Here is a 52,094-nt window from a genome sequence, read left to right on the forward strand (position 1 = left end):
GCAACAAAAGCAGTTACACATTTTTGTTCTAAAGTAAAGGAAGCATGAAGTGGTAGTCCTTTTAATAAGTGAATTTTTTGGCCAAACTTAGCAATGACATAAATTAGGGAGGGAGAGGCTATGAAAGTTAAAAAGAGCAAAAAGGCATAAAGTTAAAATGAGGGGAAACATGTTATAATTTAAAAAAAAAAGTATTTTGTTAAATGCTTTATAAAAAAATATACGAATGTTTAATTTAAAAATAGTATTTGCAAAGCTTGTTGATCACCCAGTGGCAAACTAATTTATTAGTGAGACTCTGTACTAATCAAATTAATGTAAGAATTAACGTTACTTTCAATTAAAAATCTTAAATCAAACCCTTTATAAATCATAAGTCACTTATATTTTAAAGTGTTTAATTTTTTTGTATTTGTCAAACATATAACTTAGATTTACATTTGAATTTTCAACATGTAACAAAACATAACTTGGTGCATAATGAGTTCAATCTTTATCAACTAGGTCAACTTGTGTTGGCTTGATCATGATTCCTTGTGCATAGAGTACAATAAGAAGAGTTTCCAAAGAGAGAGATAACTCAGATATTGGAGCTATCCTTTTTCCCAACCTCATCTTTCATGTCTATTTTACACTTTATCAGTGTCAACCACTTAGCCATAGCCATACAAATTGCTAAATAGATCCAATTAACTTGTTTTTCTCTTCTTATAATTCCCATCCAATATTGAATTTTAATCACTAATGTTTTTGCATTTAGTTTATCAAGAAATTATTATTTTTAGTATTGGAAGTTTCACATCGACTAAAGATAAGACCAAATCAATAATATATAAGTCGGGTGCAATCCTCACCTTACAAACCGATTTTGTGAGATTGAGTTAGACTTCCAACTTCTTAATATGATATCTAAGTCATGATTAGAAACTATCCTAATGATATTTTTTGTTTTTTTGTACATAAGCTCATTTCTTAATATTTAGTAGCCCTGTCAACCTACACCAAGAAAGTAATACTAATTTTATTTTGATTAAATCCTATCAGGTCACTAAAAATATGTTCATATATATATATATATATATATATATATATATATATATATATATATATATATATATATATAACTTTGATTCCTCTGACGACCACTGTCTAATAAACAATAATGTCACTTAAAACTTACACCAAATGTGACCCATTTTGAAAGAAAGCTCATAAGAAAAGGATGATTGAGGCAACACCAAAAATATTCAGTTTGAAAACTCCAAAGGAAGAGGAAGAAAACATAATCTCAAGCATGATGAATTACTTTATCTGAAAAGTCAAAATATCACCTTCTATGATACTGTATGTTTACTCAAATTTTCATATACTTGCATTGCAATGTCTATCTTCAAATAAACTCAAGGATTCAAAACTTCGTTGTGGTTTCCTATTTTAGCATTCCTTGGTACTTTCAACTGCTTCTCACCATCATTGCTTGGAACCATCATCATATGAGAGTTTTCATGGAGATGGTAGATTCTTTGCTTCTTCCTCTCCTTACCCTTATCAAAAACTTCATATCATTACTCACAAAGCAAAAAGAACATTCTTCTTTAAGCTTGATCTTCACACTATTTATTATTCTTTCCCTTTCAGGGGTTGCCAAAAACTAATGCCATGTATCTTATTTCTCATCACTTTCAAAAAAAAAAAAACAAGAGTTTTTGTGATGACAGTAATATAAAAATTGATAAACTGTGTATCTGTGGACTGCATTCCGTATGTTATGTTTCTGCTATGTATTGCATTCCACTTTATACGTATAATTTATGTCTTCTCTATTGCACATGCTTTTGTTCTGATTACTTTTGATGCATGAAAAATAAGTACAAACAAACTTGTTTCTCACTGACCCAACAGTATCTCAGTCATGTGTATACCAGTATCCATTCCACATGAATTGATCTGTGGTTCATCATGCAGATTTCAAAATAGTAGCTGTATTTGTGTTGGATATTTTTGATATTCCTGGCTAACCGTGTTTTACAATTTCATTTTTCAACCCTTGACTCTAACATAATGTGACAGATGGGAATACCAGTATCTAAATACCAATAAAAAGTTGATAAATTTTCACATTTCACAATAACTCGCACTGCCTTTTAAAACATGAGCTCTTTGAACTTTTATGTTAAGTTTATAATTTTCAAAGAAGTACAACTAGTTGTGTATGTATCCTGCCTTCTAACTTGTACTATTTACCTTATCCTTATGGCATATTTATCTTATCCTTATGTCAGTACAGAAATGTATTCATAACTTTCTGATACAAATATCATGTTATATGCCCTCGGTGTAAGAACTTGCAGAGACATGTACTTCAATGGAGGGCCAAAGAAATTCAATCACATTTCTTGTTTGAAGAGGAAGCATGGTCTTGCTCCACAATGTGGATGAATGAAAGATATATAGCATTGAACAGTTGAACAGATTAAGGGATTTTAAAGCCACTAAAAATGAAGAGAAAGAATGAAAGTATAATTACTTTAGTTAACTCTTAATGCTAATGTAGCTTATTTCTGAAGATCAGAAAATCAGTAGGGAAGATTATGCAGTGGGGTCGGTGTTATGTGGGGTGGTGGTGTCAATGGTTAAGCCATTTGATATAGGAAGGAGCTATGCATGTTGATGTGGGGATGGAGAAGAAAAAATAATCTTGTCTTGTAATGCATTGAGATGAAGGACAATGGCATGTGAAGATGCATAATGTGGTCCGTGATGGGATGTGTGTGACATCAGTAATTGAGGTAAACGTGGCAAAAAATCTAGGAGCAAAAAGGGAAGTTTTATGTCTGCATGATGAGAGGTACAAAATCAACTTCTTTATCAATGTGTTTGATGTAATATTGATACATATTGAAAGTGGATTTTTAGTATCAAATGTACCTTTTTAAGGTGCATGAAGTTATGAGTGCAGTTTATACAGATTGTGGAGAAGTACTTTTGCCATCACTGCCAGAATGATGAACTCTTCTACTAAGAGCACAGGAAAAAAGTATCATTTGAAAATTTTCAAGGCATAGGAGTCATGGATGATGAGTTAACTGTGCTGTCTGAGCCATTTGTTGAGTGATTGAGGCTTCACTAATACAACTTCTAACTAGCTTGTTGATTACAATGTTACAACTGGATCATGCCTCATTCAGGTATGATTGTGAGATTGGCAATTTCATTCCAAAGGAAGCAGTAATTGAAATAAAATCCCCTAGCACTTGCTCATGATTTTTGAACCAGCATGATGAAGATTCAATGTATATATATGTGACCACAGAGAAAAAAACAAGTACTGTGAGAAAGTAAGTGGCTAAGTTGTGGTTGTCTTCAGTTGGAAACCTATTCACATGTGGGGGTGGGGGTGTTTGTGGAAATGTCCCCTCTTTCACTTCAACAAAAATTACAAAACAAGTATTGGAAGTTTTTATGTTTTGTCTCTTATTGCTGCAATTTTTTCAATTAACTGAATCCAAACTCTGTTTGAGTTTTACTTAAGCCCCACAATTTATAAATTTTAAATGTTTTTTTATTGAAGTAAAGAACTTAGAGAAATGTACCTATTATATTTAAATTTTAATATTTTTCTTAAAAACTCAAACACATTATTTTCAAAAACAACTTTAAAAATTACACCGTCTTTTTTCTTTCTTTTATTAACTAACGGTCAAATATGAATTGTCTTTTTTTCTGGAACCATTTTGATAAAACAAAAATAAAATGTTAGATGAAAAATAACTTTTCCCTCTTTCTATGTATACAAACATTTGTTTCATACATGTTTTATTATCTTCTAAGTCAGCATCTCGGGTAAAATTAAAATGATATCGATACAATAGGATAATAAGATAAAGTAATCATATATTATTTATGCATCGAATAGATTATTAATGTTAAATAAGACGATCATCTTATATTACTGAATGATTTGATAGAAAGATCAACTAGTTGATTAAGAGTATCAACGAAAAATAAAATGAAGAACTCTGGTAAAAACATGTTGATGAATGATATGATGATTTATCTTTGTACGAAAGACCTTATCTGTGTAACCTAAATAACATTGATTAATGGTGGACTGGTAAGTAGAGAAAATATCATCGAGAAACAAACAAATGTAAATTATTCAAATTTAAATGGTGTAATATTAACAAGTGCATGATTCTTGGATTTAATGGTAGACTAATTGATAAGCTTTTTGTTTTTCATTGGGACAATAATCTTTTTTCATCAATCGTGTATTTGATAAAGCGTACGATGTGCATTTTCATTCTATAATTTTGTTTATTTTCTTGTTTCTTTTAGTTAACAATAGTTTAATGTAAAAAAATATAAATAAAAGTAAATGAATTTCTATAATTTGGTTTGGATTGGCTTTATGATATTGTTGTATTTTTCAAAACAATAAAACTTATTGTTAAATTATCCAAAATAAATCATTAGAAAAGATTAATTTCAAAATATGCATATACTTCAATTTCATCTTTCCAAATAGATAATTTAATAACTTAGAAAACAGTTCAGATAATTTTCAGAAAATATAAGAATTTTAAAAGAATATTTTCTTGGTAACAAGAGTCGCTAGGAAGAATGAGTATTTTGTACCGCCAAAATAGTTGTCCGTTAATGGTAAAAAAGTGACGCGTGAATTACTTCACACCGTTGCTTTCTTCCACTGGCGTTCATTAGCTTTCTGGCTAGACAGACAGATCCAAACGTGCTGTCAATATAACAAACGTCAGAGATGGTCTCTTACAGCTCAAAAATATGGCTAAGATGGAGCAGTTGTTCCATGGTCCACCTTTACATACCTTTTTCTTCAAAATTAATTTATAGCAACTTGTGCAATCTTAAGGTTTAGCAAGAAGGTTAGAAACAGGAGAACATGGATAAATTGAAAGAAATATACACATTAAGCTGACAAAGAGAACAAGGGCCGAGAAGTTCACAATACCGGTTCACTGAGCTATGAAAAAACAAATGGAATTTAAGACTTACCCTTGCCCGTCTTGAACAAGAGAACATTCATGACACCCTCAAGCTGCAACACTATACATCAACTAAAATCTTTGGGCTGGTATGAGAATACAATAAACGATATAAGTTTTATGCCCCTCAAACTTTATATGAAAAAGAAAAGAACACTTCAATCTATGGCAAGAAATTCACTAGCAGAAAAGTGGACAACCCAGTAATATAGTTGAAGAAATGGAATCTGCAAATCAAAGGCAGATAAAAAAGAAGTGACGTCTGCAAGTTGAAGACCACAAGGAGGCACACATAGAATTCACTTGCCAATCCTTCACTAAAAGCAAGATGGTAGCGCGGGCCCATGGCAAACAAAAGCCAGCACAACATAAACTATTACAAGTAGGATGAGAATAAGTGCAATCCTGCAAACATACAACTGTTTAGTCAGTAAGACCGAAAAACAGAGAATCCTCTGACTGTAGTTAAAGATTGATTAATGATGTTATGACGAGGTTTTACAAAGGAAACAGTTTGGTTCCAACTATTTGAAAACATCCTAAATCTAGTAGAGGTGAATTCATATTTTACTTTATGGAACTCTCAACACACAAAAACTTTAATTTTTATTATATTTAGAAAGATGTTGCACTATCAATAACATAAAAATCAATCGAATGTAGGCGGATTTGTCATGCAAATATAGCTTGGCAATTATAATTTTATATCATATGAGAACACGGAACCTTAATGATAACCCTATTTTTGGGTTTCTTGGAAACCTTATATGTTGCAAATTAGACATCCCCGCATGGCCCTTCCCCTTAAATGTGTTCAACCAAGGGCCCATTTGTCATAAAGTTGCCTAGAAATGATTATGATAAAATTAATTTTGAACCATTGAAATAATTAGAACGTGTTCAAATTAGTAACCATAGGTTTATACTGGTACTAGTGTTTTTATTAGAAAGTGTGATTTTCAGACACCGAAGAAGCTAGATCTAACTTTGAAGTCCGCCACATAAAAGGAACTTTTAGATAATTTTGGTGAGGCATGGGTGTCTTCTAGTTCACTGGATCGATTTCTATACATTCCACTTTGAAAGGTTTGATAAGAAGAAGGAACATAAAAATGTTGTGGCAATGCATTGTTTATGCGAATTTCTGGGTTTGATAAGAAACCCCACATCTCCAAGATTGTATTCTCACCTCTACAATTTTATGAGATAAAATCATTTTAACCTCTTCAAGTGTATCGGTGTTGCAGATGCAAGGAGACTACACAACTCTCCTACTTTGACTAGTTTTTAGGAGCTTCCATTTGTCTCTGGTTTTCCTCCTCTTTGGTCTTTGTTGAGGATTTCTTACCCTCCAACCTTTTTCAATTTTACCTCTTCCTTTCTCTAATACTTTTTCTTATTTTATACTTTTACAAGTGAAATTATTTCTACCAAGAAAATTACTTTAGCACATTTAGAATTACCAACACTTCAAGTTTCAACCAAAGTTTAAGCCCAGGTGGTTTCAATCATAGTCCTCTGAAATTCTAGTGTGTGTGTGTGTGCGTATAATATATATAATATCAGCATTGAGGAAAATCAAGTGATCATGCAAGAAATTATACAAAAAGAATGGAGATGAGGTTTCAGATTCATTCAAAAGACTGCAGTTTTTCGTTGCAGGTTCAGCTAACATAAGTGAGTTTTAGATAGAGAACATACGTGAGCTTGACATTTCTCCACCACACGGTGCTTCTGAAGCGGCGAGCTTGCTTCCTGAAGCGAAATGTATTTCCTTGCATATTAGCAGTTTTATCCACCAGCAACTCCAACCGATCACCTCGATCTAAAACTTTGTCAATATTTTCTATCATGACATTTCGTACCTGTTAAAGAACCCAAAAGAAAAAAAGAGAACACACACATTGAGAGCAAAACAACCAAATGAACAACAAATAAGGCTCGACTCAGAAAAACTTCTCAACAAATACATAAGGGAAAAGAAATAAAGAGGTAAATAAATCCAGCTTCTCTTATAAATTAAAAAGTTAAAACTAACTTTAGTCTTATAGACCTTCACTTTTTCAGAAGCCTTCTTATCAAAACTTCTCCCAGAACTATAGGACATAACAGGATTTTAACTTAATAGGAGAAGTTCGATAAATTTTATTTTTCAGTTTATTCTCTAATAAGTGTTCATATAGAAGCTTATCCAAAATAGACCAAAGTATAAAATGTAAAAGTCAAAGAGCAGGTCAGTGCAGCACTGTCTTGGAACATATATCAAATAGAAACGCTGCTCACTAATCATTATTAGATGTATTTCCATTAATTATAAATTTAATGTTCCAATATCATGCTCATTTAACTTGGGCATTGTTGAATTACTAAACAAGGATGAAATGATGCGGAATTGATGCAAAAATGTAATCGTACAAGCTATTAACTCACTGATTACCATTGACAGGGTTGTTTAGCCACACACTCGCCAAACAATAAGTTCTAAATTTTCAATTACTCAAAAAAAAAAAAAAACAAAGAGAAAAACCACCACACCTGAGACATTTCACCTTTGAGCCGATTGATCCTATCGGCGTTAGGATCGCTGGAGTAATACTCCATCTGCTGATTCAAAACCCTAGAGAACTCCTCGTTCATTCCGTAAGGCTGCGCGGAGTGAACGGCTCGCCCGTAAGTCCGCACGAACTTCTGATGAATATCCTCGAGAAACGCGAAAGGAAGTCTCCCTACAAGGAAAGAATTCAAAACATTAAAAGCGAGTAAGTGATGGATTTAGGTTTTACAGAAGGAGTAGTGAACAGATCGGAAAACGCACTGCCGGCAGTGTCGTCAGCCATGCAGAGAACAGTGAGTCCATCGGTGCGTTTAACGTGGAAGATGTAGCGATCCTGAGAGTAGGAAACGTGCGTGTCGTTATTGCCTGGGATCTTCTCGAGAATCTGCCGCGCGATTGCGCTGGCGTTGGTGGTGGTGCCGCTGTACTCCGCCAGCACCACCGATCCGCGACCTACCAGCGCGTACAGGATCCCCATTCGGTTCCGATCGGTGAATCAATCAAAAACCGCTAACACAACACAACACCAAACCCTCTTCTTTTCTATTCTCTTCTTCTTCCACTTCTGTTCATGAAGTGTCCCTTTCTTCTTGACTTTTTGCTTTTACCATCATCACTGCCTTCTGCTTTCTGATTGGAATTTAATTATTGTCTTTGTATTTTAAAATTGCCGTTTTAATTTGTTTCCCTCTGTTTTTTACCATTCAAAATTAAATGAAATTACTTTCCTGATATTTTTCTAATATTTCCAAAATTTATTTAATCATATTGTTGATGATTAATGTTTAAGCTTAATAATATTTTATTTCTCAGCTACGTCTTACTTCCAGCTGTTGCCACGTCACTCTCTAAATGATATCACTTAAAAAAAATGTCATAAAAATGAAATCAATTTCCAACACCAAATTTTATGTTTCCAATAAATCAACATTTAATTATAATAATTGAAATGGTTTTTTAATTTATAAAGGACGGAGATTTAAATAAAATATTGTAAAAGTATGTCTTTATAAATGAAGATGGAAAAATGTGTGGGTGTGAAGGAAAAAAAAATTATATGCATTTGTAAAAAAAAATTGTTAAAAACACATTTTTAGACTATGACACGTTAACAATTTTTTTTATAATAGATTATGTGTTACTTTTTTTATTAGTTTGTATTTTTTACAATAAATTATATATTACTGTTTTATTAGTTTGTATATTTGAAACAGATCCATCATAAATTATTATATGAAAATTGTAAAAAAATGTTAACCAAACATTCTCCTTTTAAGGTAAATTTCAAACTTTACAATTTTCCCTTCAATAAGATGAATCTTGCCGTTAAGGTTGAGAGTCAGAAAAGCCTCCACAAAGAGAGATTGATCTTCCTAAGTAGCATTGGTATAAGAACTCTAGACTTCAAAATCGCATAGGGTTGAATGAAAGGTGGTACTTCCTTGTCAAATATAGGTAAAGGCTTTCTGACATAGTTTTTACTATAATACATGAAGCACATGGTGGTTGTGAGTAATAGAAGGTAATTGAAGTTTCTAAGCATTCTTGCCAATTCTTTCGGTAATAGTAAAGGGACCGAAATACCGCTATCCCAACTTCTGATTTTTATTTTTTTTTCTTTTTTTAAGTCAAGGAATGTTGTTTGTGTGATTGCAACTTCACCAAAATTGAATCACCTGACTGGAATTCCATATCACATCTTTTTTTATTAGCATATTTCTTGTGTTTATTGAGTTCTGTGCAAATTAAACTTCAATTACTCGAGGATGGCATCACGAACCAACCTGCTTGACTAAAATGAGATAAGAAGTATTAACGATTCATTTAACAATATGTGGTACGCAAGAATCTACAAAATATAGAATACTAAAGATAATAATGCATGTTTTAAAATAATGAAACGTAAAAAAAATTGTTAATATAAAAAAAATTTATACACATTGTACCGTAAGACTCTTCTTAAGGCTGACCGACCATTTGGTACCGAACGATCGTCTAAAGTTGATCGACCAACCACCCAGGTCGAATAGTTCTTTCCAAACCGACTATCTAGACCGAAGTACTCTTCTCAGATCAATCACCGGGCAACAACCCCGACTGACCACATGGTTAGATATAAACGATAATAGCTCATTAAAGCTCCTAATGGAGGTTAAGGCGTGGTTGGGTCGTCATCAGACCCATAAAAAGTAAAAACCCATTACAACTATTATAAATAAAAGGTCTCAGGTATGATTTTTAACTTAAGTCATCTCTTTACCTTAAGTAATCTCTTTAACAATCAGAAAGTACCTATGTGATACAGTAATGATATCTTCAACATCATTCAATCAAATTTTCTTATAGAGTAAATTAGTTTCTATTTCATTTTCATGTGTCATCCAGCTTCTTTTTCTACTTACTTTCCTATTAGTGATCCTAAAGACTAATCATAATCATAACTTTTTTAGTCTGCATATTAATCAATTATGAAATATAAATGATTAACCAATGTTTCTAATGGAATAAAATAAAAAGAAAATCATAGTCTTTCTGTCAATTATTTTTCTTACTTTTTTTCTGAATATATTTTATTTTCTTATTTATCATCAACATTGATTGATTGAATATTCTTCTGTGAAATTAGTTTCTAAAATAATCTATATTAAAGATTTTCTTTCATTCAAATTCAGATAAATTAATTCATTTAATCAAAAGTTCATGACACCCAACATTGATTTCACGTATATTAAAGTAATTTATCTTTGGAAATTCGAGATCATAATATTTTTCTACACAGAAAAAAAAAAATCTTATTTTCACTATGTTAAATTTGAATAGAAAGAATGAGTAAAATTATCGAGATGAAATAAAAGTAAATTGTTTCATATATTAAATAATAGAATTAAATATATTTATAGTATTTCAAAATGCAAGAAACACAGAACAACGATCTAACATTGAGAAACAAAACCACATCCACAAAATTCAATTCAAGAATGATATACATACTTAAGAGCGAATAAGTTAATATCCATAAACAATAGACGCAACGAGAAAACAAAAGAAAATAGTTCAAAAATATAATTAAAGAATTGGAAACTATAGAAGTCACCTACGAGTCACCTACGAGTCACCTACAGAAGACGATAGAAGAATGGATAAAAAAAAGAAAGTGTTGGTGTATGATATAAGATTAATCCTTTATTTATAATGGAAAGACAAGTAATAAAATAATAATAAAATAACTACAATTAAAAAATAAATATAGGATAAAAAATAATATATCTAATACTTTTTTAAAATTAGTGCATATAAATCGTATCAAAGTTGTTAATGATATAATTAATGTGACTTAACTGTTACAAAGTAGATATTCACTAATCCAATACCAAAGTCGTTAACAAAGTAACAAAATAACTTAATCATGCAAACCAGGTGTGCATGGGAGTATAAGTTTTCATGCTTACGACATTTTTTTATTATAAAAATTTAAATATATAATTTAAATGTAAACGAGTTAAATGTGTGCATCGTTCAACTTCTAACCAAAGTGCTTCTTCTTCGAAGCACGAGTACCAGGAGCACCAAAGTGGGTGAGATTAGTAGCTGCAATAAAGAATGTGAGCGCAATCGTAGCACCAAAGAAGAACGTGAAAGCAATAGCAATCACAAAACCGGATAACGTGACACCAGAGAACGTACCAGTGGAATTAGCAGTCAGAGTACTCGCAGCCGGAGTAGTGGCAGCCGGAGTACCAGTGGCAGCCGGAGGCATCTTATAGAAGATAAGAGTCATTGTTAATGTAGTTTTAGATTTCTTACTTCATTGGTTGAAGAGCTTCGAGAATGATTTGCCTCATCTAGCCAAATTGTTGATTGCGATAGCCAACTCATGGTTAACATTGTCTAAGTTCAGCAAGGAAACTGTGGTTATATTGTTAGCCATCATCAAGTACTTCTATGGATCATCTGGTATGGAATAAGGTTAAATGCCATAGATATATAGTTTCATAATTTTCAATAGTTTGTTTCAGTATACGAGATATTTTGAGTATTCATCTGGTTTTTAATAAGGCTGAATGTCATAGATATTTAGTTTCATATCTTTTTCTTAATGAGAATACCATTCACTTTCTGTGATACCTCCTTCCTCTACTGATTCATACTTTCTTTGCCTAAACACTGACTATACACAACAACCGGAAAGTTAAATATTAAGAAACATACAAAATGGGAGAAAGACACAAGAACGATTCTAGGAGAAACAAAACGAGATGCACAAAATTATATTCAAGAATAATACGTACTTGAGAGCGAATACGTTAATATCCATAAACGATAGACACAATGAGAAAACAAAAGAAAACAGTTCAAAAACATAATTAAAACCAGCGTACAATATATAGAATGTACATAACCAGCGTACAATAATTAACGTACAATAATTAAGGAAATAATATATCAATTATTCAAGACAGAATCAATTATGCAGAAACTAAATAAGGTAAACTATAATCAAATATATTATTTCCTATCAGTATCAAACTTGTTAATGATATAGTTAATGTGACTTAACTATTACAAAGTAGATATTCACTAATACAATACCAAAGTCATTAACAAAGTAACATAATAACTTAATCATGTAAACCAGGTGTGCATGGGAGTATAAGTTTTCATGTTTACGACATTTTTTTTTATTATAAAAATTTAAATATATAATTTAAATGTAAACGAGTTAAATGTGTGTATCGTTCAGCTTCTCATCAAAGTGCTTTTAGAAACCAGTTAAAAGATATATATATATATATATATATATATATATATATATATATATATATATATATTTAATAATTGGCACAGATTTATACAATTTGAATTTTTTTATAAATTCATTTGCGCCTTACTTTTTTTTTATTCTTCTCTTTTTCTTCTTCTTAAGAAAGAATGGCGGAAGCACGAGTACCAGGAACACCAAAGTGAGTGAAATTAGTAGCTACAATAAAAAATGTGAACGCAATCGTAGAACCAAAGAAGAAGGTGAAAGCAATAGCAATCACAGAACCAGATAACGTGACACCAGAGAACATACAAGTGGAATTAGCAGTCGGAGTACTGGCAGCAGCCGGAGTACCAGTGGCAGCCGGAGGCATCTTAAAGAAGATAAGAGTCGCTGTTAAGGTAGTTTTAGATTTCTTCCTTCATTGGTTGAAGAGATTCGAGAATGATTTGTCTCATCTAGCCGAACTGTTGATCGCGATAGCCAACTCATGGTTAACATTGTCTAAGTTCAGCAATGAAACGGTGGTTATATTGTTGGCCATCACCAAGTACTTCTATGGATCATCTGGTATGGAATAAGGCTGAATGCCATAGATATATAGTTTCATAATTTTCAATAGTTTGTTTCAGTATACGAGATATTTTGAGTATTCATCTCGTTTTTAATAAAGCTCAATGTCATAGATATGTAGTTACATATCTTTTTCTTAATGAGAATACCATTCACTTTCTCTGATACCTCCTTCCTCTACTGATTCATACTTTCTTTGCCTAAACACTGACTATACACAACAATCGGAAAGTTAAATATTAAGGAACATACAAAATGCGAGAAAGACACAAGAAAGATTCTAGCACTGAGAAATAAAACGAGATGCACAAAATTCAATTCAAGAATGATACATACTTGAGAGCAAATAGGTTAATATCCATAAACGATAGACGCAATGAGAAAACAAAAGAAAATAGTTCAAAAACATAATTAAAGAATTGGAAACCATACAAAACACTTGCGGAAAAGGATAAAAGAATGGATCAAAAGGAAAGTGTTGGTGTATGATATAAGATTAATCATTTATTTATAATGGAAATACAAGTAATAAAATAATAATAAATTAACTACAATTAAAAAATAAATATAGGATAAAAAATAATATATCTAATACTTTTTTAAAATTAGTGCATATAAATCGTATAGGTAAGAATTGTAACAAATGTGTTTTATTGATCTTGAAAAAGTAATCGCGTACAATATATAGAATATACATAACCAACATACAATAATTAAGGTATACAATAATTAAGGAAAGAATATATCAATTATTCAAGTCACCTGTGAAAGAGGATACAAGAATAGATCAAAAAGGAAAGTATTGATATATAATAATACAATAAAAAGTTTAATAATTTATTTATTTATAAGGAAAGAAATACGACTAAACCCAGAATAAAAATAATAAAATAATAATTAATTAATTAAAAATTAAAAAATAAATATAAAATAAAAATAATATATCTAACCTGAAACTAGTACATATAAATAATATTAAATTTATTGATATAATCCACTTAACTTAACTATTAAAAAGAACTGAAATAAAATTCTTTGTTGGAAAGATTTTTTTAATAGACCATTATAAAAGTAACTATTTTTTGGTTTATGATTATAAATTACACAGAAGCTTCAACTTTTCCCGAAACTAATATTCATTAGAATCACTCTTTAAATTTATAACAAACTGACCCTTTATATAAGTTACTATTATTTTGTATAACGTGATATTGAAAATATTTAGAATACTATCATTTTTCTTAAATATATGATAGCATATTAATATAATAAATTTTATACACTTTTTATTTTATAATTTAATTTTACATAATTTAAGATAAATGTATTATTACGTCAATTACACAAATTAATTAACATGGTTTTCTAGAACATGTTAATTATATTTTTAATTATAATTGTTTAATTGGTGAGACTCGCAAGCACATAATAAGTGAATCTTCTTTCTTTCTAAACTTAAAATAAGTCTTTATGAAGTTTTCAAATTTTTTTAAAGTTATTTGTTTAATAAAAAAAAGGTGAATTTGTACGTGTCTATTTTAAAAAACTTATTCAATAAAACAAGTATATTTTTAGGTTGATTATTTTACTTTATAAAACAATATTTTTTTTCATTTTAATTAATAAATTATGAAATAAATATATATTTTTTTGTGGTTAAATTATTATAAATAGTTGTGTTTTATCTTTAAACTAAATTATAAATTCTAATTAAACTCTAATTAGTTTATATTATGAATACAATTTATAGTAGTTAAATTATCACATCAAACTACTTTTAGGTTAATTTTGTGAGCCAAATTAATTAGAGTTTATCTTTAAATTAAAATGTTTGTTATTTATTAGATTTATGGTTTGATCGTTCTTATAGTTTTACAAATGATATACTTAAGTGCCACGTATTAAAAGTTTCAATTATAAATAAAATCAATTTAATAAAAGTGTAAATTTTATTTTATAAGTTGGATTTTATAAAATTATATTAAACTTAAAATATTGTTTTCAGCATAAACTATTTCATTTATTAGTTTTGTAAAGTTTATGTAAAATATATGTTCTCTAACCAATATCATATGAAGTGTTTTTCCTGTGATAAATATAATATCACATTGCATTTGATACAAGAAAAATACTGTAGAGGTGGGGACTTGCTCCTATGCGGTGGAGGATCGGAAGGTGGCGGCAGCGGCTGCCACCACGGTGGTGCTGGGTGTGGGACTGGGTTTTGTATAAGCTGGCTTTGGTTTCGTTGAAGCAGTATCTTTTCTTCCTTGCTCAACTTGCCACCTTCGGGTACTTTACCTTTAAAAAATAAAAAGGAAAATAAATTAATTGAAATATATTATTAATAACCATAATCTTCTTATTAGCATAAACATAGAGACAGTATGTGTATCATGTTTTAAATATTTAAACAATTATTTAAATTTTAAAAGTAATAATTAAAAAAAAGAAAAATATATTTAATTATACATATAGTCATAGATAAAATAAATTTTAGAATTAAAATACAAAATATTATAAGTAATATGACATAAATAATATTATTCATAGTTAAAAAATTATAAATGATTATAATTTTTTAATCTATACGTATCTTTACAGCTATTTGAGTTAAGGCATGAGTTTTCGAACCATTAGAGTTATTTGAGGTTTTTATCTGTTAAGAAAAGTTAATTATTACTTTTTGAAGTTGTAAATATTTTAATCAGTGTTGTTTGTTTGAAATGTTCTGAAATTTGAATTTGGTACGATGAATTATTATCTATATGTATAGGTACGTTGTTGAATGTTTATTTTATTAAAATCTGATGTATATTACATTTTATGTTTGGGAATTGGAATTGATTGGAGTATTTAGGGTGGCTGTTTTGGAATATGGTTTGGTATTTAGAAGTAGAAAATATGTTGAATTAAATCTGTGATATTAACAAAAGTTTATAATTTTTTTATTTAATATTTTTATTTATACGACACAATAAAATAAATAACATTAAATTAAAATAATAATTTTCCAAAATAAAAATATTTTTTGTTTTGTGTGGTGTATTTGTAAGGTTTAAATCCTTTTTTGTAACTAAGTTAAGTTTTGATGTTCAGTTTAGTCCTCGCTTTTATCATATAAAAAATGTATCAAATCAGTTCTCATGACACCACTTAATGAACAATAAATCACAAGTTTTCATACCTAGGTATCCAATATTTTGTGATTTTTTAACGGAATGTGTTATGAACAACAAATCACTTAATGAAAAACTTGTGATTTATTAACAAATACGACTGATTTGATACATTTTTCATATCATAGGACTAAAGGTTGACATTTTTAAAAGCGATGACTAAACTGAACATCAGAACTTAACTTAGGAACAAAAAAGGGTTTAAACCTATTTGTAATATATGATTTCTTAGAAAGAAAAAAAAAGAATATCTGCGCCGAAAGCTTCTCTTTTCCTTTTTCCATAAAGTGCATAGAAGCATTTTGTGATGCAAATAACATATCACATCATAGAATTTTGGTGCGCACGTAGTGCCGTATGTTAAAAAATAGAATAAAATAATCCACAAAAAGAACTTTCATATTCATGTATTTAAGAAATTGAAGTTGTATTTGATTACTTATACTATTTTATGTCTCATGAGTAAAAAAAAATTGGCTATTGTGTCTGATATTAGAATGAGAAGATCGACTTTTGGAAAAGAACAAAAAAAAGTGTCAACAAAGTGCGAAAGTACTACATAGTAAAAAAGTCACACTATACGGCAAAGTCAAATTAGAGTAATAATAATAGGATTAAAAATATTTGTTCATGATAATGATATTTTGACAACATTTTAATAAATTTACGTGTTATTATGTAATTGGTTCAAAATTACTTCACAGTTAATAATTATAATCATAAACACTAACCTGGACTAATCACAAAATGACACGTAGATAATATTAAAATGTTATCAAAAAAATATTGTCAAAGTATTATTATCCATAATTTATATTATTAGTTTTGACAAGGTTTTTTGTTCATGTAAATTTATGGTGTTAATCCTATAAAAAATGTTAATTGTTCAATTTAAGTTTCTCTACTCATAGTTTATTATATTTTTAATTAAATTGTTTATTTGGCGAGAGTTTTATATTATAGAAAACGAAAATTCACAAACACATAATAAGTGAATCTTCTTTTTTTTAAACTTAAAACAAGATTTTGTTCACTAGAATGGATTTGAAGGAGAATGATTAAGAGAAATTGAGAAGATTTGAAAGTAAATTTTGTTGTTGTTTATAAAGTTTTCAAATTTTTTAAAGTTATTTGTTTAATAAAAAAACAACGTGAATTTGTATGTGTCTATGTTAAAAAACTTATAAAACAAGTAGATTTTGTGATGGTTATTTTACTTTATAAAACAATAGTTTTTCTTTTTGGTTATTTTAATTAATAGATTATGAAATAAATGTATTTTTCGTCTTTAAATTATTATAAATAACTTGTGCTTTATCTTTAAACTAAAGTATAAATTCTAATTCTTCAAACTCTAGTTAGTTTATATTATGAATACAATCTATAATAGTAAAAGTATCACATCAAACTACTTATAGTTAGGTAAATCCACCGAAATATAATTAATTTTTAAAAAAATTATTTATTCATTAGATTTGTTGTTTCACCTTTCGTTAATATATAATTTCACATTTGAAATGTGTGAGAATAATGTGTTAAATTAAAAGTTTCAACTATAAATAAAATCAATTTGTCTAATTTTATAAAGTTATACTAATCTTAAAATACTTTTTTTTTTCAATATAAACTATTTTATTTATGAGTTTTGTAAAAATTATGTAAAACGTATTCTCTAACAAATATGATATGAAGTGTTTTTCTTGTGATAAACAAAATTTCACACTATAGTATAACATTCATTTTAAAATTCTATTTGACACGAAAAAGTACTTTAGAGGTGGTTTGTTGAAAAAATATGCTTTACATCACAAAGTTTCAATAGAAAAATAGCTTATGGTTTAATTTAAGCATAAAATACAATTTTTATAATAAATTAATGATAAAAAAATATATTTAACTTATAAATGATTGATAAACTTATTAAATTAAAGATAATTAGTTTTTCTTTTATTTTTTAAATAAAGTCGCCGAACATAATTTAAAAATGATACCAACTTAATATTGAAAAACAAATGTTTTTCTTAAAAAAATATATACTTATTTGTTTATATGGGCACTTTAGAAAAACTATTACAAGAAAATTCTGTGCAATTATTTCTTTAAATAATTTATTGTTTAAAAACGTAAAAGTTTGTAAAGTCATTGCAACATGAACCATTCCTATGGAATCATTCAACAAGACCAGATTTCTTTTAGAATATTACTTCATTCATGCATTCTCCAACTTAATGAGAAGAAGAAGTCAGTTTCAAATTGGAATCCCTTAAGTATAAAGAATTAAATTAAATAATTGCCGTAGTGTGTCACAATACAAAAGAAGGAACAATGATTTCCAAAAGAATATGACCAAAGATTTTGGATATAGAATTCTCAATAACTACAATACAATAACCATGCTATGATTACAAATACCTTAGCACTTTCTCCTCCACAACAAAGTCTTCAACTTCATCACGTCACTCAATACATTTTTTTTTATAAAAGAGAATTATTTTATAGCATTTTTATTTTGGTCAAAAAAATAATTATGAAAATTCAATCACATATTTGATTAATACAGTTGAAAAATTAAATTAAGTCAAGATAAAGTCATAATATTTCCTCTGAAATTTAAAATGCATCCTCAGTATTATATATTCTCTATGATATGTAATTGTAATATATTTAATATTTCATGAAAGATCAACTAAAAAACTAACTTACATCGTTAAAAAATATACCTTTAATATAAAATACGGAAGAAAAATGTGATTAAATAAAGGTAGAAAAGTACAAATGCTATTTGTGGTGAGTATTATAAGAATATCGACATTGATGTGACTTAGCAATAATGTTAAATCAAAGACAAGGTCGGGTTGTGGCATACACAACTTCAAATTCGTTAGTAGATACTCAAACTGATGTTGTTCCATTGATTCCTCAATTTCTCCAACCAAAACTAAATTTCCTGTTTTGATCGCTTCATTATATTCAGTTCTCAGTTCTGATTGTTTTGCGACACAATCATGGCTTCACTATGCCGGCGGTTATCCGCCGCCGGCGCCGCCGCATCGGTCGGTCGGGCTCAGTTACAGCTCCCCGCTGGGATAAGCCGGCTGCGTTACGGTTGCTACGTCAGGAGGCCAATGCGGTTGGTGGCGGCGGGGGCCACCGTGGGAGGCGGCGCGTGGTTGACATTCGCCTCCGGAGGGAGGGAGGAGAAGGTGGGGGCTTGCTCCTATGCGGTGGAGGATCGGAAGGTGGCGGCAGATGGTGGAAGGGAATCGGTGGAGGGGATTGGTAAGCGGGCGGCGGAAGTGGCGGCAGCGGCCGCCACCACGGTGGTGCTGGGTGTGGGGAACCGGGTTTTGTATAAGCTGGCTTTGGTTCCGTTGAAGCAGTATCCTTTCTTCCTTGCTCAACTTGCCACTTTCGGGTACTTTACCTTTAAAAGAAAAAAATAGGAAAACAAATTAATTGAAATATATTATTAATAACCATATTCTACTTATTAGCATAAACATAGAGACAGCATGTGTGAATCATGTTTTAAATATCTAAAAAATTATTTAAATTTTAAAATTAATAATTAAAAAAAATAAAGTTAAAAAAGAAAAAAAATATATATTTAGTTATAGATATAATCATAGATAAAATAAATTTTATAATTAAAATAAAAAAAATATTATAAGTAATATTGCATAGATAATATTATGAGTAATTATTTAAATTTTTAAAAAATAGCAATTAAAATTATAAAAGAATAAATACTTTTTTTATAAATATTTTTAATTATTATGTAATTATTTTAATTGAAAAAAGTAGTTACTAAAATGATAAAATTAAAAAATAATTATATTAATTTAAAAAAGTAGTAATTAAGAGAATAAAATTGAAAAAAAAAATGAAAGACAATTATAAAAAATATAGATGATGAGATACTTTTATGTTTATAATTAATAAAAAAAACTGTATCATATTAACAATAAATAGACACTTTAATATAGATCGGACATTCCAACAGTTATTATTTCTCATTTTTTTGTCTGGGAATGGTTCCTAAGTAGTTCAAAGGTAAACAACTCTGAAAGTATTCAAAATAAAATTTAAAAGATAATTAGTTTTTAAATAAATGTTATTAACTTTATGAAGCATAACTTTTATACTATTATTCAACAAAAGACTTCAGTAAGTATGCTTTTATTTCAAAAACTAAACTTCATACTGCATGAGTTAGTTTATAATTGAATAACTTTACATTTGTAAGATCATTTCAATTAAACCAAAAATAATATAATTTTGTTTCAGATGGAATTGATTTGGAAACATGACCAAAACAAGCACTGAATGTTTGATATTGTTCATTGTTTATTTCAGATATGTAATAGTGTACTTTGGCGTTTTGTATATTCGACATCATGCGGGCATGGTGACTGATGAAATGTTAGATGCGCCAAAGGCTCCATTTGTTGTTGTTGGTCTATTGGAGGCTCTTGCTGCAGCCACTGGAATGGCTGCAGGAGGTAACTTTGTACCCTTTCTCAGCTTCTGAATCACATTTTCAACTGTTCTTTTTCAAAAGAGTTTTTTTTTGTGACAGCTCTGATATTCATAGTATAAAGTATGCCAGATTCTGAATTTGGGTATTTTTTGTGCTCTTTCTTGTACCAGCAATTCTATCTGGGGCATCCATTCCAATTTTATCTCAGGTAAAATGAATCAGCAGTTAATTCTTAATTCCTGTTACTATTATATATGCTTGATTGTTTTTGAGTAAAGGCAATACTAACTCAAATCTTCTAAAATAACCCTTTTCATTATGCCTAAATGAAAACTATAAATTTCAAAATGAAGTGAAAATCTTCCCATCAGTGAGTGATGCCATGTTGGTGCCAACATACCAGGAGTGTCAAATTGGAAGCTGAAATAAATTTGAACTGACGAATTAGATAATTATCTGAGATATATTGAACTTTAGTATATAAAGTTGGCTATGTTATCAATTCAGTTTCTGTCTGAGCATGTATGCAGAACGTACTTAGGTGTTCAGAAAATTGTAAAACAAAGCTGGTAGTTAATTGGAGCTATTCTCTTGCAGACTTTTCTCGTGTGGCAAATACTCCTGTCAATTATTTTTCTCGGAAGAAGATATAAAGTCAACCAACTACTTGGATGTTTTCTTGTATCCATTGGTGTAGTTGTTACTGTAGCAAGGTCAGTAAGTACATGTGATTTTATCAAGGATCGTAGACCATGGTGACTCATGTTATGAGTATCAGTAAAAGCAATGGATGATCATTAGTCAATAAACTAATTCTGAAAGTCTTTAAGCAACTTAATATTATTGACTTAATGATATTAACCTATTAGGCTTCTCTAAGTTTGCTGGTCGAAAACTTTAGGAAATTTATGATTAGTTTTTATAGCTTCTTACTTATTATATATACCTTTGTTTTTGTTTACTACTGTAGTGGAGCTGGTGTAGGGAATTCATTGAAGGAAGGTGGTATGTTTTGGAGTCTTCTCATGATAATCTCGTTTTTTCTCCAAGCAGCTAGCACCGTGCTTAAGGTTATCATGGTTTAAAATGTTTGCTGCATTTTCTCAACTTTCAAAGTTTCTCTCTAGTTACACTGTACTATTCATATTTTTGCAGGAGACAATCTTTTTGGACTCAACCCAAAAACTGAAGGTATGTATGGTAGTGAATTGTTTTAATTTGTTTCTACTAATCATGGCTTTTCAAGGGTCTTATAGGGTGCTTGAATTAGCTTCATGCTGAGAAATAATTAATTACTTTTTCATGGTAAAGATGAAGAAATAAACACTTATTTCTATTTTTTGGTTTATCACCATTATCTTTACTGGGCAGAATTAATCCAAACACATTATATTTGTTGTTGGGAATTTAAACACGAGTCTAAATATCACATTAAATATAAATAAAAAAAGTTAAACACCATATAAGAAAGAAAATCTATATATTTTGAAGTTGTAGATTGAAAGTGGTGTCAAGTTTCTTATGTGATGGATTAGATTTGATGTGCATGTTGCTAAACTAGTTCCATTTAAAGCTAAGATGGAACACTAATCAGTATTCAATATTATCTGAAGCAGGGAGGTTCCATGGACTTGTTTGTTGTCAATTCGTACGGATCTGCTTTCCAAGTAAGTGTTCTTCAATCTTTCATGCAATATTCATCTTTTAGATTTGCAATATAAATGAAAATAGATGCCTAAATGTAAGAGTATATGCTTAACATAGGCACTATTCATATGCCTTCTTCTACCCTTCTTGTCAAAATTATGGGGCATCCCCTTCAGTCAACTACCAAATTACCTTAAAGATGGTGCAGCCTGCTTCCTAAATGTTGGTACATTATCAAATGGTAAGCTGCATTTCCTTTTCATATTGTCATACCTTCTAATGCTCAGTTTAATGTCCACTTAAAAACGAGGGTGAAAATTTCAGCATGAATGATGAAAAATTGCATGGAAACTCATCCCTAAATATTTCACTCCCAATTTCAAATTTGATGAGCAGACTTAAAAATCCTTGTTTTCTAGTCTTGCTATTTTTGTGACAATGGTGATGAAAGAAAGGGTTTTCTGGTGCAGGATGTGATGGTGCTCCTCTGCTGCCTCTGTTGTTTATTATTGTAAACATAGGTTTCAACATTGCACTGCTTCATCTCCTCAAAATCTCTTCAGCTGTTGTATCTTGTCTTGCTTCCACATTTTCAGGTATGCAAGCTGTTTGATGAAATTATTGTATGGACCTGGACCAATACACATCCACAGTCTTGAATGATTACTATGTAACACACAGTCAAAATTTTCAATTTCCTAGAAAGTATTAGAAGAACATAGCTATATATGAGAGATTGGCTGAAAAATCATAAATGTGTTTGTGATTTCTTCCATTTTTCAATTTACAAATACATGCTAATGTGAAAATTATGAGCATACCCAATTGATAGAATGTGGCTCTGTGTTGTGGCAGTTCCAATATCAATCTATGTGTTCACCATGCCATTGCCATACCTTGGTGTTGCCTCGTCTCTTCCAGCAGGTTTTATGACAGGGGCCATCATTCTCATTTTTGGCTTACTCATTTATGCATGGACCCCTTCAAATGGTTCCTTCTCAGCTCCCACCTAGAATGAGTTAACATGTCATTGAACACAGTAAAACAGCAGAAGGAACTAACTCATGTTCAATTCTCAGTGGTGGCTAAAACAAGGAAAAAGAATGTCTTGTTCTTGTAATTGCTGGAAAGTGTTTTTTTATGAGCTAAGCTCAATTTAGAAAGAAATATTCTAGATTGTAGATTGTTTGAGATCTATCTTCGTTAAAGATAACCTTAAATTATTATATAAGCGGGATAAATTTTATCAAAAAGTTAAGATTTATCCCTGTTTATGTATTATAATTTAATTTTATTTTTAACTGATACGAAATCTCTAACATAAATTTAAGTAAGCTAAAAAAAAAAGTAAATAGAGAATAAAAGTCATTTTGTTCATGCTGGACAATTTGGATGTGCTAAGAGAAATCCAATATGTTCTTGATCACTAAGAACATATGTGATTATGTATATACCATTTTCCTAAAACTTCTCAGTAGAGCCTACCTTTTGAAGAATAACTACTGGAACTTAATTTCAGAGTAAATTCACCATGCATATGACCTAAATTAGTTTGTTTTTCTTTTAATTTTTTGTTATTTGTGAGTTGGAAATCTTTTTCTTTATTACTTCATCCATATAATAATCAAACGATTATTATTATTTTATCAAGTTAATAGTAATAACAATTTAAGTACGAGGTAATAATTTTTTATTGAGAAGAATGAGAAAGTTAAAAATACATATAAAATGGTAAAAGATCTTCGATGTATTAAAATCTTAATTCATTCTCAATTAAGTCATAATTTTTTAAAAATGTGTAATAAATAATTTTTTTAAGTGAACAAAAACGACATTAAAATATGCTGATGGAAGTGATTAACTGAATTTATTACGTGAAATTAATTTGGTAGTAATTAAATATTATGTTAATGATGGGGCAAAATTATTCAACATTGAGAAACTAAACAAATATGCAATTAAATTTTTATAATTATTAAAATTATACACTCAGCATGAAGTAAAACTGGATTTAGCTAAATTACATTCAGTATTTAATAAATATAATAAACAGTATTACACGCATGTTAAATACACATGGGTGGTATTAATTACACCACATTAATGAACAATAAATAAAACTTATTTAATAATTTAATACTTAGGTGGTGTGTGATTTTGAAAATAATTAAATTTTATTTAATAAATAACTTGTGAATATATAAGTTTATTTGAGAAGTGATATATTTTTGATAAATTAGATGGTGTTCATAGGAAGGTGAAGTGTGACATGTGAAGTGAGTCTTGCAAAGGAAATATCAATAGCTATAATGTCAATTTTGAGAGGAATTTGTGTGCTGAGAGTGGGTGTAGCAACTCCAAAACCTTACCTTCTTCCCTCAATCTTCTCGTCATCCTTCAATATTCATACCCTCTCACATACCACTTTTTCCAGAACCTTTCGTTTCCATCCACCTTCAATTTCTCTTTCATCCTTTGTGCCCCTCGTACCTCCCAAAGCAGCAGGTACTCATTTTCTGAATACCCCATTATGTTTTTCCCCTTAATTTTGTTTCTGATAGCATTTGGTTACGTGTCAATATTTTCTTGTTGTGTGGTAAAAAAGTTTTCGTGAAAAAAATCTATTTTTTCATGGAAAAATATAATTTTTCATGATAAAATCTGTTTTTTCATGAAAAAAATCTGATTTTTCAGCCTCTTATGGCACTGGGAGTGGTGGTGCTGAAGGTGGTAGGCCAAGGGAACTATTGGTGCAGCATTTGTTGGTCAAAGAAGATGACCAGAAGCTTCTGTTGGATCTTCTGCAAAAAATCTCTTCAGGTTAGTGACACTGAGGGATTCGGTTATTTTCTGCTACCAATGTTAGGTTTTGGAAGGTGTTTGTTTCCAGTTTAACCGTCTACGGCTTGTTGTTTTATGTGTTGTTTGTGTGTTCAGGCGAAGATTTGAGTGATCTTGCTGTGGAACATTCACTTTGCCCATCCAAAGAAGAAGGAGGAATGCTTGGATGGGTCAAAAAGGGTCAAATGGTATACTTTTGAGATTAGATTAAAACCTTATTTTTGTGGTTTCCCCGAATTTGCAACCTTTTTGTGCTCTGTCGGGAAGCGGTTTCTGTTGATTTCTTCGCTTCCTTGTGTACTTTTAAAGGATAGGATACAGATATAATTACTATAAACTTGCTCTGGGTAGGTGATAAAGGGGGTGAATTAAGTATTTGGCTATATGGTTCTGGAAAGGAAGCAGATGGGGTAGTGATCTGGTTATGTTTTTTTCCACTGATTTTACTTAAACTGTACAATTGTGTGATTTCAATTTGGTGTCTGATGGAGAAAATTTGATAGGTTCCTGAATTTGAGGAGGCTGCGTTCAGTGCACCTTTAAACAAAGTTGTAAAGTGCAAAACCAAATTCGGATGGCACCTGCTGCAGGTTTTATCTGAAAGGTATTTACAGGTTTATGCTTCTAAATTGGATGATTAGATGTTTTTAATTTCTATGAATTTTCTTAAGGATTTTGATAGAGCTCACTAGCGATGTCTGATGCAATTAGTCAGCACCACTCACTGGAGTAATGCTTGGAGGGTGTTGTTATTAGTTGCAACGAATGTTTTCATGTATTGTAATTTTTGTCTAACTGACAGGGAAGAATCAATTCTTCAAGACATTCAACCTCATGAGCTGCATGGGAAAATTCAAGATCCCAATTTTTTGGAGGAGGCACAGCTAATTGACGTTCGAGAGCCTGAAGAAGTGTATGCTTTGATTTTGTTCATTTTCAATTAATTTTGAAATCATTGAAATTAAAATTGAGGCCAAGTGGGTGTTTATAAATTAACATGGGAATTAGCTTGAAAAGGGAGAAACTATACTGATATATAACTCCAATTGAAAGTTTTGATAGCATTTCAACATTGGTACTCTTTTTGACATCTCAGATGATGAAACAAGGAGGTCTGCACTTTTTTTACTTCATGGATATTATTTACTGGCCCTTACACTTGTGTGCATTTATTTTTTCTTTGTTCTGTAGTTTTTGGAATCATCCACCTTTCTTGCTTGTGGTTTACTCTAGTTGCTGGTTTAGTTTATGTATATTTAAATGACATTCTCATCATGCACAGGGCTAAAGCATCTTTGCCAGGATTTACTGTTCTTCCCCTCCGACAATTTGGAAGCTGGGGGCCTGAAATAACTAAAAAACTTGACCCTGAAAAGGATATATACGTTATGGTAAGTGCAGATTTTCTTCCAAAAGATTAGATGGTATCCATAAAACTAGACCTTTAATCCTAATTATCACTTCTTTTTTACATGGCTTGATTGTTGTTCTTTTCTGAAAGATCTGTTCATGTTGTGTCGCCTCCTGTTCCTCCTTAATTTGTTTGGTGGTTGTGAGTTGATACAAAAATTGAAACTGGAATTCTTTGAATAGGTTCCTGCTTTTGTTGCAGTCTAAGTTTGATTTTTAGAGACCTTTCATTGGAGATATTTAAGAAAACACTAAGTTTCAATTCATTCATCTTTCTTTCAGACTTTTTTAGTTTACTTTTAAGTATTGTAGTTTGATTGACTGCTTGTTCAGGTAACTTGTTGCTATAATTAGAGTTGTCAAATCAGGTAACCCGATCCGACCCACTACGAGTTGGTTACTTAGTGAGTCAACCCAACCCAGTTCATTTATTAGCGAGTTAGAATAATTCGAACCGGCCCGACCCACCAGGGGATGGTGAATAAATGGGTTGGCTCACTAGCTCACTTAATTACAATTGTTTTTTAAATGAAAAAAATTACAAACTTTCTATAATTCAAATCTAAACAAATTTTAATCCCAAATTTCACTGCCAACATGGGTATTTAATTAATTTTGAAAATAGAAAACTTAAATAATTTTTTCAAGCAAAAAAAATAATAAATATCTTTTCATAAAATTAAAATTAAATTTTAATAAAATAAAATTAGGTGGTGGGCCAACCTGACCCATCACGGGTTCAACCCACATGAGCAGGATTTAAATGAACTTGATTGAAATCTGACCCGCATAAAAAAATATAATTTTTTCAAACCCGATCCGGTCCGAATCTGTGGTGAACCGGGTTGGCCCGTGGGTTGTGACCCATTTTGACAGCTCTAGTTACAATGCACAAGTGGATTAACTTTGGATCTGATTTACCATTTTTTTTTGTATTGATTATGTTCGATAACTTGTGTTCTTCTGAATGCAGTGTCATCATGGCATGCGATCATTACAGGTTGCCAGATGGTTGCTGTCACAGGTAAAATATTTTTATTTCTCATGCTTGTATGTTTGATTTTGCTTCATCATCTGATTATTTGTTGATATCACAGTGTAACTTCCAATCCATGCTAAAAATTAGTTCTACAGTGTATGAGTTATAAACATGCAACCTGTGCCTGCTAGATAGAGATTCCTTAGACTGTTTCCAACTGATGCAATAAAAATTTTCAACTTGATCAAAGGTGAAGGAAATGAGATGCTATTTTGTGTACCTTTTACTCACCTATATTCGAATCTGAATGTAGATTTAACACTTTTTGGAGTTAATTCTCATCTTCACAAGTTGCAATGAAGTTATTGTTTTATACACTTTTTTCCTGTTACACTCATTTAGCTAACTGTTCCATTAGATAAAACTCACTAATTACACTTTTTCTCTGATACAGTTATGGGAGGAAATTCACCAAAAGTTACTATATTTTGAGTCTGACTCATGGTTTTGTAATTTTTAATAAATTTAACCAACAATAAATAGTGTATTAAGAAATAGACTTTAAACCTAACTCAACTTCACAAGATTAGGTTTGCAATCACTTATATACTATAAATTGGTCATGTGAGACTTTTAACACAGTGTGTTATGATTGCATCAAATGTTGTGTTATTACCATTCTTGTATAAATTAATGGGCAAGGTTTTACCATTGTATTATAATGATTTTTAAGATGTCACTCATTGTGATTTCTAATTTTTTTTTTCATTTCATGTAAAAATAAGAAATGTATGAAGGAATTGTTGATTGTGAACTTTTCAGGGTTTCAGGAAAGTATACAATGTTTCTGGGGGAATCCATGCCTATGCTGTTCAGGTTGATCCATCAGTACCCACATACTGATCACATTACCTTTAGGAATTGGAACTCTCTTTTTATGGACATGTTTTTCTTTTCAATTTTCAAGGTTACATATTCTTAGAATAGTTTATGTTATTTGAATAATCATTTCAATACTCTATGCCTCTCTGTTCCTGACAGAAAATGGATTCATACAACTTCTTTCTGATCTCTAAAAATAGTTTTTCTGATCTCTATTTTGATATACACTTTTTTTAAAGTATTTTTTAAATCAAAGTGATTATTTTACTGATTTTATTCTTTTAAGTGATTTTTTTTTTCACTTTAACTGTTTTATAATTTGACTTTTTAAAAAAAAAAATTAACTATTTTTTAAAAAACCTAAAATAACTATTACAATAAAAAAATTATCTAAGAAAATACAAATTATATACAATAAAATTTTAAAAGTTATTTAAATTTATTTTATAATAATAATTTTTTTATCATAAAAAATGAACAGATGCATGTATTTTTACTAGATTTTCGCTAGTTGATAATAAAACGATAATTAATTGGAAAGGGATTAACAAACAACAATTTGGGATGGTTTTGAAGAGGGAATTCACATGAAAACGAGATTACGAGATGAGTTTATGACTGTTTGGAGAATCTTATTAAGGTATATGAAATATTTTTTTTCTAAATTTTAAAATTAATGTGTATAAGTTAAAAATAAAACTTTATAAACTAATAATTCTTTAAATTGTTCTTTTTAATTTGAGTTAAAATAAGAAAAACTTATATATAGACGACTCTGTCAAATAATTAAAGAAGTTATGATACAATAATAGTTAGCCTTTTAAACTATTAAGAAGGATATATAGAGTATTTACATTAGTATAAATAAAAACTACTTTAATAAATATAAATGAAAATAAATAGAACACAAATTTATGTATTAAGGAGTGGTTGATTATGCTTTTTTAATTAAGTTTTTTTTATATCTTTTATACTAACTAACTTAAAAGGATAAAATTGAAACAATAAAATAAAATACGTATATAGTTATGAGTATAATTATTTTAAAAGGCTTTGTTAATTTTTTTTTCACAAATTTTTATTATAATTATTTGTTATTTTTAAGTTTTTAATTTATCTTGTTAAATAATATTTTTCAAAATGATCTAGTTTTACACTTTAATTTTTAATTATTATCTTTATAATAATATTTGATAAAAAAATAAATTAATTTTGCAAATATGAGATAATGACTCGAGTCAATGATTTTTATTATAATAAACATGAAAAATAAATTAAAATAACAAAATATTCTCAAATAAGTTAAGTTGACTCAAATTAAATTACAAATAATGAAAAATGAGTTAAATTGACTCAATTAAAAACTTCTAACAGTTGAATTTGGAAATCAATCAAATTAAAAATTTGTGATTTAGAAAATTATTTTTTGTTTGTTTTTCTTTGCTACATTGACAAATATATATCGATTAATATATATTTGTAATTTTGTGGCAATTTTTTTTTAAAAATAACATACTTAATAAATTAATTTGTTATTATTAAATTACACATAAAAAAGCAGACGAAAGATACACTATAGTAAATAGACATAGCAAATTACATTAAAAACTTTATATAATTTAGTCAAAATGACAATATAATTCTTAAATAATTGTAAATTACGCAAAACATATAACATAATCACATTTTAAAAAAGTTAACGCACTTCTAAAAAACATAATGAATAATCATCTCAAAATATTAATATATAATGTTATTATTGTTATTATAAACATAAATAATACACAATAACTCATTAAAAAATTGAAATATATAAACTAGTTAATTTTTTTTAAATCAATTATGATATAACTCTTCTGTTTAAATACGTTAAAAATAATAATCAAAATTCTTTAATCAAACTTTTATTTTTTTTAATACAATACAAAATTTTAAATATTATTTTTTTAACTTTTAATCACACAAATTATAATTTCAATTATTTATTTATCCAAACATCATATAAACCAATTCTTAAATCCATAGTCATACACCAATTTAACTATTGTTATACATTTTAACATGCAAAAAACCTACATGTAAAAACATTTTAACATACATTACCGTATAATAATCGTTAATTTCTATATCACACCTATGTACTATATATAATTATAATAATAAGGATAACTATATTTGACAATATTTTAACATCATCTACGTATCATTATGTTATTGGTCCACGGTGATGTTTATGATTATTATTTATTGTGAAGTAATTTTGAACCAATCAGAGAATGACATAGATAGATGATGTTAAAATATTCTCAAAGAAATATTATCAAAATATCATTATCCTAATAATAATGATATTGTTTTCTTCAAAAAAAGAAAAAAGTCCATACGTGCAGAGGGATGTCATGGTGGTTTGATACAATGAGTGTGACAAGATTTATCTGTAAAAAGCGTTGAAGAATGTAAAAATGGAAGCAAAAACAGAAAGAGTGATGTGATGAGAGTTGTAATGTTGGAGACTTGTTGAGACTTGGAAAAGGGAAAAGGGAAAAGAATGTTTATAAAGACAGATGTAAAACAGAAGAAAATCCATATTTATTATTACCTGTTCCGAGAAATGCTGGCCACCATTGTCTGAATAAAAAGGTGAGGCATTTCCAAGCCAAAGAGTCTTAATTTGCTCCCTCTAATTCTCTTCACCAACACCCCTTTCAAATTTCCCCATACCTTTTTTTTAGACAATTTTTTTTACCTCTTTTCCAACAACAGACACTTCCCCTCCCTCATGCTAACACCTTCTCTCCAGAAAACAAATACAACATAATTTTTCAGCCCTCAAATCAGACCACCTTCACCTATATCTATCAACTCACATCCTTTCTTTTCCCTCCACCCCTTTTGTTCCTGTTCTCCCTTCCATTCCACCATGGGCAACTGTTGCTCAGGTGGCACCAATGATTCTGAAAACAAGGGAGAAACCAACCAACAGAACGACAACCAAGGGGGAACGGCAACCACCCCACCACAATCTAAGCCTAATCATCCTCCCACCAAACACTCCAAGCCTGCCCCCATTGGGCCTGTTCTTGGAAGGCCAATGGAGGATGTTAGAAGTACTTACAGCATGGGGAAAGAGCTGGGGAGAGGCCAGTTTGGTGTCACACATTTGTGCACACACAAGAGCACAGGAAAGCAATATGCCTGCAAAACCATTGCCAAGAGAAAGCTCGTTAATAAGGAGGACATTGAGGATGTTAAGAGGGAGGTCCAGATCATGCACCATCTCTCAGGGCAGCCCAACATTGTGGAGCTTGTCAGTGTTTTTGAAGACAAGCAATCTGTTCATTTGGTTATGGAGTTGTGTGCTGGGGGTGAGCTTTTTGATCGCATCATTGCAAAGGGACATTACACTGAACGTGCAGCAGCTTCCCTCTTGAGAACCATCGTCCAGATTGTCCACACCTGCCATTCCATGGGAGTCATTCACAGAGATCTTAAGCCTGAAAATTTCCTTCTCGCCAGCAAGGAGGAAAATGCACCTCTCAAGGCAACCGATTTCGGTCTCTCAGTTTTTTACAAGCAAGGTCAATAATCATCATCTCACCCTTCTCTCTTCTTCTGCTTCTCTTTCAATTCTTATCAGCTTTCATTCAATTCAATTTCTGGGATCTCTGAGATTATATATAGCAGTCACATTTATCTGTAATATAAAGAATCATGACAAAACCATAATTATGACTGTAATTTAAAACCTGCGTAACAAATGTTGATAAAGAACTCAGATCACCTGTGCCTCGTCTTGATAGAACTTCTGTTTGGGAAGATTTCTGCTAAACAATGGAATCCTTTTAACAGGAGAGCTGTTTAAGGACATTGTTGGAAGCGCATATTACATTGCACCAGAGGTCTTGAAGAGGAAATATGGTCCAGAAGTTGACATTTGGAGTATTGGTGTCATGCTATACATTCTTCTATCTGGTGTTCCACCATTTTGGGCAGGTTATATTCTTTCACTCAATCATAAAGCTACCTCTAGAAAACACTATAAAATCGATCGTATATCTGCATGACACTGAAACCAAAACATGCTTTTGACAGAATCCGAAAATGGAATATTCAAGGCAATTCTGCGAGGTCATATAGACTTTACAAGCGATCCATGGCCATCCATTTCGCCTGCAGCAAAAGATCTCGTAAGGAAAATGTTGAATTCGGACCCCAGACAGAGGCTGACAGCGTACGAAGTTCTGAGTAAGTGTAACACTGGCTTACTTTCTATGAAAAACTTGAACTTAACGACGACTTAATGGTTTAAAAATTAATTTTACTTTAGCCTCAACACGATTAGTTCTAATGTGAAAAACAGATCACCCATGGATCAAGGAGGATGGAGAAGCACCAGATAAACCTCTTGACAACGCAGTACTGAATAGGCTCAAGCAGTTCAGAGCAATGAACGAATTCAAGAAAGTTGCTCTAAGGGTAATAATTCATTCTATTTAGGCTTTCTCGCCATTCTTTGTTAATAAATCAATCAATGGTTTGGTTAGAGATGGCAAAAACAAAACTACCTGGCCTGTATTTTCCACTGATTCGCATATGAATCCGAATATAGGTCATCGCGGGCTGCCTGTCAGAGGAAGAAATCATGGGATTGAAGCAGATGTTCAAGGGTATGGACACTGACAACAGCGGCACCATTACAATTGAAGAGCTCAAACAAGGGCTTGCAAAACAAGGGACCAAGCTAACAGAACAAGAAGTCAAGCAATTAATGGAAGCTGTAAGTTCTCTCTCCTTTTCTAAGTGCTGCATTAGAAAACAAGTTCTTCCCAATGCCATTACTCAAACTATTTTCTCTACTTCTGCATACTACAGGCAGATGCCGATGGCAATGGAACCATTGATTACGATGAATTCATCACAGCAACAATGCACATGAACCGCATGAACAAAGAAGATCATCTTTATACTGCCTTCCAATACTTTGACAAAGATAACAGCGGGTAAAGACAAAATATCAACTAGACTTCAATATGTATCAGTCATCCCTTCGGAAATTGATTGGTGTTAAACGTTCTAATCTCATTGTTTTGTCATAATTAGGTATATTACCATTGAAGAACTAGAACAGGCTCTTATTGAGTTCAACATGCACGATGGTAGGGACATCAGGGATATCATTTCAGAAGTTGATGCAGATAATGTGAGTTCTTCACTCAACGACTTAACTATACTAATACATATAACTTTAAATAAAAACCGAGACAAAATTATGTCGTTTCTAATAAATTCCAATCTATAATAGTGAATTCGAGAGAATGTTATTAGCACTTCTATAGTTCCAATTCAACTAACTTTCTATCATATATGCGGTTAACAACTAGCATACTCTGTACATACTGCATATCTGAATTACGATTAAGAAAATTTATGAAAAAATTGTTATTGCAGGATGGCCGGATTAACTACGATGAATTTGCTGCAATGATGAACAAAGGAAACATAGAAGTTAATACCAAGAAGAGGCGTGATTCAACCTTATATTAGTTGGGTATTACACAAATATTTGAAAGGCATCATGGCCTCTTTAGGTCCTGTGTCATTGGTTGGTGCAGATGCTAATAAGCGAGTGAAATATCAAGGAGCGTTGGGGTGCATGGTCGCTGTTTGGTTGGGACTGAGGATTTAAGGTGGGGAATGGGTTAAGGTGGTAAACAAACAAAATTAGAGGGGGAAAAGAACATGAATCAACCATTGAGAAATGCAAACACACACACACACATATGAGAGGGGTTGCTTCTCTTGTATTGCTTCTCACTTAGGAATCAAATCAAAAAGGATTTTAAATTATGTATAGATTCCTTTTCAACACTAGGTTCAAATGCATTCATTGTTAAGATTCTACATTTTAATACCCTTTCAATCAAACCGAAAGAATCGGTATAAGGTTTCCACTCTTGAAATTTATGCCGAAGTCAGCTATATTTTCAGGTTCAGATTTAATATCAAAGAAACTAACAGTAATCTATCATAAAACACCCATAATTTCGAAGACAAGACTCTTTTAAAATAAATCAGAGATAAATATGACACAAGAGAAAACAAGGTAGTAACAATCACCATATTGAATCCAAGGTTTGAAAATTTTCATTTGGTTAACTGGTCCAATCAAAACCCATCTGTTTCCGATAATTGCTACAAAACTCAGCACAAAACAAAAAGAGTCTCCTCTAGGAACAAAAATGGCTTCAACCAAAATTAGCAATCAGATTGAAGAGGTTGTTTAAAAATTTTTGGCAAACATATAATGTGCAGAATCAAGGATTTAGAAAACAGGTACATGAAAGCTCCTCAGAAGCCGACTTCAAACCAAATGAATTCAGAATGGGGAAAATAGAAGGAAGCCCTCAAGGAACTTCGCATAGTTGACTTGCAAAAACAAATTTCATTTAATTCAATACACAGATGGCAAGCACAACATAGAAAAAAAAATCCTAAATTTACCAAAGAGAAAAGGAAAGGCCTTCAAAAAGCTGGAAGAAACAATGTTCGAGTTCCCCCGCTTCAAACTTTCAAAAGTACAAAAGAAATAAACCTTTCATGCCCTCTTCCTTGATAACTCTCTTACGCTGACAGAAAGAATAAAGCATTATCTAACCTTTCCACTCCTAAAACTAACGCTGATCTCAGCTGCACATCGAGAATCAAGAGTAAAAGGAAATTAACGCCAATTCAACTCAATACAATACGCCGCAACGATATATTCACTCAACGTCCGAATCACGCTTGAAAGAACATCAAAGCAACTTATGCATCCAATATTACTCGAACAACGACTCAATTACACGGTAGATTCACATACAGAGCGCGTTTGTCGAAAACCCTAACTAACAACCAGAAGCATTTGCGATGAATTTATATTTCATTTCATTCATTCTAACAGTAACACTCATTTAATCGTAAACATTAATAGTCAATTATACTTACTCCAATAACAATACATTAAACCATCAATACAGTCTCGAAAACCCTAACTAACATCCCAAGGCTTTTGCGAGAACGAACTATTTACTTATCTTTGGTGGAAACGCCATACTTCTCCTGCATACGCGCAATCTCATCCTCCTTCTTCTTCTGATCGAACTTCTTGCTCATCTTCGCTTGCTGATAATACAGCACGATAAGGTAGCGATTCGCAACATTGAAACCGGAGAGGTGATCGACGGCGGTTTTAGCGTCGTAGATGTCCTCGTAGACAACGAAGGCGGTTCCGCGCGTGTCCTTGTTGGTGCCGATGCGGATCTGGCGAATCGCGCCGTATTTGCCGAAGATGTCGTACATCTCCTCGCTCGTAATGTTGAAGGGAAGGTTGCGCACGTACAGAACGCGGTTTACCTCCGGCGGCAGCCGCGTATTGCCTTTCCGGAGACTGATCGCCGCCATAGCCGGAAGCAGGGAAAGTGAGGGAAATTTTCGAGAGCGCAGAGGAGAAAGAAAAAGAAAGATTACCTAAAGCTGGGTATTTATTTTAATTTATTTTCACAAGATATTATTTACTCCGCATTTTTTTAACAAAATTGCCCTAGTCTCTTTTTGAAATTACTTGAGTGAGATGAAAGAAAAGAGTAAGTCCCATAAAATCGATTTCATTTATGAAAACACAATTTCAATGTACATTTCTTAAATATAAGTGAAATCCTCATTAAAAATATTATTTCAGTTTTATTATTATTATGATAAAATTAAAGAAAAAGATAACGAAGAAATTTTAATGATAAAACTAAATCGTATTTCTGGATATTATTTTACTTTTTTTTTTATGATTATCTATATTGATAGTTATATGTAAAGAGGTTTTTTTCTACACTTTTTTTTTCAATTTTATTCTTTAAATAATCATTATGTTATATTAAAGTAATTATAGTTTTAATTTTACTCTGTAAATAATACTAATTTAGTTATTTTATAAATTAAAATAATTATTTTATCATTTTGATAACTATTTTTTAAATATAAATAATTTTTTAAAAATAAATATTATGTAATCGGTTTGGAAGAAGTTGATTTGGAGAGCTCTTTCTATACAAGGTTAGTCCGAAAGAACTTGAGAGCTCAGTTAAAAGAGTTTATTTAAATAGATATATGTTACAATTACTTTAATAATAACAATTACAACAAATTTGTGTCTTACTCCATTTTAAGGAAAAAAACAAGATAACATTAGCCGGACAAAGAGTTTAGCCATAAAATTGAATCTATAATTGATTTGAGATATTGATAATAACCTAATTCTCATAATATTTAACTAATTTAACTACTTTATTGTTTTTGTATACAAAATGAAAACAAATTATTAAAAACAACAACCTTGTTCACCTAAGATGGATTGGTGAGCGGATCTGGCCTGAGTGTTTGGGATAGATTGCATTGACTGATTGGCCAGGATGGTCATGCTAACAGACTAACAAGATGACTGATCTAGTGTGATTGTCAGGCTGTATAGGTTGGCTAGAACGGACGAGCTAGTTGATCTTGCTTGGGTGTCCAAAATAGAGTAGATGGACTAACTAGTTAGGATAGTCGGGGTAGCCTGGTGGTTATGTTGACGGGCTAGGTGAATGATCGAAATGGACCAACTAGCCGATCTAACTCGGGTCTCTAGGATAGACTGGATGGAATGGCTGGGTGGGGCACCGATTATGCTTTTAAAGAACTTGGATCAAATTGAGCATTTGTATAATGGTCCTAGATTAGTAGTGACAAGATTGACAAACCATGTTATAGGAGCAAAGATTATTTTTGGAAATAAGATTGATCATGAAGTATGTATACCATGAATGTCTATGTCACCATCATAGTCACCATGACCTTTTATCATATGCAATTACTATTAAAAAATCATAAGGACAATCACTATCATAAGTACAATTATACTTATCATCTATAGTTTTCAGCCATGGCCAACTATATGTTGCAATATCTAAAGTACAAAGCAAAGATGGATTGAAAATACTAATCCATGACAACTAGAAAAGGCTTTTGGATTATACAACAAATACAATTTTTAAAGAAGTTTTCCAAAAATTATGACAAGTGAGTATCAAACCAAATTGTCTTATATGTATTTATTACCACATTTATCTTTAATTGTTCCATACCAAATCTAGCTTATAGCAACCCCAACAAAAGGCTTTGTCCACAAGACTATAAAAGGACTGCACCTACATTTTTACAACAACTTTGTAAATGTACCACTCAAGCACTCTAAGAATGTTGCAATCTTGCTCAATCATGTTGTAACCAGTCGGTCCAAAGTGGACGACCAAAAGGGCTCTGCCTGAGAGTGATCAATCTTGGAGCTCGACCTAAGGAGCTTAGTTTGGAGAGCTTACCTTGGAGGAAGTTGGCTTGGAGAGCTCAACTTGGAGAGCTTGGCCTGAAGAGGTCAATTTAGAAAGCTTGGCCTAGAGAGCTCGGCCCATAAGAACTCGGCTTGGAGGAAGCCGACTTGGAGAGCTTAACCTAGAGGAGGTTGACTTGGAGGCTTGTAGGAGCTCGGCTTGGAAAACTTAGTCTGTATGAGTTCGACTTGGAGGAAGAAGGATAAGAAACCAACTTCAATGCAAAAAATTATTCGAAGGGAAAGATGCTTTTGAGTGAAACACACGATAATGACTAACAATGCAACTTTTGATTACCAATGAAAGCTCTATCTCGTAAAAATTGGTTGTCACTATTAAGAAGAAGCTTCATGCAAAGGAGAAAGTGAGAAGAAATTGGAGTTGTAGTTTTTTTTTTTTGTTTAAATGCATTTACATCTAACGTGTAAGAGTCGTACGTAAAAAAAGATTTTACATTTACATAAGTCAAACAAAAATTTACATATATTGTATCCACATCAAACATGAACTTATGCATAATCTATAATCTATAAGTGTGAAACGTAAAAACATTTTTTTTTACGTTTGACGCTTATGAGTGAGACATAAATATTGACTATTAAATTACAAAAATGTCACCATGTATTTTTTACATTTATTACCAACATGTCAAACATATATTTAGTAACATAGTGAGTTATTTTTGTGTTAAAGATAAAAGATAAAAGTACATCAATGTTTTTCATATTCAAGTTTCATTGCTTAAACACTGAAAAAAAAAATGATTTACCTATTGATTATTATTTACGAATATGAATCCATAGGTAAATTCAACATTAGATACATATATTACCTATTAATTATAATTCGTAGATAAACTGAATATTACATACATATATTTACTTATCATTTTTTATCCATAGGTAAATTCAATATTACATACAAGTATTTTACCTATTAATTTTGATTTGTAGTTAAATTTTGATGTGTACATTTAACATTACATTAGTATGATTCTTAAAAGAAACTAGCACAACAATTAAATGGAGTAATTTTAAAATTCAATTGTTTATTAAATAAATTATTAATAAATAAACATAACAATATAATATTCATTATGAATTTTTAAGTATAAGATAATTTATATATTCAAAATAATATATATATATATATATATATATATATATATATATATATATTATGTTGACATTTTGTAAATGAAAAAATTAACCTAAAACCTTTGCTATCATTCTCAATAAGTAAATCTTATAACTCAATTTATTATATGAAGTTTAATGAACATGTGTAACAAGTGACATATTTTTTTTAAGACAAATTAAAATATTAATATACCATTTCTTTTTAGTTTCGTCAATTTACATATTTTCATTAAAAAAGTGTGTGAATTAACTCTTTAACACAAAATAACTATCATTTCTAAGTTGAAAAATATTATATTCTAAATTTTAAAATCTCATAATAGAAGAAAAATGATAAGTGGACAACCACATTTTTCTATCCTACTTTAACTCTACTCACACCACATTAATCTACAACCACACAAATTTTGTTGACCCTTTCTTTTAAACTTGATATTTTAAGTCTTTGGTGTAACAAAACATCTAGTTTTATCATAGTTTTTTATAGTTAAAATTTAAATTTTCAATTATATATTACAAAGTAGTAGTAATAAACAATTCATTTTGTAGAATAGTGGTAGCCCCATGTTCTTAGGCTCCCTCGTCATTCCACTCGGTCATGGGATTATATGAGGTAGTTCTAATCTTAATATTTGCAGAGATTATTCAATCATGATATAAGTTAAACATGAAATATGTGGTATGAAGAAAGAAAAATTGTGAAGTTGTGTATAGTTAAATTGTATTCTTTCATTTATGAGTTTTGTAAGGCATTTAGATGTCCATGGTAATTGTTAAATGGTTTATCACATTATGAAATGGATAATGAGCATTGATCGAAATATGAACAATTGTATTGACCAATATTATTTTATGTAGAAAGATATTACTATAATATATGTGCCTGATTTTGGAGGAGAGTGGAACCAAGAAGCACAAAGAGCTACTAACTATTCAATGATGTTCACCCAAGCTAAAAAAAACAAAAAGCATAAAAAAACCAAATGTAGATGTCTTGAAAATGGAGAGTTTGCTATTGCCAAACATGGTCAAGCTCCTTTTCATCATGCCTGTGCTCAAGAAGATCTTATGGTGAGTTATAAAATTGTATGTGTTTCTTCAAATTTCAACAATTATCACACAAATTATAGGATAATGATACTTTGACACCCTCTGACAAATTTTTTATACCGCCACGTGTCACATTCTGGGTGGTCCACATGTTTTAAAAAATAAAATGATAAAACATGGATTCAATGTATAGTGACAGACCTGGTATCAATGTACAAATAAGTAGGTAGTTTAGGCTAATTTTTAGCACGAGAAGGTATCAATGTAAAAATAACGCAGATTCAAAAAATGTTCTTCTCGTGCTAAAAGTTAGCCTAAACTATCCACTTATTTGTACATTGATACCAGGTCTATCACTATACATTCAATCCATGTTCTGTCATTTTATTTTTTAAAACATGTGGACTACCCAGAATGTGACATGTGGCGGTATAAAAAATTTGTCACATTTTGAGTGTTAAAGTATCATTATCCTAAATTATATGCATATTGAATACAAATAAATCACTACACATAAATCATTGATTGTCAAAATTAGCATACATCCAATAGATTAATCTAGCAAGTTACTATGAAAATCTGTTTCAACTTTAGTATTATCTTGATTTCATGTGTTTATTTTTTCAATTTATGTTTGACATATTTTATATATACATTGAAGTAGTATAATTTCTAATTCATTTGTGTTGATTACAACGATGCAGAAAAAGAAAAGGATCATCACCTACATAAATTGTTGTATTAGGCCTACAATCGTCACTCCATAATGTTCAAATCAACAACATTATACTGAGCATTAGGAATCCAGACTTGTACAATACATACGTAGACTTGTACAATACATACGTATATGAGATGGATTTTAAAACTCTCACAATTTTAGTATGGGTTAATTGTAAATTATTTTATTGAAGCCATTTTTCTTTTTTTTTTTAGTATTAAAGAATAAACAATGTATACTACATGAGTAAAAAATGTACATTACCTATTGTAATAAATGAGTCTTTACTTGGGTCAAAATGAACTATCTTAAACCTTCTTTGTTGAAATTGATTTGGAAAGAAAATTCGTCTTTCTCAATTTCTTTTACTTATTTCATTAAGGATGGGATCTTCCTGATTCTCCCTTTTGAATGTATATTCATCATGAGATTGGTAATTAGTATTTTTGACCGGATATATATATATATATATATATATATATATATATATATATATATATATATATATATATATATATATATATATGTATGTATGTATAAATTCACAAATTACTTCTAGAAAGAATAGTAAAATAATCTTATCAAATAGCATGTACATATGTAGATACAATTAGTGTGATGTGGGTTATCAAATTATTAAAAACAAAATTTAAATTATTAAAAACAAAATTTAAATTATATATGATAAGATTTTTGGATTATTCACTAGATTATTTTAGGGACATATTATCATTACAAAATTTAAAATTTTTAGATAATAGGAGCTTGATGTCATAAGTCATTCAACAAATAAATCTGATTATTTTTTATTTAAAATCTTAAAATTATATATATATATATATATATATATATATAATATTTTTATAAGTATATTTGTGATCTTATTAAATTTTTCATAAATGTACTTGTGTAAAAATTGTCGCAATTAATATATACTTTTTTAAAATAATTTGTTTTTCTTATATTTATCTATGAAACAAAATAATAATAATAAGAGTTATATATATTTGTATTTCCATGAAATTAAATTTTACTAATGTTTAAAATTTTGATATATTTTAGTCGTTAAAATAAAATATGAATTAATATAAATTTTTTAACCAACCAACATATTTTTTTTATTAAACTTATTTACTGACATTTGAATTCGAATGTGTGAAATATTATAAATAACTCAAATAATAAAAAAAATTAAAGTTATACATTTTTAAATTTAAAATCAAATGTATGAAATTTGAACCACTTATAAAAATTAAAAACTTATTTAAACCTAATAATAATAATAAATAATTATTATTATTATAATAATCAATATTTTTTTTAAATAGAATAAATCAAATTTAATCCGTAAAGGATTGAATTATGAACCTATATGATAACACTACAAGAACATAGAAATTTACTAGTTTTTTTTTTTTTTTTTTTTTTTTTTTTTTTTTTTTTTTTTTTTCGTTTCGGAGAGTTTTAATCTTCAGAAAAAGTATGTTATCCGATATTAAAAAAATCTAGAAAAAAATTGCTTTAATCCTTGAAAAAAAAAAACTATATCGTTATTAGCGAAAGTTTTGCCAAGTATTAGCAGAACTTTTACCACAACCATCAGTATTAACGGGATTTTTGCCAAAATCACCTGTTTTGCTAAAATCGTCAATATTAAAAGAGGTTTTTCTAAAACCGTCAATATTACTGAGAGTTTTTCAAAAAAACCGCCGATACTTATAAGTTTGTCATTAAATAATTATTATGTTTTTCAAAACACTTTTTGTGTTTGTTAAAATTTTAAAATAATAAAATAAAAAATGGAAGTTTAAGTTAGAATAAAAAGCTATTTAAAACAAATTCTATTAAAATAAGTTACTTTTTATTTTTTAAAACAACCTAAAAGATAATCACTAAATTATTTCATACTCAAACATCTGGTTAATCCCAAACAAACGGATCCATATCTTTCAAATCTTATTTTTTAATATATATCAATTGTAGTTCTACTAAAAAAAATCTATGAACATTTAGAGATGATGCTAGTGAAAATAAATAAATAAGAAAACACCTCCTTTAAGACTCTTTAGATAAACATCAAAGAGATCCTGCTTAAATACAATTTTATATGTTTTAAAAAACATGTTAAATACCTAATTCCAAAAGACACTAAAACAACAAAAACATAAAATGAAAAATAGAGACAATTGTACAAACATTTTCGATTTGTTAAATTTCTATGGTGCTATGAAGTTTTCAAAAAAAAAAGAGTTAAAATGATGTCTTTATTATTATTTTTGTTTAAATTAACAAATCGATCTATTTTGAAGAAACTTAAAACTCTAATGATATACGCGAATTAACAAACATAACTAATACACTTTGCTGGTAATAATGGAGAAATAAAATATAGAATTAATTTTTAATTAAGATATTTAAAATTAATTTTTAACATTTTTAATGAGTTTTTATAGGATTTTTAATTTTTAATAGACTTAAATCCTTAATTAGTTCCTAAGAGGGAATTTTTAGTATCCGCTTTTAAAAGTGTATACATTGGGTTCCATGTTTTGCAATTTGTGTTAATTTAGTGAATTAATGACACTTCAAACAAGTTTGTAACAACAATTGGAAAGTGTCCAAACGTTCAAACAGTTAATAAATATGCTGTAACTCAAGATGACTTGTCCACTTGCAATTTTCAAGCCAAATTGATAGTTTAAAGTGACTAAATTGACACAAATTGCAAAACATAGAGACTCCATGTATACACTTTTAAAAAAGCGCACAGTAAACTGAAAATTCCTTTACCACTTAAGGATTTAAGGATTTAAGCCTTTTTTTAATATTTTAAGAAAATCACCTTTCTTCATAGAAGTGTTCCGAACCTCAAAACTGCATTTAACTGTAGCTATCCAAACAGGCTCTTCGTTGACAGAGATAGCAACTCCGACTCTCGAGTGTGTCTGGTCTGAACAGAGAATGCAATTCGTCACATCACAATTCCTTCACATTTTCTCTTTTACTTTCTTCACTGTCATTACCTCTTCACTTTCACAATCCAACCAGGTTCACTGCTGTATCTTTTTTTTTTTGTTTCCATATATTTTCATTTTTTGGTTTCTCTTTTTGCTTTGACAGAAGAGTTAGAACTTCGATTCTCAAGTGTATCAACTATCTATGATCATCAGAAATTGAGCTTAGATTCTCATTTCCACTAGTTTCTTTGCTGAATTCGACTTTTTCTTTTTCGAATGATTCAGTTTTGTGATGCTGGAACTGGATCGTCCAAGTTGTTGGTCAAAGGAGGCACGGTTGTGAACGCTCATCATCAACAGATTGCTGATGTTTACGTGGAAGATGGTGTAATTGTTGCAGTTAATCCTAACATCAGGGTATTTGATGAAACTCCTTTGCAGTAGCACTGCTTAATTTGCTTTCCAACAGCTTGCGTTTTTGCTATTTTCTAATGACTGATTCGGTTCCATTCCCAGGTTGGAGATGACGTCACTGTCATAGATGCTTTCGGCAAATATGTCATGCCAGGTTTCAACCTATACAACTATAATTCATCTCCTGTTACTGTCAGATCAAGGACATGTTTGGATGCTAGTTAACACGTTTTTGAAAGTTTGTCTACTGGAAATATAATATTCTCTTCTAATAGAGAAGCTCTCAAAACTTCTTCTAGCTTATATCCAAACAGAATCAAAATTAGAATGCATGGACAGTGTAAATCTTTTTTTGTCCTTTATTCTTAACTCCAAATTCTAAGACATTAGAGTCCATCTTAATTGTTTTATTTATTGGACCTATCGAACGGTCTTTTGTTGAGTAGTTATTGAATCACCGTCCATGTCTAGAGTTGTAAAGCTCAATTGTAGGAGGAATTGCATTAATCAGTGATATGATAATAATAACATACATGAGTTGTGGATGACAACCAATTGCCATGTATGATAAGTTTAATGTTTTTTTAAGATAAGAAGTAATTGGTGAGATGATTTGTGAATTGGTTGACACTGTAAAAGGTGCATGAAAATTTATGATAGTCTCTATGAATGCTCCTTTTGTTAATTGATCAGGGGGCATTGATCCTCACACCCATCTAGAACTCGATTTTGTTTTTCCTGGAACGGTTGACGACTTCTTCAGTGGTCAGGCTGCAGCATTGGCTGGTGGGACAACAATGCACATTGACTTCGCATTACCACTGAATGGGAGTTTGACAGCTGGTTTTGAAGACTATGTAAAAAAGGCAAAGAAGTCTTGCATGGATTATGGTTTTCATATGGTTATTTCCAAATGGGACGAGACTGTTTCGAGAGAAATGGAGCTCTTGGTCAAGGAGAAAGGTCGTGATCTATTATTTCCTTGCTTCATTATGATAATTTGGTTGAGTAGGTGGTAGTACTAGTAACCATTTGGGTGAGGTGTGGAGAATTTATTCCCGGAAGTATGTATTTGATCTATAATTGCAGGCATAAACTCTTTCAAGTTTTTCATGGCATACAAAGGACTTGCGATGATCAATGATGAGCTTCTTCTGGAAGGATTTAAAAAATGCAAGTCTCTTGGTGCTTTAGCCATGGTCCACGCGGAAAATGGAGATGCTGTGTATGAAGGGCAAGAGAAAATGATAGAACTTGGAATAACTGGTCCGGAAGGGCATGCTCTTTCAAGGCCTTCAGTGGTAAATACTCAGATTTGTTCTTTCATGATGAATAATGAATTTACTGAGTAATGGAATGCTAATATTGGCATGCCCTGTTTCATTATCTTCTTCATTTTCTAACCAGACTATAATGTACAATTTTCATCCTGATGTCAAATGGCATACTTAAGATAACCACTGTAGTTTGGCATTTGTTGTTTTCCGTTCTCATCTGTTTTCATCAATATTTAGTTGGTAGTTGATTATATTGATTATCTGTTGTTTTTTTTCCTATTTTCAATATTGATCATACAGAACATTTCCCCCATTGGACTTTGTTGAACTATATAGGTGGAAGGAGAGGCAACTGGTCGTGCCATTCGTTTAGCAGATTTTGTGAACACTCCTCTATATGTGGTTCATGTAATGAGCATTGATGCAATGGAAGAAATTGCAAAAGCCCGGAAATCAGGTTCTTCAATCCTTTTATTGCTAGTCTCAATTTTTATTCATGTATTAGGATAGTAGTAGATTATTATTTTGGAGAGAAATGCAAAAAGAAAAAAAAAGATATTTAACTTGAACTGATAGCTTCGATAAATTAGCTAACTTGTAATTTGATAACCATTTATAACTTGTTTAGTTTTTTCTAAGTATCTTCTATAGTCATTAAACGAGCTTCCTAAGTAAAATTCCATTTCTGATATAGAGAGACAGGATAGTCTTCCTGCCTTTTTACCCCTTTTTCTTTGTTTCGTACTTTTCTGATTTGGAGGAGTACTTATCCTCTCTTAGGTGAACTTTCTCTCTCTTCATTCAATCCTGAAAAAAGAGTTTTCTGATGAATGGTCACAATGAAGATGAACAAAAGGATCTTTCTATGTCTCTGGATGACATTTCAAGTTTTTCTGTTCCCCGATAACATAGTTTTATGCAATTGTAAGATCAACTGTTTGTTATTGTGCTGAAGGACAAAAGGTAATCGGAGAACCTATTGCCTCTGGGTTAGCCCTTGATGAGTCTTGGCTTTGGCATCCAGACTTCGAGATTGCAGCAAAGCAAGTGCCTTCACTTGTTTCAATGTTTTTTTTACTGCTTTCTTACATTGCTTTGAATTTTAAGAACATAAGCCTTATTCATTCTCACGTTTCAGATATGTGACGAGTCCCCCCATGAGGAAAAGAGGACATGATAAGGCTCTTCAAGCTGCTCTTTCAACAGGAGTTTTGCAGGTTTCACATAATGATTCAGGCTTAGGTTCAATAACCATTTAAAGATAATTAGGACAGTATTGGCTACAAAATGCATCCTATCATATTCTTTATTCCTGTTCTACGTATTATATATGCCCTGAACTCAGTTATGTGCTCTTTTACTAAGATGCTTTTTGACCAAAGGTTACCTTTTACAAATTTGCAGCTGGTAGGAACTGATCATTGTGCCTATAACTCCAGTCAAAAAGCTCTTGGAATTGATGATTTCCGGAAAATTCCTAACGGTATCAATGGTAATCACAACAAAGTCCTGGATGTTTGTGGCCTAAATACGTTGATGCTCATTTGAAATGGTTCCTTACTAATATACATTGCAACCAAAATCTGCAGGTATTGAAGAAAGAATGCATTTGGTATGGGACATCATGGTGGTAAGACATCAACCACACCTGTTTAGCATCTGCTTTTTGTTAGGTTGGAGTAAATGGTGACGAGGTTAAGCTCTTAACTTGAACTTATGGCTTATGAATCTCACAGGAGTCTGGCCAAATAACCCCCTCTGATTATGTCCGTTTAACAAGCACAGAATGGTATATTTTCAGTCAAAGTGCATATTAGCTTCCAGTTCTTAGGAAGCAGTCTGGTAAAGAGGCCAAAAGCTAAAAGAATTACTGATTTTTTTTTCTATGATCATTTAAGCGCTCGAATCTTCAATATATATCCAAAGAAAGGAGCTATTCTGCCGGGATCTGATGCAGATATTATCATCCTCAATCCAAATTCAAGCTTTGAGATAAGTGCAAAGTCCCACCACTCTAGAATGGACACAAATGTGTACGAGGGAAGGACAGGAAAGGTACTGGTTTAACTATAAACAGGACCATATAAGGATTAAATTTTGTGAACTGAGTGCAACATTAATCTTTTTGGCAGGGAAAAATTGAAGTGACTATTGCAGGAGGAAGAATTGTTTGGGAAAATGATGAACTAAAGGTTACTCCTGGTAGTGGGAGATACATCCAAATGCCACCCTTTAGTTATCTGTTTGATGGACTGGACAAGAAGGATGCCATTTATCTGAATTCCCTTCAAGCCCCAGTAAAGCGAGCCAAAGTCAGCAGCTAAAAAGCATCTGAGATCCTTTTCTAGTCAAATTTCAACATTTTACCGTGTGAAAGAACAATGTTATTGTTGCTAATCCTCTGTTGTTTAATGTGGTACTTAAATCTTAAGATTCTCCTAATGGATTAATATTTATTTACCTTTTTGTGCAAATAAAGAAAAATATGTATGTTGTAATAGATGTATTTCACACTACCTTTTCCACTAATGTATTTAATGTTGGAAAATAAAGGTCTAGGTTCAACGTATCAAGGTTTAACGTGAAAATCTTTCATTTAATGTTGATTGCTATCGCATTTAATGTTGATTGCTAATTTGTTGTGATTAGATTAGATTTGTTACTGTTATTGTTCTTTCCTAATTATATGCTCTGATTTGTAACAACTCCTAAAGTTAAGGGAGAATCATGTATTATAAAATAGTGCAATACATTGAATAAAATAAGAGATGATTTTATCCCAAAATATATTTCTTCATGAGCGCGGTAATCGTATCCTGAACCATGCCCTCATCCGGTCAATCATCCTTCACCACCACCGGCGAGAACTCATCCTCAACCGCATCCTCCCATAGCTAAATCGCTATGGATTCCTTCACTCCGCAAATTACATACCATAAACTCTCTGGTCACAATTATCTTTCGTGGTCACAATCCGTTCGTATGTTCATTCGTGGAAAAGGAAAAGATGACTTTCTTATCGGTGAATCCGTTCAGCCTGCCTTCAACAAGGAACAAATGGAAATTCTTCAACGACTTATCAGTGGAAATCATTCCACGACACCTTCGGTTCAAGCCAAAACTGTCATGTACGAAAATAGTGAGCGTAAAGCCCTCCTCACCTCCGCCGACAACCTTTCATGGATTGTTGATTCTGGCGCATCAGATCATATGATTGGTAACTCGTCTCTATTCTCTACATTGAATTCGTGTAATTCGAGTGCCACTGTGACAATTGCCGATGGAAGCAAGTCATCGATAAAGGGAATTGGAACTGTTAAACTTTCTGAAAAACTCACATTGAATCAAGTTTTTTACATTCCTGATCTTAAGTGCAACCTCTTGTCAGTGTCAAAATTAAATAAGGATTTGAAATGCTTAACAGTTTTTGAAAGCAATTTGTGTCTATTTCAGGAGCGGGAGTCAGGAACGACGATTGGATGTGCTAAACTCATAAATGGGCTCTATCATTTTTCTGCAAATAAACCAAGTCATCATCCTCATCCACGAGAGTCAATATCACCGTCTTATCCTTGCTGTTTTTCTTCAAATAAAATTGGTGATGTTATGCTTCTTCATTACCGATTAGGTCACCCTAATTTTGGGTATCTCAAACACTTGTTTCCAAATTTGTTCATTAATAAAAAGGTGGATGATTTTTTCTGTGAAGTGTGTCAGTTGTCAAAACATACTCGTGCATCTTATATTCCATTACCTTATGTTGCATCAAAACCTTTTTCAAAAATTCATTGTGACATTTGGGGAGCCTCCGAAGTCTCTTCAATCAATGGAGCTCGGTGGTTCCTCATTATTGTTGACGATCATGCACGTCTATGTTGGGTTTATCTTATGAAAACAAAATCTGAAACCATATCAATAATCAAGCAGTTTCACTCAATGGTTATTACTCAATTTCAAACTGGAATAACCAATTTTCACTCGGATAATGCAAAAGAATTTTTCAACAAAGACCTCAGCAATTTCTTCTCATGAAATGGAATTATTCATACGAGTTCATGTGTTTACACACCTCAACAAAGCGGTATTGCAGAACGTAAATTGTGTCATTTGTTACAAGTAGCCCGGTCAATCATGTTCACTTCTCATGTTCCTAAGTTTTATTGGGGTGATGCTATTCTCACCTCGGCATATTTAATCAACCGAATACCTTCAAGAGTCCTCGAGTTCAAAACACATTGTCAGAAACTCCAAGAGTTATTTCCAGCTTACCGGTTAGTTTCCCGAATCTCTCCAAAAATCTTTGGGTGTTCCTCTTTTGTCCACTTATATAATCAGGGAAAACTTGATCCAAAGTCAATTAAATGCATATTTGTGGGATATTCACCAACTCAAAAGGGTTACAAATGTTACTCTCCCTCACACAAAAATATTTCATCACCATGGATGTTACATTCAATGAACAAGAATCCTTTTATCCAAGCTCTCGGCTTCAGGGGGAGAAACAAAATCATGTTGAACCCTCAATCTTGTCCTCAGTTTTCCCAACACCCATACCCTTGCCAACAATCGAACCATCTCAAATTTCACGTCAGTTTGACGCTGCCAGTCCAACCACCACGAGTCTGTCAATTCCAATTATCCCAAACACGAGTCAGTCGAGTGTCCCAAACACGAGTCCATGTCCAGCAGAAGAAGATAGAGCTCGATAACATATTCAATCTGAGTTCTTGGCTTCTGACACTGAGCAACATGAAGAGGAACCAGGTACTATTAATTCATCTCAAGTTCCTATGTTTAATGATACTAATGTGGATCTCCCAATTGCACTAAGAAAACAATCTAGATCATGCGACCCTTATCGGATGGAGGACTACATATATTATGGAAATTTGTCAGATAGCCACCATGCATTTGTATCCTCTCTTGATGCAATCCAAATTCCACAATCAATTGAAGAAGCTCTTAGCGTCACTGAATGGAAGCAAGCCGTACAGGTTGAGATGAAGGCTCTGGAAAAGAACAACACATGGGAGTTAACAACTCTTCCTCCGGGTAAGAAAGTTGTGGGTTGTCGATGGTTGTTTACGATAAAGCATAATGCAGACGGAACTGTGGATAAATTAAAAGCAAGATTGGTGGCAAAGGGGTACACTCAATCCTATGGTCTAGACTATAGTGAGACATTTGCCCCCGTAGCAAAACTTAATACGATCCGTATCATACTCTCTCTTGCAGCAAATTTAGATTGGCTATTACATCAATTTGATGTGAAAAATGCCTTCCTCAACGGTGATTTGGAAGAAGAAGTATTCATGTGTATTCCTCCCGGGTTTACTACTCAACAAAATCAAGGCAAAGTGCGTAGACTCAGAAAGTCATTGTACGGGCTGAAGCAATCTCCTAGGGCATGGTTTGACAAGTTCACTAAAGTCTTAAAACAAAACCACTACAGTCAAAGTCTAGCCGACCACACATTGTTTACTAAACACTCATCATCTGGGAAGTGCACCATCCTGAGTGTGTATGTAGACGGCATTGTAATCACGGGAGATGATGTCTAGGACATAGTTCGGCTTAAGACTCTTCTTGCTGCAGAATTTGAGATTAAAGATCTTGGTCAACTACGATACTTCTTGGGAATGGAAGTTGCTCGCTCTAAGCAAGGTATTTCGGTATCTTAGAGAAAATATACAATGGATCTACTCAAGGGGATAGGTATGATCAATTGCAAACCTATTGATACCCCTATGGACCCCAATCATAAACTGTATAGCCGAACAACGGAAGCCGGAGTTGATCGAACACGTTATCAAAAGCTTGTTGGAAAGCTCATATATTTGGCTCACACTAGACCTGACATTGGGTTTGCTGTAAGTATGGTGAGTCGTTTCATGAACAACCCATCTGAGACTCACATGGATGCTGTTATGCGAATTCTGAGGTATTTGAAATTAGCCCCGGGCTTGGGTTTGTTATTTAGAAAGTCTGACAGTCGGAGAGTTGAAGTGTTCACCGATGCTGATTGGGCTGGTTCTCCAATTGATAGGAAATCAACCTCAGGTATGTGCACCTTTGTCTGGGGAAACCTTGTCACTTGGAGAAGCAAGAAGCAAACCGTCGTTGCTCGAAGTAGTGCAGAAGCAGAATTTCGATCTCTTGCGAATGATGTATGTGAGGGATTATGGATTCATAGATTGTTGGGTGATNTGAAGATATCNATTAGTGGACCNATTAAGCTGAANTGTGACAATCAATCTACACTAAGCATCGCCAAAGATCCAGTACAACATGATCGTACCAAACATATCGAGATAGACAGACACTTCATCAATGATCACATTGAGAGCAAACATATTTCGCTAAATTTTTTGCCTTCAAAATGTGCTTACCAAGCCACTTTCACGTGTGAACTTCATTGATATGACAAACAAACTTAATCTAGTTAACATCTATGATCAAGCTTGAGGAGGAGTGTTGAAAAATAAAGGTCTAGGTTCAACGTATCAAGGTTCAACGTGAAAATCTCTCAATTAATGTTGATTGCTAATTTGTTGTGATTAGATTAGATTTGTTATTGTTATTGTTCTTTCCTAATTATGTGCTATGATTTGTAACAACTCCTAAAGTTAAGGGAGAACCATGTATTATAAAATAATACAATACATTGAATAAAATAAAAAATGATTTTATCCCAAAATATATTTCTTTCATTTAAGATTGTAGATATTGTCTCAATAGCGATTGGAGAAAATAGAGACAATGATTATAGCCATAGCCATCAAAATAGAAATGGAGGGTCTGAAAGTAAAA

At 31.2% G+C, this 52,094-nt stretch overlaps 6 protein-coding genes and 1 long non-coding RNA gene across 10 annotated transcripts; 4 read left to right on the top strand and 3 right to left on the bottom strand.

Annotated features, from left to right (window-relative positions):
* Positions 1 to 5,200: 5,200 nt before the first annotated feature.
* LOC106763016 (vesicle-associated membrane protein 711) lies at positions 5,201 to 8,208 on the bottom strand. Its single transcript, XM_014647168.2, has 4 exons — positions 7,837 to 8,208; positions 7,557 to 7,747; positions 6,723 to 6,886; positions 5,201 to 5,426 (listed from the first exon to the last, which is right to left on the bottom strand). Exons 1-4 carry the CDS (start codon positions 8,051 to 8,053, stop codon positions 5,339 to 5,341), a joined length of 660 nt encoding a protein of 219 aa, XP_014502654.1. The 5' UTR covers positions 8,054 to 8,208; the 3' UTR covers positions 5,201 to 5,338.
* A 10,657-nt stretch (positions 8,209 to 18,865) lies between these two features.
* Positions 18,866 to 23,683, top strand: LOC106764025 (protein CLT3, chloroplastic). Its single transcript, XM_014648223.2, has 10 exons — positions 18,866 to 19,504; positions 20,446 to 20,591; positions 20,740 to 20,777; positions 21,167 to 21,282; positions 21,540 to 21,639; positions 21,725 to 21,760; positions 22,186 to 22,236; positions 22,334 to 22,457; positions 22,687 to 22,812; positions 23,072 to 23,683. The coding sequence occupies exons 1-10, from the start codon at positions 19,095 to 19,097 to the stop codon at positions 23,227 to 23,229; spliced, it is 1,305 nt and encodes a 434-aa protein (XP_014503709.1). The 5' UTR covers positions 18,866 to 19,094; the 3' UTR covers positions 23,230 to 23,683.
* LOC111241826 lies at positions 22,466 to 33,027 on the bottom strand. 4 transcript variants are annotated; one of them, XR_002668121.1, is made up of 6 exons: positions 32,894 to 33,027; positions 32,110 to 32,498; positions 31,603 to 32,022; positions 30,928 to 31,523; positions 23,038 to 23,225; positions 22,466 to 22,847 (listed from the first exon to the last, which is right to left on the bottom strand). It is a non-coding gene; the product is annotated as an uncharacterized LOC111241826 (long non-coding RNA). The 4 variants fall into 4 exon arrangements; XR_002668120.1 differs by lacking the exons at positions 22,466 to 22,847; positions 23,038 to 23,225 and adding an exon at positions 30,372 to 30,763; XR_002668119.1 differs by lacking the exons at positions 22,466 to 22,847; positions 23,038 to 23,225 and having other exon boundaries at positions 30,821 to 31,523.
* On the top strand, positions 24,446 to 28,525 carry LOC106764093 (rhodanese-like/PpiC domain-containing protein 12, chloroplastic). The gene is made up of 8 exons (XM_014648315.2): positions 24,446 to 24,721; positions 24,911 to 25,036; positions 25,154 to 25,245; positions 25,561 to 25,661; positions 25,860 to 25,970; positions 26,340 to 26,448; positions 27,441 to 27,491; positions 28,269 to 28,525. The coding sequence occupies exons 1-8, from the start codon at positions 24,526 to 24,528 to the stop codon at positions 28,347 to 28,349; spliced, it is 867 nt and encodes a 288-aa protein (XP_014503801.1). The 5' UTR covers positions 24,446 to 24,525; the 3' UTR covers positions 28,350 to 28,525.
* Positions 31,249 to 34,937, top strand: LOC106765152 (calcium-dependent protein kinase 2). Its single transcript, XM_014649666.2, has 8 exons — positions 31,249 to 31,906; positions 32,178 to 32,321; positions 32,421 to 32,573; positions 32,689 to 32,804; positions 32,938 to 33,105; positions 33,201 to 33,328; positions 33,429 to 33,528; positions 33,777 to 34,937. The coding sequence occupies exons 1-8, from the start codon at positions 31,249 to 31,251 to the stop codon at positions 33,870 to 33,872; spliced, it is 1,563 nt and encodes a 520-aa protein (XP_014505152.1). The 3' UTR covers positions 33,873 to 34,937.
* A 291-nt stretch (positions 34,938 to 35,228) lies between these two features.
* On the bottom strand, positions 35,229 to 35,829 carry LOC106765153 (splicing factor 3B subunit 6-like protein). The gene has a single exon (XM_014649667.2). It carries the CDS (start codon positions 35,766 to 35,768, stop codon positions 35,394 to 35,396), a length of 375 nt encoding a protein of 124 aa, XP_014505153.1. The 5' UTR covers positions 35,769 to 35,829; the 3' UTR covers positions 35,229 to 35,393.
* A 7,652-nt stretch (positions 35,830 to 43,481) lies between these two features.
* LOC106765328 (dihydropyrimidinase) lies at positions 43,482 to 47,864 on the top strand. The gene is made up of 13 exons (XM_014649908.2): positions 43,482 to 43,684; positions 43,879 to 44,010; positions 44,110 to 44,161; positions 44,701 to 44,970; positions 45,097 to 45,308; positions 45,621 to 45,741; positions 46,240 to 46,327; positions 46,423 to 46,501; positions 46,689 to 46,776; positions 46,874 to 46,914; positions 47,021 to 47,073; positions 47,183 to 47,339; positions 47,417 to 47,864. The coding sequence occupies exons 1-13, from the start codon at positions 43,598 to 43,600 to the stop codon at positions 47,606 to 47,608; spliced, it is 1,572 nt and encodes a 523-aa protein (XP_014505394.1). The 5' UTR covers positions 43,482 to 43,597; the 3' UTR covers positions 47,609 to 47,864.
* Positions 47,865 to 52,094: the final 4,230 nt, after the last annotated feature.

Source organism: Vigna radiata, chromosome 6, assembly GCF_000741045.1.
Source record: "Vigna radiata var. radiata cultivar VC1973A chromosome 6, Vradiata_ver6, whole genome shotgun sequence".
NCBI classification, from domain to species: Eukaryota; Viridiplantae; Streptophyta; class Magnoliopsida; order Fabales; family Fabaceae; genus Vigna; species Vigna radiata.

Coding starts and splice junctions, on each gene's coding strand:
- LOC106764025 (XM_014648223.2), top strand. CDS start 19,095: ATGGCTTCACTATGCCGGCGGTTATCCGCCGCCGGCGCCGCCGCATCG. Junction 19,505..20,445: donor GCTCAACTTGCCACTTTCGG/GTACTTTACCTT, acceptor TGTTTATTTCAG/ATATGTAATAGTGTACTTTG. Junction 21,283..21,539: donor GTAGTTGTTACTGTAGCAAG/GTCAGTAAGTAC, acceptor TTACTACTGTAG/TGGAGCTGGTGTAGGGAATT.
- LOC106763016 (XM_014647168.2), bottom strand. CDS start 8,053: ATGGGGATCCTGTACGCGCTGGTAGGTCGCGGATCGGTGGTGCTGGCG. Junction 7,748..7,836: donor GGCTGACGACACTGCCGGCA/GTGCGTTTTCCG, acceptor CTTTCCTTGTAG/GGAGACTTCCTTTCGCGTTT. Junction 5,427..6,722: donor TGGAGAAATGTCAAGCTCAC/GTATGTTCTCTA, acceptor GTATGTTTGCAG/GATTGCACTTATTCTCATCC.
- LOC106765153 (XM_014649667.2), bottom strand. CDS start 35,768: ATGGCGGCGATCAGTCTCCGGAAAGGCAATACGCGGCTGCCGCCGGAG.
- LOC106764093 (XM_014648315.2), top strand. CDS start 24,526: ATGTCAATTTTGAGAGGAATTTGTGTGCTGAGAGTGGGTGTAGCAACT. Junction 25,246..25,560: donor GGGTCAAAAAGGGTCAAATG/GTATACTTTTGA, acceptor AAAATTTGATAG/GTTCCTGAATTTGAGGAGGC. Junction 26,449..27,440: donor AAAAGGATATATACGTTATG/GTAAGTGCAGAT, acceptor TTCTGAATGCAG/TGTCATCATGGCATGCGATC.
- LOC106765152 (XM_014649666.2), top strand. CDS start 31,249: ATGGGCAACTGTTGCTCAGGTGGCACCAATGATTCTGAAAACAAGGGA. Junction 32,805..32,937: donor TCAAGAAAGTTGCTCTAAGG/GTAATAATTCAT, acceptor ATCCGAATATAG/GTCATCGCGGGCTGCCTGTC. Junction 33,106..33,200: donor TCAAGCAATTAATGGAAGCT/GTAAGTTCTCTC, acceptor TGCATACTACAG/GCAGATGCCGATGGCAATGG.
- LOC106765328 (XM_014649908.2), top strand. CDS start 43,598: ATGCAATTCGTCACATCACAATTCCTTCACATTTTCTCTTTTACTTTC. Junction 44,162..44,700: donor CGGCAAATATGTCATGCCAG/GTTTCAACCTAT, acceptor TTAATTGATCAG/GGGGCATTGATCCTCACACC. Junction 47,340..47,416: donor ACGAGGGAAGGACAGGAAAG/GTACTGGTTTAA, acceptor TCTTTTTGGCAG/GGAAAAATTGAAGTGACTAT.